This window comes from Entelurus aequoreus, linkage group LG08, assembly GCF_033978785.1.
Source record: "Entelurus aequoreus isolate RoL-2023_Sb linkage group LG08, RoL_Eaeq_v1.1, whole genome shotgun sequence".
Lineage (NCBI taxonomy): Eukaryota > Metazoa > Chordata > Actinopteri > Syngnathiformes > Syngnathidae > Entelurus > Entelurus aequoreus.
In genome coordinates, this window is record NC_084738.1 from 41,002,222 (window position 1) to 41,074,310 (window position 72,089).

Consider the following 72,089-nt stretch of genomic DNA (forward strand, 5'->3'; position numbering starts at 1 on the left):
TCGTCGGAGGCGTGGAAGCAGACGTCATCGGAGCCGGAGACGAGGAGGGCAGCTGAGTAGCAGGCCGAGGCGCTGAAGAGGTCGGCGCTGCCGGCCGAGGCGGAGAGGTCGGCGCTGCCGGCCGAGGCGGAGAGGCGGGGGTCAGCCTGGACGCTGGTGGAGACACGGAGGCTAGCTGGGTGACGGGTGCTAGCTCGGAGGCTAGCTGGGTGACGGGTGCTAGCTCGGAGGCTAGGCCGGGGACTGGTGCTAGCTCGAAGGCTAGCCAGGGGACTGGTGGCTGCGGCTGGGAAAAGCAAAAGACAGGTGGTATTTGTCTGGCAGGTGGTAGCCTGTCTGGGTGCAGCTGTGCTACCACATCAGCACAGCCACCAGTGCTAAAATGGAAGAGAGATGGTATTGGTCTGGCAGGGGGTAGCCTGGCTGGATGCAACTGTGCCACCACATCAGCACAGCCACCAGTACCATCCCCCCTCCGAACGCGGATGCCAGACGCTTCCAGCTGACTGAGGAATAGTCACTAAGGGTGGGAGGTGGGTGGCCAGGCGGAGGGTAAATTCCTCCTTCCCCGTGTTGAAGTTAAACAGTCCCTTGAAGGAGTGTTGAGGAGGGCTAGAAAAATTGTCCAGGGTGGAGGTAAAAGAAAAAGATATCCTGAGAGGGGCAAAAAGAAAAAAATAAATAATTAAAGTTTCTTTTTTTTCTTTTTTATGTCACTAGGGGGTGGGGCTAAAGTCACTGTGCCGTCAGGTCCCTAATCAATTGGCCGGAATATACTGTTATGTAATGTCAAAGGGAAGGAGGCGACACCAAGGCAGAACTGCGGTTTAGAAGGTTTATTTAAACCTTTGATGAATGTGTGGGGTGTGTATGCTACCACTAGTGAATGAATGCGGACGATGTGTGGAATTAACAATGTGATATTTACCAGTGGGTGTTGTCGGTGCGTGTTGAGTGAATCTTTCACCAAATCCAAGGGGGGGGGCCGGAATATACTGTTATGGTTGGACTAAGGGGAGGTGACGGCGACAGACACTAGTTGGCAGTGTGAACAATGATTTATTATATATATTAACTATATATATATATATATATAATAATCAAACTATACAAATAAACAATAGAGTGGAGTGTGAACTAGATCCAAAAGTGTATGTGGTGTAAGGCTATGTGTGTAGTTAGCTGAAGTGTGTGTTACCAAGTGTTGAACGAGAGATGAGGAAGTCCAGGGGAGAGAGAAGTCCGAGTCCAATGCGGTAGAAGTCAAGGATCGAGGGAGGCAGTCAGAGTCCAGAGGGAGATCCGGGGAAAAGTGAGGCGCACAGCTCACTATCGAGGTGACGGAGGGTACTGCGGAGACGACACAAGAAAAACACACTGAGAACACGAAGGGGCACAGGGAGAGCAGGATTGCGTAATGCAGCAGATGATCGCTTACTCTACAGTAGACTATATTCCGCCCTGATGGCCGGTTCAGCAGGCTTATGTAGGCAGCTCCTTCATTACAGGCAGGTGTGCCGATTGCCGGTAAATGATTGCAGCTGGCGGCAGCTGCAGGGCGGAGACGCGCGCAGCGCGTCCCTGGATGTGCGCCGCGGCCGTGGGCGTTTCCCAAGGTGCGTTCATCAGGACGGACAGATGAGGGCGCATTGGAATGCGCCCTGGCCGTGACAGAGACCTCCGAATTTCGGATGTTCTCCCGAAATGTGTTTGTCATTCTTGTTTGGTGTGGGTTCACAGTGTGGCGCATATTTGTAACAGTGTCAAAGTTGTTTATACGGCCACCCTCAGTGTGACCTGTATGGTTGTTGATCAAGTATGCCTTGCATTCACTTATGTGTGTGTAAAAACCGCATATGTTATGTGACTGGGCCGGCACGCTGTTTGTATGGAGGAAAAGCGGACGTGACGGCAGGTTGTAGAGGAGGCTAAAGGCAGTGCCTTTAAGGCACAACCCCAATATTGTTGTCCGGGTAGTAATCGGGAGAAATTCGGGAGAATGGTTGCCCCGGGAGATTGTCGGGAGGGGCACTGAAATTCGTGAGTCTCCCTGGAAAATCGGGAGGTTGAAACCGATACCAATAATTTCCAATATTACATTTTAAAGCATTTATCGGCTCTCTAATTGTGACTATTTGGGTGAAGCTGTTCACACCACATTTGAGTTGAGCAAGAGCATTTTGAATTTGCTAAGTATAATTTACTGTTTTAATTATTTATGGTAGTCTATGTTGTTTATCACTTAAAAGTGCATCTTGGAGAGCTCTCTATTTTTATTTTACAGCAATCAAAGGTTACTCATTTGCTAAAACATATTCAGTTCCTCTTTATTTCAAATTTCAGAAAAATAAAAAGTTACTCACTTACTAAAAAAAATTCTCAGTTCCATAATCTAATAACATCATCAAAGTATATGTCATACAATTCAACGTATACAAGGCGGTTCAAATCTGCAACCGTGATACTTAAATTAAGTATCACGGTGATACTTAAATTAAGTATCACAGTTGCAGATTTGAACCGCCTCGTATACGTTGAATTGTATGACATATACTTTAGTATTAAGTAACTTAATACTCAACAGATATATACATGCTTTGTTTTATTATTTATTTTATTATTGTATTGTTTGATGTTTTCTTTTTTGTTTTGTCTATTATTTTATGATTTAAGTTTTTCTTATTGCGTAGTTATAAACATATATTTGCGTTGTATATTGTATTTTTTTTGTTTCTGTTTAATAGATAACAAATACAAAAGTGGAAAAGGGTAGCTTTAAATTTGAATAAATAACGACGTGGGTGGATTAAAAAAAATAATTCTTAAGGTTTAGTTGTCAATTATTTGAGGTTGTCAGTAGATATTTCGCTAACCGTTGTTGAAAGAAATTTAAAATACTTATATTTTGGAAAAAACTGCTTTGAAGCAGGGAACGGAAGTGGCCGATCTTTGGCGCATGCGCAAACTGATCCGTTACGCAGCAAACAGGGCGATGACAGACAGGTGTCAGCACGTGGACAGTCTGATGTATCCCGGAAACAAGACGTTGCCGTCCGCCGGTAAAGCAAGAAGAAGAACCACGTCTTCCGCCATTGAAGCAACGAAGAAGAAGAAACCCTTTTAGGAAAGAGCAGAAATGGACGACTGTTGTGAGCGAGAGCCGCTGTTTACGTTCGGCGTGATAGCTGACATCCAGCACGCTGACATCGATGACGCCTTCAACTTCACGCAGACAAGAAGGCGCTTTTACCGGAACAGTCTTCGGCTGCTCAAAGAAGCCCGGGAGACTTGGTGTCAATTGCCCGCCAGGCCGAACTTCATCCTCCAGCTGGGGGACATCATCGACGGCTTTAACAAGCGTCACGGCGCCTCCAGCGTCGCTCTAGACCGGGTACTGGAGGAGTTCAGCCTGGGCTCCATGGAGGTGCACCATGTGTGGGGCAACCATGAGCTCTATAACTTTTCAAGAAGCGAGCTGTTGTGTTCTCGGCTAAACAGCTCGGTGCTTGCCGACGGTCGCTGCGATGGAAGGCGGGCCGGTGAGGACATAAATGCTTACAGCTTCACTCCCTTCCCCGGCTTCACCTTTGTTGTGTTGGACGCTTTCGATGTCAGCTTGCTGGGCGTAGAGGAGGACAGTCTGCGGTACCACCGTGCTTTGTCTTTGATAAAACAACACAACAGCAACGATGACCTCAACTGCCCCCCAGGTAAACCATATATACAGGGTTTCCCACACATTCATTTATTTGTGGCGGCCCGCCACGAAATAATTACGTCCGCCACAAATAAAAATACTTTTTTTTTTTTTTTAAACAATTTTTTTTACATTTTTTATTTATTTATTTTTTTGTCCTCTCCAGCTTCTCAGGCAAATCATATAGTTGATGTAGATGCCCATATCGGCTGTTCAGATTTACTTTACAAAAGAGAAGTGTAGAATACTTCTCTTGTTGCCTTATTTGTATTTGACTTTATTAAATGTATTTATATTAGAAACACAACATGTGTATATAACAAAGGGTGCAAAGTCTGCAGGCAGTAGGAAACACATGGTTAAGTGTAGGGAGTAAAACTGATGGCAGTCTAAAGTTCAAGATTTTTGGAGCTCTTTGTTCAGTGGATCAGATGTTTGATGAAGCTCTGTGTCTATCTACCACCACTACTGTTTTCTGTTTATTTGTTACTGACTGTGGCAGGACACCTCTGCCTCTGTTTCACTTTATGTTGCTGGTAAATAATATGGTTGTAGTAGTAGGCTAAAGTTAAATTATTTAATATGCACTAATTAAAGGGGCAGAGCTTTGAGACATTTTAAATTTTATATTTTATAAGATATATTTTTTGTAACAACCACAATTGATAAATATATTTCAGTGAATAACTTATTGTTCAAATCTGTATATAAATATGTACATAAAGTGTTGTAATTATATTGTAAAATGGATGGACGTTTAAAACAAAACTGTTATTATTAATTAGTAATTATACATTTTTTGAGCCTTTTTAGAGAAAATCAAATCATTGTAGTAAATTATGCAAATTACTCGATGATGTCATGGTGACCACGCCCATAGCCACGCCCCCACCGCCACAGGTATCTTGGCAGTTTATGGGAAACACTGTATATAATTAGGGTAGCACTTTAGTATGGGGAACACATATTCACCATTAATTAGTTGCTTATAAACATGCAAAATAGTAACATATTGAAACAGAGCTTATTTCAATCCTACCCCGTTTTATATCATAGCAATGTTAGACGTAGACAAACTCTATTGATCCACAAGGGAAATTGTTCGAAAAGATAAGTGATTAAAAAAAAAAAGCAAGAAAAGTTGAGAATGATACCAAAAATGAAGGAAATCAAAGGAGCTACTGTGATGTGCTGCCACTCTTTCAGGCACATCAAAGAAGAAAGAAAATGTCTTTCTCTGTTTACAATGATTGTTCTTCTACACTTGTAGTTTGAACAGTCTCTTAAACTTGATCATGTTAGTGCATTGTTTGATTTATTTGGTTAATCCATCCATCCATTTTCTACCGCTTGTCCCGTCCGGGGTCCCGGGGGGTGCTGGAGCCATACTTGCCAACCCTCCTGAATTTTCCGGGAGCCTCCCGAATTTCAGTGCCTCTCCCGGAAATCTCTCGGGACAACCATTCTCCCGAATTTCTCCCGATTTCCAGCCGGACCTGAGTGAGGACAGCCTGTCGTCACGTCCGCTTTTCCTCCGGCCCAGTCACGTTATAACATCTACGGCTTTTGGAGCTCAGTGCGCAACTGCACACACAACAAGAAGGAGACTATTATATATGTCTCCGTTATCCATAGGTTTATCTATAACCCATAAAGTAGGCAGGCACGGAGCTATTGCTCAGCGTGTGTTTATTCAAGCCGGCACATTAAAGGCCTGCTGAAATCAATCAATCAATGTTTATTTATATAGCCCTAAATCACAAGTGTCTCAAAGGGCTGTACAAGCCACAACGACATCCTCGGTACAGAGCCCACATACGGGCAAGGAAAACTCACCCCAGTGGGACGTCAATATGAATGACTATGAGAAACCTTGGAGAAGACCGCATATGTTGGTACCCCTCCCCCCCCTCTCTAGGGGAGACCGAAAGCAATGGATGTCGAGTGGGTCTGACATAATATTGTGAAAGTCCAACACATCAGCGAAAGTCCAGTCCATAGTGGGGCCAGCAGGAACCATCCCGAGCGGAGACCGGTCAGCAGCGTAGAGATGTCCCCATCCGATGGACAGGCTAGCGGTCCACCCCGGGTTGGGAGCAGAGTAGAAAAGAAAAGAAAAGAAACGGCAGATCAACTTGAAATTGAAATTAGATTTTCTTATTCAAACGGGGATAGCAGGTCCATTCTATGTGTCATACTTGATCATTTCGCGATATTGCCATATTTTTGCTGAAAGGATTTAGTAGAGAACATCGACGATAAAGTTCGCAACTTTTGTTCGCTGATAAAAAAGCCTTGCCTGTACCGGAAGTAGCGTGACGTCACAGGTTTTGGAGCTCCTCACATCTGCACATTGTTTACAATCATGGCCACCAGCAGCGAGAGCGATTTGGACCGAGAAAGCGACGATTTCCCCATTAATTTGAGCGAGGATGAAATATTTGTGGATGAGGAAAGTGAGAGTGAAGGATTAGAGGGCAGTGGAAGCAATTCAGATAGGGAAGATGCTGTGAGAGGCGGGTGGGACCTGATATTCAGCTGGGAATGACTAAAACAGTAAATAAACACAAGACATATGTATACTCTATTAGCCACAACACAACCAGGTTTATATTTAATATGCCACAAATTAATCCCGCATAACAAACACCTCCCCCCTCCCGTCCATATAACCCGCCAATACAAATCAAACACCCGCACAACACACTCAATCCCACAGCCCAAAGTACCGTTCACCTCCGCAAAGTTCATACAGCACATATAATTCCCCAAAGTTACGTACGTGACATGCACATAGCGGCACGCACGTACGGGCAAGCTATCAAATGTTTGGAAGCCGCAGCTGCGTACTCACGGTAGCGCGTATCCAACTCAAAGTCCTCATGGTACGAGTCTCTGTTGTCCCAGTTCTCCACAGGCCAATGTTTCAACTCAAAGTCCTCCTGGTAAGAGTCTCTGTTGTCCCAGTTCTCCACAGGCCAATGGTAAAGCTTGACTGTCATATTTCGGGAATGAAAACAATGAAACACCGGCTACGATGTAGCCGCTACGTGTTTGTGTTGCTGCAGCCGGCCGCTAATACACCGCATCCCACCTACAGCTTTCTTCTTTGCTGTCTTCATTGTTCATTAAACAAATTGCAAAAGATTCACCAACACAGATGTCCAGAATACTGTGGAATTTTGCGATGAAAACAGACGACTTAAAGGCCTACTGAAATGATTTTTTTAAATTTAAACGGGAATAGCAGATCCATTCTATGTGTCATACTTGATCATTTCGCGATATTGCCATATTTTTGCTGAAAGGATTTAGTAGAGAAAATCGACGATAAAGTTCGCAACTTTTGCTCGCTGATAAAAAAAAGCCTTGCCTGTACCGGAAGTAGCGTGACGTCACAGGAGCTAGTATTCCTCACAATTCCCCATTGTTTACAATGGAGCGAGAGAGATTCGGACCAAGAAAGTGAGGATTACCCCATTAATTTGAGCGAGGATGAAAGATTCGTAGATGAGGAACGTTACAGTGAACGACTTGAGAGGCAGTGATGGACGTATCTTTTTTCGCTCTGACCGTAACTTAGGTACAAGCTGGCTCATTGGATTCCACACTCTCCTTTTTATATTGTGGATCACGGATTTGTATTTTAAACCACCTCGGATACTATATCCTCTTGAAAATCAGAGTCGAGAACGCGAAATGGACATTCAGTGCCTTTTATCTCCACGACAATACATCGGCGAAATGCTTTAGCTACGAGCTAACGTGATAGCATCGTGCTTTAACTGCATATAGAAACAAAAAAAATAAACCCCTGACTGGAAGGATAGATAGAAAATCAACAATACTATTAAACCGTGGACATGTAAATACACGGTTAATGCTTTCCAGGCTGGCGAAGGTTAACAATGCTGTGCTAACGACGCCATTGAAGCTAACTTAGCAACTTAGCAACCAGACCTCACAGAACTATGTACTCTCTCCTTTTTCTATTGTGAATCACGGATTTGTATTTTAAACCACCTCGGATACTATATCCTCTTGAAAATGAGAGTCGAGCATGCGAAATGGACATTTAAAGTGACTTTTATCTCCAAGACAATACATCGGTGACACACTTAGCTACTGAGCTAGCGCGATAGCATCGTTCTCAATTGAAGATAGAAACAAAATAAATAAACCCCTGACTGGAAGGATAGATAGAAAATCAACAATACTATTAAACCGTGGACATGTAAATACACGGTTAATGATTTCCAGGCTGGCGAAGGTTAACAATGCTGTGCTAACGACGCCATTGAAGCTAACTTAGCAACCAGACCTCACAGAACTATGTACTCTCTCCTTTTTCTATTGTGAATCACGGATTTGTATTTTAAACCACCTCGGATACTATATCCTCTTGAAAATGAGAGTCGAGCACGCGAAATGGACATTTAAAGTGACTTATCTCCAAGACAATACTTCGATGACACACTTAGCTACTGAGCTAGCGCGTAGCATCGTTCTCAAATGAAGATAGAAACCCATCAACAGCCGTGCTCACCTGCATTCCAGCGATCAACGGCACGACGAAGGACTTCATCCGTGGGTTTGGCGGCAAGCATCATACGTCATCATACCGAGACGTTTTCAGCAGGATATTTTGCGGGAAATTTAAAATTGCACTTTACTAATCTAACCCATGCCGTATTGGCATGTGTTGCAATGTTAAGATTTTATCATTGATATATAAACTATCAGACTGCGTGGTCAGTAGTAGTGGGTTTCAGTAGGCCTTTAATACACTGACACACAACATCCGGATTCCCATCATGCATTGCTTCAAAACTACGGCAAGTAGTAATGTCCAAAAACATAACAAGAGACGAAGCAGAAGAACGAAGAAGAGACAGTCATGGCGACAATGAGTAAGAAGAAGAAGTACGCTTGCAAGTTCCAAAATGATTGAAAACAAGAATTTCAGTTTATCCAAGACAGCTCGAAGGGGAAGGGGTATGCTAGGGAGAGATGGAAGATTCCAGACTCTGGTGCATTTGATGAAGGTACTTTTGTGCGTGTCAAACAGCAATGCATCATCAGAGAGGGTGTTCAGCATGGTTAGAAAGGTAGTGACAGAGAATAGAACGAGGATGGACAATTCAACCCTAAACTCACTCCTTTCCTGCAAATTACATTTCACAGATGCTGCCCATACCTATGCTCCTTCAAAGGCTGTGCTACTGGCTGCCAAGCATTGCACTTTCAAATACAACAATGAGTAGAGGAATGTTATGTGCGTGTATATGTGTAAATAAATGAACACTGAAATTCAAGTATTTATTTTATTTACTTATATATATATATATATATATATATATATATATATATATATATATATATATATATATATATATATATATATATATATATATATATATATATATATATATATATAAGAAATACTTGAATTTCAGTGAATTCTAGCTATAAATATACTCCCCCCCCATCTCCCGAATTCGGAGGTCTCAAGGTTGGCAAGTATGGCTGGAGCCTATCTCAGCTTCTTCGGGCGGAAGACGGGGTACACCCTGGACAAGTCGCCACCTCATCATCTATTCCATAATTTAATTCCACATATGGATATGCTAAAGGTCTTAAGTGTTGTACGTGCATATAAATGTTTTCAATTAGATTTTCCTCTAAGATTATATTTCTCCTCATCTTGGGTAGCAGGTTATAGTTTGCTTTGTACATAATTTTTGCTGTTTGCAAATGCACCAAGTCGTTGAATTTCAATAATTTTGATTCAAGAAATAAAGGGTTTGAATGTTCTCTATATCCAACATTATGTATTATTGTAATTGATCTTTTTTGTAACATCGTTAGTGAATGAAGCGCACATTTGTAATTATTTCCCCATATTTCTACACAGTAACTCAGATATGGTAACACTAGCGTGCAGTAGAGAATATGGAGTGATTTGTAGTCCAGAACATATTTTGCTTTATTCATTATTGACATGTTTCTTGCTCCTTTATGTTCTATATTTTTTACATGAGGTTTCCAGTTAATTTTATCATCTAATATTAAACCCAATAGGTGGTTTTATTTTACCTTTTCAATATCTACTCTGTCTATTTGTATTTGTGTTTGACTTTCTCTTCTACTGTTACCGAATAGCATTGTTTTAATTTTGCTGAGATTCAAAGTCTGTTTTTGTCAAACCATCTTTAAAAATGTGTTAATTTCTTCTGTTATTTGTATTAGCTTCTGTGTGTTCTCTCCTGAACAAAACGCAGTTGTGTCATCTGCAAATAATGCTAACTTTAATTCATTTGTAACTTTATAAATGTTGTTTATATAAAGATTGAACAATTTTGGTCCTATTGATCTTTGCGGTATGCCACAAGGTATTTTCAGCTCTGTAGACGTTTGTTCTCCTATCTTCATGTATTGCTTCCTGCTGGTTAAATAGCTTCTTACCCAGTTCAAGACCAGCCCTCTGATGCCATATTGTTCTAACTTGTTTATCAAGATAATATGATTAATTGTGTCAAATGTTTTTGTTAAATCCTTAAACACTGCCGCTGCGCACTGTTTACCATCTGTTGCATTGGTAATCTCTTCCGTTATTTCGATTGATGCCATTGATGTTGAAATGTTGGCTATTCGTATTGGTTGTCTGTGAGTGTTTCATTTTTATTCATTAATTTGTCCGATTTGTTGTTGAACGGTTTTTAATCATTTTAGAAAATTGTGGAAGTAGAGAAACAGGTCTGCAGTTTGTAAACTGGTGTTTATAAATTGGTACAACTTTAGCTATTTTCGTGTTGTCTGGGAATGTTCCTGTTTGAAATGATTGGTTGCTGATATACCATATTTATATTTATCCTTTCATTTTTTCAAAAATCGACAGTGTGCCTAATGTACGGATTGATTCAGATTGTGCTACCTGACCTCAAATAAATGTTATATGGTACAAGGTGTAATGATAAATGTGACTGGTAGGTGGCAGTCACACATAAGGGATATGTGTGCACTGCAAGATGATGTTAGCAAGCAAGCCCAAAATGATATACCAATTAGGAGACATCGACTGAGGTTTTGTTTCACAATACAATGTAAAACCAACTTTTCTTACCTTTTAGTTCTCTTTGATGGGTATTTGGAATCTGCAGTCCTGAACATTTCTGCACATACGCCATTGTAGTCCGCGCTGACACCGTAGTCCGTAAGCTCCTTTTTCTATATCTACTTGTTGTGGGGCATTTATCCTTTGCTGTTGCCATTTTTAATGTAAAGTAGCTTACAGTTTTAACTTATATCTGTCAGTACTCTCTATGGAAACGCTAAAAACTACCAGTGAAGTAAGTTTACATAATTCACCCACGGAACTTCAGTTTTTAGTGTTCCGTTCGTACAGTTTTACACGGGACACATTTCCGGCGTTGTTGTTGCACTAGTGAGCCACGGATGAGGAAATACTGCTCCGTTATTGATTTAAGTAAAGTCTTAACTCTTGTGTGGTGTTCATATTGTTATTACTCAGCCAGTGTTTGTGGGTCTGATGGACCCGTTGCATTTTGTGGCTTTTAATGCCTCACAATCAAACACTTTTATGTTAAAATACTGACTTATCCCAAAAAACATCTGTAATGAAGTGCTTCGAGAGGCTGGTAAAGGAATACATTGTCTCCAGACTTCCCCCCACATTCGACCCATACCAGTTTGCTTATCGCCCTAACCGCTCCACAGAGGACGCCATCTCCTCTCCACTCCACCTGAGCTTAGCACTTCTGGAAGGAAAGGACACACACATGCGGATGTTGTTTCTGGACTTCAACTCTGCATTCAACACCATCATCCCGCAGCACTTGGTGAGCAAACTGGCCCCCCTTGGATTCAGTACCCCCCTATGCAACTGGCTGCTTGACTTCCTCACAGACAGACCCCAGTCTGTGAGAGTGGGCAACAACACCTCCAGTGCCATCTCCCTGAGCACTGACTCCCCCCAGGGCTGCGTCCTGAGTCCGCTGCTGTTCACGTTGATGACCCATTACTGCTGCGCCAGGTCCACTACTAACCACATTGTGAAGTATGCGGACGACACGACAGTAGTGGGCCTCATCCGTGACAACAACGACATGGACTACAGGGAAGAGGTGAAACATCTGGTTGACTGGTGCAGAACCAACAACCTGGTCCTGAACGTCGACAAGACCAAGGAGATCGTCGACTTCAGGAAGCACCAGTCCAGCCACGCTCCACTCTTCATCAACGGCACAGCGGTGGAGATGGTAAGCAGCACCAAGTTCCTGGGGGTGCAGATAACTGACAATATGACCTGGTCCCTACACAACGGAGCTCTTGTAAAAAGAGTTCAGCAGCGCATGCACTTTTTGCGTCGGATGAAAAGAGCACAGCTCCCTCCCCCCGTTCTCACCACATTCTACAGAGGCACTATAGAGAGCCTACTGACCAACAGCATCTCTGTCTGGACTGGAGCCTGCAGTGCCTCAGACTGGAAGTCTCTGCAGAGAGTGGTGAGAACAGCGGAAAAGATCATCAGGACTCCTCTTCCTCCTATCCAGGAGATCGCAAAAAGCCGCTGCCTGACCAGGGCTCAGAAAATCTGCAGAGACTCCTCCCAACCCCACCAAGGACTGTTTTCACTGCTGGACTCTAGAAATAAGTTCCGCAGCCTCCGTAGCAGAACCTCCAGGTTCTGTAACAGCTTCTTCCCTGAGGCTGTAAGACTCTTGAACGCATCAAAATAATCCCCTCAATTCCCCCCAAAAATGGATGAACTCGCTGGAATATAAAGACAATATAACATACATCCATAAACGTAGATGCATATGCAAAAGTGCAATATATTTATCTTTACAGTAATCTATTTATTTATATCTGCACCTTATTGCTTTTTTTATCCTGCACTGCCAACCAGCTAATGCAACGAAATTTCGTTCTTATCTGTACTGTAAAGTTCAAATTTGAACGACAATAAAAAGTAAGTCTAAGTCTAAGACCCACAAACGCTGGCTGAGTAACAACAATATGAACGTTGCATGGACATTTCAGTTTCTGCATCCCGCAGGGATTCTTCTTCTGTGTTTCTGCACCTGCGGTTCCCACACAAGGTTGCAACATTGTTTGTCAACACTGTCTGCTCTCATTTTGTCGCACATTTGACCCTCTGATGTTCTGTGTACCCACACTCTGTCCTCCCCGTCTAGGCCTGCTCTCTGTGTGTGTGTGTGTGTGTGTGTGTGTGTGTGTGTGTGTGTGTGTGTGTGTGTGTGTGTGTGTGTGTGTGTGTGTGTGTGTGTGTGTGTGTGTGTGTGTGTGTGTGTGTGTGTGTGTGTGTGTGTGTGTGTGTGTGTGTGTGTGTGTGTGTGGTACACAGAACATCAATTTCCACACTTCTATTAGCCCCGGGTCCAGTGGACCCCGGACATCTTATATGTAATAGAAATGTGTAGGGGGGGTGTATGGTGTGTGTTCATTAAATATGTATTCTGATATATGTTATTCACAGAAAATGAACCAAAGCCAGTGAGTCTCAGTTTGAAAAATTAATTAATTGTATAATTTTTCTTTTAATAAAAATCGAAAACGGGTCCCACAGACCCGAACACCACACAAGGGTTAATGTCATTAAAACAGTTTGCTCCATATTTTTACACTTCTTCGACTTCCGTCCTTGCACGCTACACATATATACATACATATGTATATGTGTATATATGTGTGTATATGTATTATTCTGCCATCCCTGAATGTAGGGTTTTAGGTTGGCAGCTGGATAAACAGTCATTTAAATTAGAGATGGGAAAAACAACTTTTTTTATAGTCTACACCAGGGGTGGGCAATTAATTTTTACCGGGGGCCGCATGAGCAACCCGAGCACTGCTGGAGGGCCACACCGACAATATTTCAATTAAATTTTGCTTAAATTATTTTTGATATTCCGTAAGATCCATCCATCCATCCATTTTCTTCCGCTTATCCGAGGTCGGGTCGCGGGGGGCAGCAGCTTAAGCAGGGAAGCCCAGACTTTCCTCTCCCCAGCCACTTCGTCCAGCTCCTCCCGGGGGATCCCGAGGCGTTCCGTAAGATAAAAAATAATAATATTTTCATTTAACCTAACTTATCTTTATACAAAAGCAGATGGCTTTGGATGGTTTTATTTTTAACACTTTCTTACACAACACTTCCTGATGTGTAATACAATGCAAAAATTTCAATTTCTGTCACATGGGGCGGCATGGCGCAGTGGGTTGAGCGGCCGTGCCAGAAACCTGAGGGTTGCAGGTTCGCTCCCCGCCTCTTACCATCCAAAAATCGCTGCCGTTGTGTCCTTGGGCAGGACACTTCACCCTTGCCCCCGGTGCCGCTCACACCGGAGAATGAATGATGAATGAATGAGTTGTAAAAATGAATGATGGGTTCTCACTTCTCTGTGAAGCGCTTTGAGTGTCTAGAAAAGCGCTATATAAATCTAATCCATTTTATCCTGCCGCCTCTTTGTTGTGAACGTAGCACGCCTGTAAGGTGATTGGCGAAGAAGGAGGAAGCGTTGCTGTTGCGGAAATGAGGAGTGAGGATAGATGTGCGTGTGGAAAGGACGAGATAAGTTGAGCTGTGTTAGTATAGGTTGCTTAATAAAAGTTTGAAAAGAGCGTCAGACTTGGTGTGCACTTCTTCTGGACGCTACAATTGATGTCAGAAGTGGGATGAAATGCCTCCCAGTTCGCCTTGCCATCAGACCTGGGAGTCTTCATTGAGGGCGGAATTCCCCCATGGCAAGCAGCATGAGCTGCACCTGTAGACACTCTCTCTCTCTCTCTCTCTCTCTCTCTCTCTCTCTCTCTCTCTCTCTCTCTCTCTCTCTCTCTCTCTCTCTCTCTCTCTCTCTCTCTCTCTCTGCGGCAAGCTCCTCACGTGGCACGTACCTCTCGATGATGTAGCAGGCTGAGCACACAATTAAGCAGCGTAGTATGCGCAAAGTTTTACTTCTGCCACCAATTGTAGCGTCCAGAAGAAGTGCACACCAAGTCTGACGCTCTTTTTAAACTTATATTGAGCAACCTATACTAACACAGCTCAACTTATCTCGTTCCTTTCACACTCACGTTTATCCTCACTCCTCATTTACGCAACTCAAGAAGACAACATCAACTTCAGCAGGTCATTACACTATATTTTTTAAACACAGCAACATGTGTACCACAAATTAAGCACACGGCTTTACCTTTACTTGGCAGTCCATGTCTTGTTGAAAACATGCCATTCGTCATCACCTTTTCTTTTTTTAGCGTCTCGGGGATAACCGGGCGCTGTGCGCCTTCACTAACAGGACGTGCGCCTTCACTAACAGGACATACGCCCATAAATAACACTTTTCAAAATAAAAGCAGCACAGTTGTATTGCACGCACGACATATATGTTTTTTTAAATTTATTTTGTAATTTGTGATTGCCGCTGCGCGCATGAGCATAGGTCCACACGGAAGTCATACACATAACGCTTTTCAAAACAAAAGCAGCACCGTTGTATTGCACACTCGAAATAGATACTTTTTAAAATTTATTTTGTAATTTATGATTGGCCTCACGCGGGCCGGACAGGGACGTACAAAGGGCCGGATGCGGCCCGCGGGCCGCAGAATGCCCAGGTCTGGTCTACACCAAAGATTCTCAAACTATGGTACATGTACCACTAGTGGTACGTGGTCTCCATCTAGTGGTACGCCAAATATTTGGTTCATTATTTAAGTGCAGTGTTTTATTTTCCTATATTCAAACACAGTGTTACTGTTCAAACTCAAGTGTACTGTCATAGTGTCCAAAAATATTGAATATAATTGTTAATTAGAACCTCTGCCTTACACAATACAAATTTACACAATAAAGGTTGACTCTCATGCCCCTAGTTCGGGCCGCCCGCCTTTCGGAACCGTGAACCGGCATCCGCTTCCGAGCGGGGGGTTTTGGGCACCCAACTCGCCCCCCTCCCGCGGAGGGAGGAGGGGGGTTTAATAGTTTAATGTTAGGGGACTACAGATGAAAACTAGCCTTCTGGCTAATTCTGGCTTTTTTAACCATGTGTAGTCATGTGTTTTATGAAATTCCATTGTCCCCTTTGAAATAAACTAATCTTAATCTTAATCTTTTTAATGAATATTTATGCCTACTACGCGACTGTATTTTAATGTTGATTATTGTGGTGGTACTTGGAGAGCCAAGTGTTTTCTGAGGTAGTACTCAGTGAAAAAAGTTTGAGAACCACTGCGAGTCGACACCATTAAGTTACTGTAAAAGTAAGCACACTAAGGAGAATACATTAATATACACATGGAGAGCACATACATTTAGGAATCATGTTAAATCACCAATATAGCTTGGTATAAACTTATAAAATCCATCCATCCATCTTCTTCCGCTTATCCGAGGTCGGGTCGCGGGGGCAGCAGCCTAAGCAGGGAAGCCCAGACTTCCCTCTCCCCAGCCACTTCGTCCAGCTCTTCCCGAGGGATCCCGAGGCGTTCCCAGGCCAGCCGGGAGACATAGTCTTCACAACGTGCCCTGGGTCTTCCCCGTGGCCTCTTACTGGTCGGACGTGCGCTAAACACCTCCCTAGGGAGGCGTTCGGGTGGCATCCTGACCAGATGCCCGAACCACCTCATCTGGCTCCTCTCAATGTGGAGGAGCAGCGGCTTTACTTTGAGCTCCTCCCGGATGGCAGAGCTTCTCACCCTATCTCTAAGGGAGAGCCCCGCTACCCGTGTGTGAATATTGGCCGCTAACTTTGTAGTACAGCAGTAGACCTCTGCACTGTGTGCTCACTAGCTACAGAAGTCGGATGTGTCAAACCTCAAACTAATTTCAAAACAAATAACATGTAACATAGTCAATGTTATATGGAACAGGATTGCCAGCAGAGGGCAGCACATATATGAAATGGAAGGTGATAGGGTACCTTCTTGTAAGCCAAATCTTAAAATTAAAATAAACATTTTGCAAAATTTTTCATTTTTGTTGGGTCACAACAAATATATGAATGTATGGGAACATGTGAATAATCAATTTTGAATCTATTATTAATCTGGTAAATAAATGTATCATTTAACAAACCCCAGTGTTTTCTTGTCTCAGTGCAATTGGACAACTTGAAGCAGAGGTTCACAAAGTACAATGGTGGCTTCAGTGAGACCCAGATGGACTGGCTCAATGATGTTCTGTCCTCAGCTGACAAGAAACAGGAGAAAGTCTCACTTATCAGTAAGAAACACCTCTTTTGCATGTTCTATTTTCAGCATACTTTAATGCAATAACGTCAATTTCGGACTGGAAGCCGCTACGTTTTTCCTATTAAACAGTGTGGCTAATTTATGAATATTTATTTGCTGACGGCCGAAAGCAAATTGTTAAAAAAAAAAAAGAAGAAAGAAAGAAAGTCAGTAAAAAGGTGTGTTATTGTTTTGTGCGCCATCTTTTGGACACGTTTTGTCACTCTGTTTTCAACCGGAAGTCCAAGTGCCGTTCCGTCGTTTAGCCGTCCATAGCAATCCTACTCGTATTGATTTTTCATTTATCACTCAAAGCAGCATTTGTAAGTTTTACAATATAACTAAAACAATACTCACTTACTTACTTACTAAATTGTCCCGTGTGGATAGCAAGGAAGCATATTACCCGAGGGGGTGGGGCTACAGGATAGACTAGCCAAATGGGAAACGTTTCCTGAGTTATTTGCATGCATGTTATAAATTTTGACATTACATTTTCAATGATAATGTTAGTAATTTATCTACTAAAAAAAACGTAAAAATACTTTGGTACATTACATGGAACATGTTTGTGTCAAAAAGACAGCCAAAAGAGGTTGGTAGACGAGAAGAAATCAAAAGATAAAATATAGTGTAGAAATCCACCCAGTTGCAGGAATTGTGTTGATTTTCTTTATTTTTCTTCGGGGTTTGTGTGGCATCACTCCGTGCCGATCCTTTTTTTGTTAGTTGACCTCTTTTTTTCTCAAAGGGTGCTCACATGCCTGCTAATGGAGTCCGAAGGAAAACAAACATCTACACTCAACATCAACACACCACGTTCCAAGGGATTACTGAACAAGAAGACCTGGGGCCGTACTTATCAAGCTTCTTAGAATTACTCCTAAGAAGTCTGCTAAGAGTTGACTTAAGAGTAAATAAATTATTCGCTGAAAGCTGCACTTAAAAGTTAGTTATCAAGCGTCTTACTCACACTTTCAGCGAAGTGTAGGACTGAATCTTAAGTGTCACACTCAGAGCTGAATTACGACATTACTATTTGCCGTAAACGGAATTTTTGGTGACGTCATTTCTGTGTCCATAGAAATGACCAATCACGGAATAGAATCCGTTGTCTAAGAATAAAGAAATATCTTGGAAATATTTAAGTGGACAATGGGAGTGTATATTTTCACAATAAACTACAAAATATTACAAAACAAACTAGTCCCCGCCGGCACGCTACCGCTCCCTCTCTTCTATCGCCCACACACTCACTGACGTCACTCACCTCACGGCCACACACATACGCTACTGTCATAACATTTTCTTTCCAATTCATTAATTAGGCAACTAATTTGAAACTGGTGTGGGTGGCTCTATATATACTAGCCCACTGCAGACACATGCAGAAATCAACAAGGAATCGAAAAGTATTAAATCTGTGACAAAAATAATATCCGCTCTGTCTAAACGATACCGTTTGATCAGCTGCTCGTCATCAAAAAAAACAAAAACATTGTTCCGTTCCCTGAACGTTCGCGCACGTCTCTCTCGCCTCAGTGCCATCCCCTGCTGGCAACTCCTAACCACTTAAGACACCTCTGAAGGTCTCTTAAATATCGTGGAGAGTAGGAGTGATTCTTAGACTTAAGAACGTTGATAAAAAGCTTTTATTCTTAAGTTTGAGAGTAGGACTAAATTTCGCAAATTCTCAGGACTTAAGTGTAAAATGGCACTCTAAGAAGCTTGATAAGTACGGCCCCTGGTTAGGAGGATTTAGGAGCACATTATCAATACTCATGGACACTATTGAAGCAACACAAAAGATAGCTGACAGGAAAATATGGAAATTAAAACTTTCTGCTATATAGAACATAAAATAATTAGAGAATTATATAAATCAAGATAAAAAATGTTTCCCCCACATTGGTAATAAATGTTTTTATTATACAGATGAACAATATAATAATATATATAATACATCTGACAACAACCTGTCAATTGTTCATTTTAACAGCAGAAACGTATTAACCTGACTCTCGCCCTTGTAGTTCGCTGAGCTCAACACGAGGGTCTAGGCTCGAAGGCTTTGCAAACTCCTTCCAGATAGCAAAAAATAATGAACCAATCTTACATTGATTCTGCTATTGTAACTGTTATTCAGGATAACGGACAAGTGGTTTATCCAATCACATACAATGATTTTTTTACAAGGCCCCGCCTTCTGAAATACATCACCTATTGAGAACTCCCAGATTCTAGTGTGGAGCTCAGCGAACGTCAAGGATCTGGCGAGAGTCAGGTTAGAAACTTACATGCAAACTGCAACAACATAAGTAGTTTTTGGAACAATGCAAGGAGCCCTTCAAAGTGAAGTTCGAGTTGTACGGCGGAGTCAGGGATGTTTTAATTATGCCATCATTCCGGGAACACAAAAACACAGCAATCACCAAAAATTACAATTATGTCTCACCGAGTAGTCTGTAATAGTCGTATGTGGTCCATTTTATTGTCCAGGGATCTTACATTTGCCAGCAGAATAGTTGGGACAGCCGGCTGATTTGGGTTAGCTGCTAGGCTAGCCTGGAAACCTCTGCATTCTCTTTTCTCCAAATGCGACGAGCTTCCAAGTGAACTTTCACACAAATTTTCATTAATCGAATATGTAGAAAAACCCTTTGAACATAATGCTCCTGATTGTGTGCCAGTGTACAGTATAAGGTGTTGTTTTTTCTGTACACCTCCATTTTGCGTCTGTAAACATAGAGCTAACGTGAATTGCCAAAAAAAAGCTCAAGATTTTCCACCACGATATGATCCTGTTCTGTTTGAACTTTTCAGGTCACCTCCCAGTCCACCCAAGGTCCACAGTCCCCTCCTGCTTGGCCTGGAACTTTGACGAGCTCCTGTCCATCATCCAGTGCCACAGCAGCGTGGTGTGTTTCATTGCAGGACACGATCACGATGGTGGATATTACTGGGATAAAAGCATCGGAGTGCACCACCTGACGTTGGAGGCAATTATCGAGACTCCACCTGGCAGCAATGCCTTTGGCACCATCTCGGTGTACGAAGACCGGATGGTCTTGAAAGGGAATGGGAGGATCCCAGATATAGACCTTGTATTTCCCTGATGACGCTTAGTCATTAGACTGACATTACTAAACATTTTATTTTCCTCGTAGGCCATCCATTTTAAGAAATGTACACCATATTTTGTAGGAAATGCCATTGCACTTTTTCTTTCTTTCGTATTTGCTCCAGACTCTCTTCTTTTTAATTTAGCCTAAGGATGATTTGAAATCATCCGCCTTGAATGTTACTTTGTTTTCCCCTGTACTTGATCTGAAATTATATGAAAATTCTTATCCAGAGTTTGTTTTAAGTTACAGAGGTGTACAAACTTTTCTTACAGAAAAATGATAGAGTGAGGTCAATTTTATTTATATAGTGCCAATTCCCAACAGAAGTTATGTCAAGGGACTTCACACATAAGGCAGGTCGAGAACCGCATTACTCATATTATAAAGACAACCAACTGTACACCACATGAGTAAGAACTTGGGGACAAACGCGGTAGGGGGGTGGGGGGGTCACCTAGGCTATGTGGTGTGCTGTCTGTCTCGACCAGTTGGGTTAATGTAGAACTGAAAAATGAGTGGGGGAGGTACACAACACAGTAGTCCCAGTACGACAGCAAAGATTGTAATACTCCACTTCAGAACCAGGCTCACCAGGAAGCAGCAGACAAATGTGAAGGGGCAATGATGCCTCTGCTGGTGAGCAGGCAGCACCATTAGTGAAAACACTACTACTTCAATGATGGGGATGACAGCAAACCTATCAATGGAAATAAAGATATTATTATAAGCAAATAGAAATTAAAACTCAGAGATTTGTATGTGAGAGTAATATTTTGAATCAAATTCTACATTTCTTAGGAAGCTAATACAAGAGATATGAGCTCCTGGTTCTTTCATGGCCATGGTTAGAACTTGTTGGTAGCAAATTTTAGCCTGTAGGTCACAAGGGCATGGAATAGTTTTTCAGCATCAAATGGAAAGCATTTCTAATTTTATATTTTGCCAGTAAAAAAATGTTTGATACTTTTTGGTAGAGGTATATTTAAGCCGTTTATAGCAATTATATCAATAGAGATTGTGCATCTGAGGTGCTGGGAACTAAAGGTTATAATTCATGACTGGATATATTACCTGCCACCATTTAAACACACTGGTACCAATCTAACATGGCGGTTAAGGTATTGAAACATTTTTACGTTACATCTGAATTGTAGGTGAAAATATGCAATACATAGCTGAATACATTTTAAAGAAAAGTTGCTCTCATTTCAGCCTTGTGTTGAAATCCAAACAAATGATTTTATATATATTGTGACATTACAACACAGCGTTGTTTATTAATATATATATATATAGATGTGTGTATATATGATATATAATATGATTTATTTATATTAGACATATATTTATATATATAATATACATATATAATATTTATGTATTGTATATATAATATAATATATAAATATATATTTATTGTATATTAATATAAATATATTTGGACAAGTGGTAGAAAATGGATGGATATATAATATATACATATATCATATTTACATATATATACAATATATATATGTCATATATAAATATATATATATATACATACATACACACATACTGTATATTGCCCTCAGGCTCCACTGGATTAAGTGCTGGGCATCAATTGCTTAAGGTTCAATGATGAATGTTGGGGGAGGGGAAGCTTTGTTAAAGTTTTCACATACATTGTTCTGTACTGAAATGAACTACATTTTAATTTGAGTGGACAATAAAAAAAAATTACAAGCGCATTATAGCCTACTGTATAAGGAAAACAGACACTTATGCAAGAGGTCATGTTAACATTGCACTTCATAAAATACAGCCAAGGTTTTTGAGAGTGACTTAAATTATTTGCTGTTTCATTTTTGTGACCCCCTGTACTTTGAAATGGAAAATCTACTCTTAAATAAGAAGCAGAATAATGGATACACAAAATTAAGTCATTCTCAAACATTTTGGCGACTATTAAATACAATTGAAACTAGCAGCTCAATGACAGAGATTGCAAATAGTACTGTAAACTCACTTTATTTTCTTTTGACATGCATATTGTAAACGCCAGATTTCCTCATATTTATTGTTAAATGTTTGTATGAGCTATGATGATGCCTTTTTGATGACACAATCAGCTCAATACATCGATATTGCACTAACATATCACATTGCACTTAACTGTGAAATATGACAATAAATATACTTGAATCTGCAGTTGTGTCGTTGTTTTGGTAGTTATGAACAATACTTGTGATTAAGCAAAACCTGCATTTTAGCTCCATGATCAAGATCAATACATGCGATTGTTCAGCTGTGCCCAACTTTTTAGGGAGTGACTTCCATTTTATTCTTCAATAAATTTGATGCTTAAATGTTTCATTTTTGTGATTCCACAAAAAGTCCTTGTTTTTTTTTCTGTGGCGAATATACTATAAAAGACTAAATGTAATGATGTAAAATGTTTTCTTGAAAAATACTGAAGCAGCAGTTATTGAAAAGTTTTCTCTTGAAACTTTGGTCTAAGAACTGTTGAGTGATTTTAATGTAAAGCAAGATTGGAAGATATAAAACTGAGTAAATATTCAGAGCTTTCAAGAGCAGCTCAGAATGATTGGGTGCAACCTAAATAGATATTAGATTGTTAATGTATGCTGATTGGAAATGACATTGGACTTATAGCTAACTACACAAGGGCTGAGTTGAAACACTCTACAAGAGATGAGTCTCCAAAGTATTGATGGACATTGGCAAAAAGCATCTATTATAAACAAATATTTTAGTATTTTGTTATTTAATATTTGATTCGATTTATAAGGCACTTTTCAGTGAGGACTGAGAACCCATCATTTATTCAGCCCACATTCACAAATGGATGGTGTTAAGATACATCTGTACTGTGGTAGACCCACAGAAACGTGGCCAGGCAATGGGAGACATATTGTGTCCCCGGCTGCACCCTGCGCCCCCCGCGGGTACGGGCCCATTAGTGGAGGTAGTGGCGTGGGCAGAAGACCAGGTATCGCGGAATCTTCAGGTGTAGGTTAAACGATGAGGACGGGTGGATCTTCTTGGGCAGCGGCAGACCCAGTCGTCATCCAAGGCCCCCAAAGTTCCAATCGTAAACAACCTCAGCTAGAGGTCAGTACTTTTGACAGACTTCCCTGTCATCAACTCATCTTTTCGTTTTATAAATTGAGCTTCGGAGCTGCCAACTGACACTTGCTCAAACTACCAGTGTTTGGAAAACCAAACTGTTCCACCTGTTCGCTAAGACATTCTACACATTCATCCCCATATTTCCTGCACATATCTTTAACCAATGCTGAGTTCCACCCATCTTACTCTGACACGCCGTATTATTTTGTAGATCCCATTTCCCATGGCAACCTTAACACAAAAAGGCAATTTCTCCCGAACCCCGATAACTACACCCGATGGATTCTCAGTCTGTCACAGCCAGGTGTTTTTTAAACACCTCGGAATCAGTCAACTGTATTTGCGTCACAGCCAGGTGTTTTGAACACCCTGACATCTACGAATTGCTGCCAGGTACCAGTACAAATACCTTGTAATACTATTTAATCCGAAGGGGTGAAAACCAGACTACCTCAGGGCTATTGTTACCTTAAGGACCCTGTACTTCTTTGGGCCACATTCTGAGAAGTGTAAACTCAGGCGCAATCTTTCTCTTTATCATTTTTTTTCACATAGGTTTCAACTGAACTGTATTATTTCTATATATATATATATTTATTTTTTTTCTCATTTATTTATTTATTTTATATATATATATATATATATATATATATATATATATATATATATATATATATATATATATATATATATATATATATATATATATATACACAAATTCAAAAATGATTTAATTACACCTTACTGTATTTTGCAAATATAGGAGACTCACAGGGCTTGTCACCAGACGTGGTCACATTTTCGGGTGGTCCTTCTGTCCAGAAGGAGTTAGGAACGAATATCTTTGTTTGTAGATCTGGGGGACCAGTCACCATCCGGCGCCAGGCCGTATAGGTTAACCAGGGATCCCACTTCTGACACCAAATAGTTTTGGAATTTTTTCCTATTCAATAGAGATAAATAAATTGGTGTCCCATCTCCGGAAGGGGGGGATGAGCAAAAGTGTGTTATCTTTAGTCCAAAAACAGGCCCAAGCAGTTAAGGCAAATCAACATACTCAAGCACATAAGAAGCACTTTGACTAAAATTGTTGTTCAGACAAGAGATTACTAAAATATTAATTTTGCCACAACAATATATTCATATATAGATCAACTCTTTAAGGGTTAAACTACTACTAATTTTTTTTTTTTACTGTGTACCAGTACTGTGAACCCTCAGACCTGCTCAGTGGAGATCGGTAGGTCGTGAGTTGAAACCCCGGCCGAGTCATACCAAAGACTATAAAAATGGGACCCATTACCTCTCTGCTTGGCACTCAGCATCACGGGTTGGAGTTGGAGGTTAAATCACCAAAAATGATTCCCGGGCGCGGCCACCGCTGCTGCTCACTGCTCCCCTCACCTTCCAGGGAACAAGGGGATGGGTCAAATGCAGAGGATAATTTCACCACACTAGTGTGACTATCAGTGGTACTTTAACTTTAACTCAAGCTTTTGGACGGTCGCTCGACCATCTGAGCCACACCGCCCAATATCACAATCATGAGAAGTTAATGAAACAAAAACATTTAAGTCACAAATAAGTTACTCCCAATACTTTTGGCCACAACTATATATATTTATATATAAATATATATTATATGCTGTATACACAGTGTATATGTTGTATTATTAACTACTCATTTATTATTTAGTATCAATTAAATTACACTTTTTTGTTTAATGTATGTATGTTATTATATATTATACCCTTACTGTTATTATACTGGCAGCACGGTGAAACAGGGGTTAGTGCATGTGCCTCACAATCAAAGGTCCTGAGTAGTCCTGAGTTCAATCCCGGGCTTTGGATCTTTCTGTGTGGAATTTGCATGTTCTCCCCGTGACTGCGTGGGTTCCCTCCGGGTACTCCGGCTTCCTCCCACCTCCAAAGACATGCACCTGGGGATAGGTTGATTGGCAACACTAAATTGGCCCTAGTGTGTGAATGTGAGTGTGAATGTTGTCTGTCTATCTGTGTTGGCCCTGCGATGAGGTGGCGACTTGTCCAGGGTGTACCCCGCCTTCCACCCGAATGCAGCTGAGATAGGCTCCAGTGACCCCCCCGCGACTCTAAAAAAAGGGACAAGCAGTAGAAAATGGATGGATGTTATTATACTGTACAGTGTGCCTGTGCCCTGTATTTGCTGATTTAATAAACACTATCAGAGATGAAGTACTTTTTCTAGAGATGTCCGATAATATCGGACTGCCGATATTATCGGCCGAAAAATGCTTTAAAATGTAATATCGGAAATTATCGGTATTGGTTTCAAAAAGTAAAATTTGTGACTTTTTAAAACGCCGCTGGACGTATGGAGAAGTACAGAGCGCCAATAAACCTTAAAGGCACTGCCTTTGCGTGCCGGCCCAATCACATAATATCTACGGCTTTTCACACACACAAGTGAATGCAAGGCATACTTGTTCAACAGCCATACAGGTCACACTGAGGGTGACCGTATAAACAACTTTAACACTGTTACAAATATGCGCCACTCTGTGAACCCACACCAAACAAGAATGACAAACACATTTCGGGAGAACATCCGCACCATAACACAACATAAACACAACAGAACAAATACCCAGAACCCCTTGCAGCACTAACTCTTCCGGGACGTTACAATATACACCCCCCCCCACCCCCCACCCCCCTCCCCCCACCCCCCTCAACCTCCTCATGCTCTCTCAGGGAGAGCATGTCTCGAATTCCAAGCTACTGTTTTGAGGCATGTTAAAGAAAATAATGCACTTTGTGACTTCAATAATAAATACGGCAGTGCCATGTTGGCATTTTTTTCCATAACTTGAGTTGATTTATTTTGGAAAACCTTGTTACATTGTTTAATGCAGACCTGGGCAAATTAAGGCCCGGAAGCCGCATGCGGCCCGTTGAGCTTTTCAATCTGGCCCACCGGACATTCCCAAATAACTGTTTTAGATGTTTAAGATGGAAAGTGTAGCTGCCATTACAATGTGCAGTGATGTTTTCTAATGACCGTAAGTCTTCAACTATACTAAGTCTTTCAATGCTTGGAATCTGCATGATATACTAGTTACTATGGTCATCTAATGAGTTACTATGGTCATCTAATTAGTTACTATGGTCATCTAATGAGTTACTATGGTCATCTAATTAGTTACTATGGTCATCTAATTAGTTACTTTGGTCACTATGAGATATTTCAGAACCCTTCGAGTTCATATTTCACTGTTTGTTGCATTTTGGTTGTGTTTCGGTTGATTGTAAAATATGTTGTCAATATTTAGTGTTTTATCCTTCATAGTTAATATTGTAAATCCCACATTCTTTATTTTCATGTACATTCTGGGTGTCTCATTCAGTAAAAAAAATGTGAAATTCCATTCCATTTTTTAAGGCGGTCTGTCATAACGTTTTTAGCTTTCAATCATTATTGTGAGGTGTTGTATTAGTGTTCCTAAAAATAGATATACCGGCCCCCAGACACACTTTTTTATCTAGATTTGGCCCCCCGAGTCAAATAATTGCCTAGGCCTGGTTTAATGCATCACAACAAAATTAGGCATAATAATGTGTTAATTCCACGACTGTATCGGTATCGGTTGATATCGGAATTGGTAATTAAGCGTTGGACAATATTGGAATGTCGGATATCGGCAAAAAAGCCATAATCGGATATCTCTACTATTTTCCCTTTACAATTATCTTAGCTGTTTGTTGCATCGTTTGGGTATAGTAATAGTTCAAAACTTTATGTATTCTTGTTTTTAATTTATTCATTCATGATTATGTGTGTATGTTATTTTAAAATGTTATCGTTATTATTTATGATGTATACTGATTTACATTTAATCAGTAGTTCGTTTTTATTTAGTTGTGTGCAAAATGACATTGTCCGTTAGATGCAGTTCTACGATCCATCCATTTCCTACCGCTTGTCCCTTTCGTTAGATGTCAATTGAGTGGTATCATTTGTTTTTACATGTCTTTGAAGGGATGATTAATATTGATACGTTTGCCTGGCAATATAATGCCGGTATTATTGTATATGTTTTGTATTTTTATTTTACAAAGTTTTGTTTGTTTTGGTAAAGATTGTGCATGTTTCCAAGGTGCTGAGGAGAGACGTGGGCAAGAAGTGGCGCAGAGTCCCGCCTCGTCCCGCCAGTGTCCCGTGAGAAGGCGGCGAGGGGACCCAGCTCGAGTATCTGCATTGCAGCCTGAGCGCTGCTGCCGGAAGCCAACACAACAATGGCGACTCCCAGTCCTGACAGCAACTCGTCCAGCTCCAGCAACAGCTTCAGCATCGTCGGATCCACGTCGCACCACTTCCACCCGCAGACCCACAGCAGCAGTATGCAAGGTACGCCATGACAGTCATGCATCGCCTTTTGCACACCTCAACACTCGACTTGTAGGAAAACACATAGCATTGTAGCTCCCAGAAAGTAGGAAGTCATGCAAAAACAGACACGTTACACCGGACTGCTCAGTGATAACTTTCAAAATAAAATATCAAAGTCTGGTCGTGCGGTTGTTGCCGACTTTAATTGAGTGCCGCGCGGTACGGTCATTGAATTATAAATCTGCGTTAAACGACTACCAATGATAAACCGATATTGTTTATCAAACGTTAATAAAGTATTCACACTGCAGGCTGGGGTCATCGCTCAGCATTTTATGTTGAAGTGTGCATTTCAGAGTTTCCGCTCGCACCCTCCGGCTTTGTTTAGCCAGCTTGACACAGCCACATAAGCCACTTCTGTGCTAGCATGTTAGCAATGGTTCAAGTAGCCTCGTTTTACTGCCACCAGGCCTGTTTGGCACTGCGGGTTTTTGCATTTCCCGAATTTTGAGCACTTATCTACAAATCATAAAAACCTAAACCTGTATTCAATTGTAAATATAGGACCAGCCACACTGTCGTTCTGCTGACAGCAGCAGTTAGGTAACAAGCTAGGCCTACGTTAAATACGCTTTCTTTACCTCATTTCTAGCACAAGCACTTATTGAGGAGTTTTCACATGTTCTAATAATCCTCATGAAATACTACTAAATAATACCATTTACGCCCACACTTGAATCAGGTAGTTACTATATTGTTGCTATTACACATTCAAGATGGTTAAAGTCAAGTATAATGACTTATAGTTTGAAATCGTCATGACAAATAGTCCTATACTCGCTAATGTAGAGTTGCATTCTTATTTTGTAGCACATGTGCAATGTTGATGTTTTGTTTCAACTCCACAGAAATCAACAGCTGCTGGAGGTGTCAAAACGAAACAGGTACAGTATTCCTATTTACCTTATTAGGCTGTGCTGTTGGAAGTTTTGTATTAGGTCGTTCTTTGGTTCTTATAATTGCAAATGTAATCTTCATAAATCTCCCCCAAACACTCTTCTTTATTCGGAAGTTTGCACACACTCCTCATTGACATGAATGTCTTATTTATCTCGGTCCTTGATTATTTATTTGAACTAGAGATGTCCGACAATGGCTTTATTGCCGATATCCGATATTCCGATATTGTCCAACTCTTAATTACCGATTCCGATATCAACTGATACTGATGTATACAGTCGTGGAATTAACACATTATTATGCCTAATTTTGTTGTGATGCCCCGCTGGATGCATTAAACAATGTAACAAGGTTTTCCAAAATAAATCAACTCAAGTTATGGAAAAAAATGCCAACATGGCACTGCCATATTTATTATTGAAGTCACAAAGTGCATTATTTTCTTTAACATGCCTCAAAACAGCAGCTTAGAATTTGGGACATGCTCTCCCTGAGAGAGCATGAGGAGGTTGAGGTGGGCGCGGTTGATGTGGGAGGGGTAGGAGGTAGCGGGGGGTGTATATTGTAGCGTCCCAGAAGAGTTAGTGCTGCAAAGGGTTCTGGGTATTTGTTCTGTTGTGTTTATGTTGTGTTATGGTGCGGATGTTCTCCCGAAATGTGTTTGTCATTCTAGTTTCGTGTGGGTTCACAGTGTGGCGTATATTTGTAACAGTGTTAAAGTTGTTTATACGGCTACCCTCAGTGTGATCTATATGGCTGTTGACCAAGTATGCCTTGCATTCACTTGTGTGTGTGAAAAGCCGTAGATATTACGAGATTGGGCCGGCACGCAAAGGCAGTGCCTTTAAGGTTTATTGGCGCTCTGTACTTCTCCCTACGTCCGTGTACCACTCCGTACAGCGGCGTTTTAAAAAGTGATACATTTTACTTTTTGAAACCGATACCGATAATTTCCGATATTACATTTTAAAGCATTTATCGGCCGATGATATCGGCAGCCCGATATTATCGGACATCTCTAATTTGAACCATTCTTTTTTACTGGGTGGAAAGTATTGTGCAATGTACCTCTTAATTGTTACTTAAACACTAGAAATGTCTGTACAATTTAATACAGTTTTGATTGCCTCATACATTGAAACGACCAGCTACAGTACATTCATAGACAGTGCCATTATAATATGTCAATGAGCAACAGCAAACCGTTAGCACCAAGTCTATTTGTGGCGGTCCTAATACATTTCTGTCGGCCCACAACATGTTTATAATATAAAACGAAAAAGCACAAACCAAGTATGAAATCAAAGGAATTGTCCGGGACCTCCAGCACAGTGGCTGCCATCATTGGTAAATGTAAGAACTACCTGGGGCCTCATGTGTTAAGAGTTGTGTGGACTTCTTGCTAAAAATAGACATATGTTCAAATACAGAAAACATTGTACGCAAGAAAAAACTTTGATGTATGAAAGAGGAACTGCACTTTTTTTTTTTTTATTGCTTATTGTTCACTATCATTATGAGAGACAAGAACACGTCTTTTTTTTTAAGGATTTTAAAGATGATAAAAAAACGCTTGGAAGGTTTTTACGGCTAATACCGAAGCATGCCGATGTGTTACTACGCTAGAAAGAGTTCTTTTGTGTTCGCTCTTACAATAACAATGTCGCTACAACTTGGTTATTATACAGGTTACGGAACGTAAATGAAGTATTGTTGCTGATTTTTTAATGCATTTTTAAAGTGATTTAGAGGTAGAATTGATTATTCCCATTAGCTGCATTGCTAGCTACTTGGAATGAGTCGATTTTTATATGTTAGAATGCAAAAAAAAAAAAGGCTTTTGTCTTTGTCTCCCACAATTATTGTGAACGACAGGCAAAAAAAAAAAAAAAAGTGCAGTTCCCCTTTGAAGCAAATTTTTTTTGTTACATCACAATGAACCTGGAAATGACCGCAGATGTCTGTGGGCAGGGCACGTCCGGACACGCCCCCTTATAAATACAAATTATATTGAAAATAGCTATGTGCCAGAGATCTGCACGCTCTGTCCAATCAGGACTCAGTAGGATGTGCTTGCTTCTCGTGTTTCCAGCAATCAATAGAGGCTTGATATTGTGAGAATGCTGTGTGCTTCAGAAACCGCAGACAAGCCGAAATAACAAAAAAATGCTCAGGAAGAAGGTGAAGAAGATAGAAGTCGATCGCTAAAACAGACGAGTGTTTGAAAAGATAGTCGCTGAAATGATACGTAAAACTTTAGAAGAGGTGAGTGCTTTGATTACCCCAAATATAAATATAATTTGTGTTATTTACAATACAAATGTGTACATAGTGTAGCCTGCTCACAGCCAGATTAGAGTTTCATGTACAACTGATGTAATATTTGCTTTGCAGTCCTTTAAATAATAATAAAAAAAGACTCTTGTTTCATTACTCAATGTATTATTATAACACATAGAGCTTCTTGCGGTAGCAGCTGTATGTGACACAAAGGTGGGGCCTTCCTCCGGTGCGGCCACTGTCGACTCCAGGAACACATCGTGACAGCAATAGATGGCAAAATGATTGCTTAAATAAATTAATAGACGTCCTCACAAATACTAAAATGAATACTGAGCATCAAATGCATTGGCCAAAATGTGAATTTTGTGTTCTCGCCTCGATCTTTTTTACATTGTTGAAATCAAGGCCACCTCTGTGTGTCCAGAGGTGTTTCCACTACGCAAATAGTTTAAAACTTATTGTAGTTTCTAACCACCCTTGAAAATCCTGTTGCCAGAAACAGCTTCTGGGTTTTAAAAGAAAAAACTGGAAAAGGTGGGTGGGCCAAATAATAAAGCTTAACGGGTGTGTATGGCCTGCATGCTTTAGTTTGTCCAAGTTGGGTCTAGACCAGACCTGGGCATTCTGCGGCCCGCGGGCCACATCCGGCCCTTTGTGCGTCCCTGTCCGGCCCGCGTGAGGCCAATCATAAATTACAAAATAAGTTTAAAAAAGTATCTATGTCGAGTGTGTATCACAACGGTGCTGCTTTTGTTTTGAAAAGCGTTATTTGTATTACTTCCGTGTAGACGTATGCACATGCGTGATTGTGAGTGAATGTGAACAGCTGCAATCACAAATTACAAAATAAAGTTAAAAAAACATCTATGTCGTGCGTGCAATACAACTGTGCTGCTTTTATTTTGAAAAGTGTTATTTATGGGCGTATGTCCGTGTGTAACCTGTGAGTGAAGGTGCACAGCGACAAGTGATGCACGGTTTACACCCGAGACGCTTAAAAGAGAAAAGTTGATGACGAATGGCGTGTTTTCAACAAGACATGGACTGCCAAGCAACGTTCCCTCTAAGGTGCGCGCCTGCGCAATTGCGCACTGCTCAAGCGTCCTCTGCGCACAGCAAATATATGCCGCGCACCAAATCAAATCCCATCTGAATTCTAAACAAAATAAACACATTTATTCTGTGTAATTTTGCGATGCAACATTGAGTGACAGTGACAACAAGCGGCCCTAACGGTGTTCGTCAACACCGTTCAATTGAACACCGTTTAATTATTGTAACGTCTATCGAGATGCTTCGAGGCCAGGAATTATATCGATCACTTTATTGAGCAAAACTGTTTATTTTCAGCCATAACCACACCAAAAACATGAGTAAAACACTTCTATCTCGAAAAACTAGTCATTTTCTGCCGTACAATCCAGGCCAAACCAACTTGTCATCTGTCACCAACACGCATACCACTAAACCACTGGTGCGTTTATGGCCACACAAAAAGTCGGACATCTCAAACACCACACAAAGTTACACTATGACTCCTCAGTCATACGTGTGCTTATTTTACTGTCATTTATTATAAATGTTAATTTATTTATATTAATCATGGAATGCTGTTACTAGAGAAAGTTACAGGAATGCACACTTCATCCTATGCTTACATTTCATTGTGCAACATGAGGATGTTTAAGGGGAACTAAATGTGATCTCTGAAAGGGGTACAAATGATTTCCAAAGCAGTGCTTTTGGTATAAAGTTAAGTTTGGTTAAATGAAAGTATTATTATTAATTACTATTATTATTATTATTATTATTATTTATCTTACGGTATGTATCAAAAATAATATTGAGCAAAATTTAATTGAAATATTGTCGATGTGGCCCTCCAGCAGTGCTCGGGTTGCTCATGCGGCCCCCGGTAAAAATTAATTGCCCACCACTGGTCGAGACTGAAGTTGTCGAGGTAAACTTTATATTATGTTGAATTTCCTAATGCTTGTTGCCATGTTTTGTAGTGCATCATGTTGCATCAAATATGGAACCTCTCTGTCTTTGTTCTACCAGGTAAACGTAAAGCGTTGAAATTGAATTTTGCCAACCCTCCGGTGAAGCCGGCGTCTCGGCTACCACTCAATCCAACGCCGCCTCCCTCCTTCCAGAACCCTCACATGTGAGTAGCAACAGCCATGTTGACTATTAGGGTCTTTCTTTGCAAAATGATGGGACGTTTTGGGAAATTCCTGCTAATCCTGTAGTTTATTTTTTTGTGTAGTAACAAGCTTCCTTTAATAAACTGAAAATAAGCATGAACTCTGAACGCAGGATTATATTACTGATTACTGTTTCTGGATAGGAAAAATTGTCATGACATGTTCAGAAAATTATTGACATGTTTAGTTATTTGAGAATTTTTCAAGGGTTGCAGGAATTGAAGGCTTGTTGACAAGATTCTTTTTGAAAAAGTCCATCAAGGAAATTTGTTAAAGACATCAAAGAGGATAGAAGTTATAACAATAATATTGACCAGAGAAGCCCGATCTATCATGTCTGTAAATAAGTATCTCGCCGGGATTATACATTGGGGGAAAACAAGTATTTGATCCTCTGCTGATTTTTTAGGTTGAGCCTCTTACAAAGATATGAACAGTTCACAATTTATTTTGTAACAGGGACAGACTGAAACAAATCCAGAAAAAAATAACCATTCTGACACTCACAGCCGTTTATATGTCCGTGAATCACAAATTAGTCCTGTACCTTTCGGAAGGTACTCCTAATCTCAACTCATTATGTGGGTAAAAAAAAAACTGTTATAGGAACAGTCTTTTCCTTTAAAATCTCCCCACCACCACGAGCAAGATCAAAGAGCTGTTAAAGGACCTCAGTGGCAGGATTGTAGACCTGCGCAAGACTCGAATAGAATACAAGACCATCAGCAAGATGCTTGGTGAGAACGAGACCACTCCTAGTGTAATAATTCATAAAAGGGTGGAATACAAAATAACAAATAATCAAACTCACTTTGGAGTAGGGCTGGACGATTATAGCAAAAATAATAGTCACGATTATTTTGATTGATATTTGAATCACGATTAATAACACGATTATTCATTAATTTGAAAACATGAGTATTCACCAAAACTCCATTTTAAATATATTTTAAAATAACAACATATATAAATTAGTAACAAGTAAAATAAAAATAATACAAACAGCAATAAATTAAAATAACAATAGCAATATAATCAAACAACAACATTCAGTTTTTCCGTTTTTATTTTTCTTAATTCCGTTTTTTACCTTTTACTCTTATTTTACCACCTTAGAGTGTTTTTTTTTTAATCTTTTTTTTTACATTTTACATTTTATTTAATCAAATGCAAAAATCTTCCCATTTATTGGTGCAATACATCTCTGGAAAATGTTGACTAATACTTTAAGTCAAAGCATGTTATTTTTTGCAAATGTATCAATAACTGGTTTAAGTACTTTCCGCTCGTGTAATGTACTTCTTTGAAACGTACCTTTATTTTGTTAGCGCAGTTGGACGGGATGTTGCACACACCACGGTTGTTGGGAAGGGAGGGTAAATGTGCTGCTGTTCTGAATTTAATGAGTAAAGAGACGAGACGACTTCAGGCTGATATAAAAAAAAAAGAGCGCCTCTCAAGTTGTGACTGCTGTCCTGTTTGTACATGATGTTGTTCACAACAACACAAGCAGATGAGATGTGTTGTTGTTTCATGGATTGTTCTTACTAGCTTTAGTTTTGTAGTTAAGTCGTTGTTTCAAGTGGCCGTCTCGACATTGTTTAGTTCAAGACGTGTTTCAGGGATGAATGAGCGGTACCGGACACATTATTTTCCCAAACAAATGTTTCTTCTAACAATTTCAGTCACATGTATGTCAATTTCCCTGATGTTCTGCGTTTAACAGCAGATTCTGTTTTATTGGCCATACTGTGACTCCGGCCGCGGTTACGTCAACGCAGAAATACCTTACTTTTTTGTTGAGTTTAGTGATTATTGATCTCTGATTGAGCATCCTAGAATGGTGTCAAATAAAAACTACTAATAGTGACATCCCAAACTTCTGGTAGACGTAGTCTTGTTTTCACTCAAACACTCACTCATCCATTTCACTAATTCAATTTCAGGAATTTGCATACACGTTGCACGGCCCTATTAATCTTTTTTTTTCAATTCCAATATTTTTATGATCGTGAGAAGCCACAATTGTTTGAATAATTCGATTAATAGCCCATCCCTACATAGAAGTGCCATGTAAGAACCCACCTGGTGGGTTAAAGATGATTGTGAGGAAGGTGAGGAAGCAGCCAATAAAATTACAAGGGAGGAGCTGGTTAATGTTGTCAATAGAATTTTGGGACCATAGTCACCTAGATTAACTATCGACTTGGGCAAGGAAAACATTCAAAACTAGAGATGTCCGATAATGGCTTTTTTGCCCATATGCGATATTCCGATATTGTCCAACTCTTAATTACCGATTCCGATATCAACCGATACCGATATATACAGTCGTGGAATTAACACATTATTATGCCTAATTTTGTTGTGATGCCCCGCTGGATGCATTAAACAATGTAACAAGGTTTTCCAAAATAAATCAACTCAAGTTATGGAAAAAAATGCCAACATGGCACTGCCATATTTATTATTGAAGTCACAAAGTGCATTATTTTTTTTAACATGCCTCAAAACAGCAGCTTGGAATTTGGGACATGCTCTCCCTGAGAGAGCATGAAGAGGTTGGGGGGGTGAGGTGGGGGGTAGAGGGTAGCGGGGGGTGTAGATCGTAGCGTCCCGAAAGAGTTAGTGCTGCAAGGGGTTCTGGGTATTTGTTCTGTTGTGTTTATGTTGTGTTACGGTGCGGATGTTCTCCCGAAATGTGTTTTGTCATTCTTGTTTGGTGTGGGTTCACAGTGTGGACAGTGTGGGGCATATTTGTAACAGTGTTAAAGTTGTTTATGTGGACCCCCTCAGTGTGACCTGTATGGCTGTTGACCAAGTATGCTTTGCATTCACTTGTGTGTGTGTGTGAAAAACCGTAGATATTATGTGATTGGGACGGCACGCAAAGGCAGTGCCTTTTAAGGTTTATTGGCACTCTGTACTTCTCCATACGTCCGTGTACCACTCCGTACAGCAGCGTTTTAAAAAGTCATGCATTTTACTTTTTGAAACCGATACCGATAATTTCCAATATCACATTTTAAAGCATTTATCGGCTGATAATATCGGCAGTCTGATATTATCGGACACCTCTATTCAAAAACCCACCTGGCGGTTCATTTTACAGTGAAAATCTGAGACCGGCCCCCATTATCGCCGATTCTTTTTAACTTTGCAGCGCATAATGCAAAGAAAAACGGCATTTAGTGTGAGTTCATATAGGAATTTAAGCCTAAGATAGCGAGGAATGTTAGTCACAATTTAATTTGTAGAGTCAACTAGCATTGACAATCTGCTTGTATTTGATGTTGGTGTTTTTAGCATTCGAGTTAGCTTATGGTTTTTTTAGGGTGAAATGGGAGTGGAATAGGTTTGGTACAATAGGCAAGTATTGTACTTTAAAAAAAATGTGATGTACAAGTGTGATAAAAGTGTTTCATTGATTGTTTTGGAGCACAAGTAGTTTTGTTAGGTTTTGTAGAATGCCAACTTTGTGTGTCATGTGACTTTATTTATCATGCCCTCAGTCTAAGTCTGAAGTACTCCCTGCTTCTCAAATGTGCGGACAACAGTCCAAGAGTTTGCGTGTATGTTAGCATATTCCCCTGTAAAATAGTTTTTATAAATCTCAACATTGGCGTTAAACATAATGTTCGCTATTCTCAGATCTTGCATACACAAAAATAAATAATGATAATAAATTAAACCCATGATTTTTGACTGGTTGGGCAAGTCAGTAGTTGCAAAATTGGACCTGTACAAGACTTTAGTAGATTGTGTTAACACTGATAAAGACAAACATACTGAGATTACAATAATATTAGGGTTAAAGACATAACAAGAGTGGGGCAGCAGCGGCGAGTGTACTGGCGCAACCTTCCAGAGAGAGAGGAGGGGGGTTCAACAGCGAGGTTGATAGTCGAATCAGACTCCTTCAAATTGGATTGTTGACTATTTTAAGACACCACTACTTAATATACAGTGCATCCGGAAATTATTCACAGCGCTTCGCTTTTTCCACATTTTGTTACGTTACAGCCTTGTTCCTAAATGGAATAATACTATTTATTCTACACGCAATACTCTACAAATAATATTCCATAAATAGAAATATTTTTTTGTGTGTGCAAATTTATAAAAACTGGCAAATATGGAATATAACTTACGTACAATATTCGCTATATTTATGATAACATCTGTCCCTTTTATAATATTTTCTAAGAAGTATTCTGGCCCTCGGACGAATACAGTTGATGAAACCTGCTTTAATAGATTGAGATTCTGCAGTGCGCGAAAAGTCCCCGTGCATGTAAGAGGCTGGCCTAAAGTTTAGTAACTAACACCTAAATGACTGGGACAAGGCTTGGCAGCATTTGATGTAGTCACATTAGACATGAATTCAGCTCTTTGGCATCATGTGGACTTGACACATATTGGGGCAGACAAACGACCGGAAGCCAACATCACCATCCTTTTGTCAACCTGGAGGTGCCACCATTTAGCTCTGAAGCTGTTTCTCTGACCAAAGTCCTTCCTGAGATGTGCAACGCTGGTAACAAACTTCTAGAAATATCTCTACCAAGTTTTAATCCATTAATTATTTCAGTGAATCAAATATGTTATTTTTTCAGATTTTTTTCTGTCTTTTAATGTTAAAACAAACCTACCACACAATTTATGGACTGTTCATATCTTTGTTGAATTCACATTGCCAAAATCCATAGACATTTTACTCTCTGACCATGAACATTATTAAATGCACACATCTTGGATACAGCTCTTAAATCAGGTCTCATTAGATTGTGTAAGTACGCCCTATTATTCTAGTTCTACCTGACCCAGAAGACCAAGTGATAGAGAGCACTGGGAAGCAGCAAAATAAATACAATGCCAACAAGAAATAATGAGCACTTAAAAAATGGTCTGATCAAACACCCCATGAGACAAACAGTGTTAATATTGATGTGTGTACAGTATAATAGTAATGTATTATACTATAATATTGTTCGATATTGACTTATTTACATGACAGTATGTCATAAATGGTCAAATTTACAGTTGATCATCTGTTTTCTGGTTGGGCCGATGGCATTAATGACACACCTTTACTTTGAATTTGTGGACTAATTTCTAATGTCTTTCTAATGCTTTCTTTTATGAACGTTCGTTAAATGTTACTGTGGAGCAGCGACTGCAATATTGTTGCATTGGTGCATGTGTTTTTAGCCATTATCATCTCAATCTCCAACACAAAGGTGTGCTCTCTCAAATGCAACTATAAATGAACAATCACATTACCGTCGGTTAAACGCAAACGCATTGACTCTCTGCCTGGCCCCCCAATCATAGCTGTAAACCCTGGAGAAAAACTACAGTAGTAGTTTGTGACTAGGGCTTCAACGATTAATCAATTTATTTGATTAGAAAAAAAAGCATTGATTTATACTCTGATGCTTCGATTATTTGTGTGAAACTAATAAAACATTATAAAATCCGGACTGCATGGTGTGCTCGGAACTTTAAAAACACGGACATAGTTTCCACACGACCGCTGAAATAGAGCACACATGAGAGCATTGGTGTGTGGATGCTGGGATCAGAGGAGATTTTGATTTTTAATTTCATTAATAGACACACGCTAAAAGTGAAATTTCAATGGTGATGATTTGCATTTATTAGAAAAAAATAATGATGTATATGGCAAGCAAAAATATAGTTTATTTCAAATATTTTCCCTAAATTACTAAACGAGGGTATTAAGTTTACTCGATTAATGGAAGAAACTAATTGAGAAAGTAAATGAATCGCTGCAGCCCTATTTGTGACGAAATACTACAACATTGTCTTTCCATCCCAGTGCTTGTCTGACATCTTTACTGACAGAATACCTAAATGCCACTTACTTTTTAAATATTTATTGCATGAATCAATAATGCACATTATCTCGTGGCTCATACTTTCTTTCCGAGGTGGTTCCATTACAACTTTTACTTCCTCCACTCCTAACTAGCAACTATTTGTATCTCTATCCTGTTTTTTATTCTGTCTTGTCTTGTCTTATCCCTTATGTCCCACTGTCATGATCCTTAAGAGAGCGGCTGAGAACGCACAGCATTGAGTCGTCAGGAAAACTTAAGATTTCTCCTGAGCAGCACTGCGACTTCACTGCGGAGGATTTGAGGGACCTCGGGGAGATTGGCCGTGGGGCGTACGGCTCCGTCAACAAGATGGTCCACAAACCCACAGGCCAGATCATGGCAGTCAAGGTGATTTCTTAAGATGTAGTTGGAAACCTGTTGGCCCGGTTTTGCATTCAGGGCATAAAGAACACCAGGACTAAGCTAATATGGTTTAATTTAATACGCACTGATTTGGTTGCTTTCTGAGATGTCCCATAACTTCAGATTAACTAGTTCCAGGCTACAGAGTTTCAGACTAAGGTAAGCAACAACATGATCATGTTTTAGAAGCCAAATTAAATCAAGGATTTACACATGGTGCAAAGATAAGGGTACGCCTAAAACCTGGTATGGAGTTTCTTAATATACATTTCAGCAGTGTGTGGAACTGGAGTTTTGTTTGACTTCTAAACAAGAATAGAGAAAGAAAAAATTAATTGTTAGAAAAACTTCAGTGAAAGCAAGAATAATCGATTAAATCAAATTATTTTAAAGTATCTCATAATTGAAAACAAACATCATGATTCATCTAGAGCAGGGGTCGGCAACCCGCGGCTCCAGAGCCGCATGCGGCTCTTTGACCACTCTGATGCGGCTCAGCTGCATACTTGCCGACACTCCCAATTTTCCCGGGAGTCTTCCGGATTTCATTGCCTCTCCCGGAAATCTCCCGGGGCAAATATTCTCCGATTTTCACCCGGTGAAAGTGCCGTGATGGCACTGCCTTTATTAGCGTCCTCTACAACCTGTCGTCGCGTCCGCTTTTTCACCATACTATCTGCGTGCTGGCCCAGTCACATGTTGTATGCAGCCTCTGCTTACACACGTAAGTGACTGCAAGGCATACTTGGTCAACAGCCATACAGGTCACACTGAGAGTGGCCGTATAAACAACTTTAACACTCTTACTAATATGCACCACACTGTGAACCCACACCAAACAAGAATGACAAACACATTTCGGGAGAACATCCGCACCGTAACACAACATAAACACAACAGAACAAATACCCAGAATCCCATGCATCCCTAACTCTTCCAGGCTACATTATACACCCCCGCTACCACCAAACCCCGCCCCCCCAACCCCGCCCACCTCAACCGACGCACGGTTGATGTGTGGGGGGGGGCAGGGTTAGAGGGGGCGGGGTTTGGTGGTAGCGGGGGTGTATAATGTAGCCTGGAAGAGTTAGGGATGCATGGGATTCTGGGTATTTGATGACAGCGCCGTTTTGTCCTACTAATTTTGGCGGTCCTTGAACTCACTGTAGTTTTACATGTACAACTTTCTCCGTTGCTGCCACAAAAATATGTCTTTTATGCCACTCCTTTGTCTCATTTTGTCCACCAAACGTTTTATGCTCTGCGTGAATGCACAAAGGTGAGCTTTGTTGATGTCATTGACTTGCGTGGAGTGCTAATAATCCATGCTAACATGCTATTTAAGCTAGCTGTGTGTACATATTGCATTATTATGCCTCCTTTGTAGGTATATTTGAGTTCATTTAGTTTCCTTTACCTATGTCCTCGGTGTATTTAATTTATATTTGCATGTCTCATGACACATTATCTGTATGTAATATTGGCTACATTTCTGATTGTGTGCCATGTTGTTCCAGACCACAGCAAATGTTACCCAGTTTGCAAAGATTGTAATAAATCCATTAGAAGAAGACAGGCTGTCCTCTCTTTTTAACTTGGACACACACGTCTATACCTTTGGCAGTTTTAAGACTTCCAGGAGTTATCTAACCCTCTGAGAGACTTACATCATGTGTTGCCTTCATAATAACACTTACATAAGGCTTTTAACTTTTTGCAGCTCCAGACAGATTTGTTTTTTGTATTTTTGGTCCAATATGGCTTTTACAACATGTTGGGTTGCCGACCCCTGCCTTAGAGAGATGTAATGGATATATATGCATATACTGAATCATGTTTAGCATGAAATATTGTCAGTTATTATCTAGATATGTACATTAAGGGTACAAGTTTGTTTTTTTCCACCCTTTTTCCCCGTCAGTGGTATGCCCGAGGGAGGGGTTTGGACTATTTAAGGGAGGCTGTTCATTCAATCGGGGTGGGAGTAGGTAAGCAGGTTGGTTGTGGACAGTTGGAGTATAGTGCAAACAGTAATTGGGGCAGATTATTTTTTTAATTTCTGCATTTTGTAAATACTTAATTGTTTTGTATTCACTTTTCATTTTCACCAATTTTTGCACTGTAAACATTTTTGCACCCTGGACACTGCTGACCCTGAGTTGGTGCAATAAACATCCCCAACTCAAAATCTGCAACTGAGCCATCATTGCATAGTTGTACATTTTTTTTGAGCGAACTCGCAACAAATTGCAGCAACAATGGTTAATTTATGCCCTTAGAGGATCCGCTCCACTGTGGATGAAAAGGAGCAAAAGCAGCTGCTGATGGATCTCGACGTGGTGATGAGGAGTAGTGATTGTCCGTACATTGTTCAGTTCTATGGAGCTCTCTTCAGAGAGGTATGTCACACCTGCAATGACCTTGAACGCATCACCACATCCCATAGTGCTTTTATAATGTTGTACCATAAGGAAACTATGCTGCCAATTGTTATTATTTGTATTATTTGTGTTGGATCAAACTACATCATAACCTTTTGTATCTGTGTTTCAGGGGGACTGTTGGATTTGTATGGAGCTTATGTCTACCTCACTAGACAAATTTTATAAATATGTATATTGTGCATTAGATGATGTCATTCCAGAGGAAATATTAGGCAAAATAACTTTAGCAGTGAGTCGCCCTTTATTTCCTTCATTTTCATGTCATTCAAATGATCAAAACCAAATACTTACGTTGTTGTTGTTGTTATTTTTTAAACAGACCGTGAAAGCACTGAACCACTTAAAAGAAAACTTGAAAATAATTCACAGAGGTGAGTTTGGTCATCATTGTGTGTGTGGCTTTTGGTTGTGGAAGGATGGGCACCTTAATAATAGAAAGCAATAGAAGAACTCTAAAGTGAAAATAAAGATTTGGCATTTATTTAGTTAACGTGATTACTCTTCTGTACAGCACACAAATGACAAATTGTATACACTACCATGTAGCGACAGAAATGACATCATCATCATGTAAATAAGATAACTAAGACTTCAGTTGTCACTCCCCACATCGGGATTTAAGTATTGCGGCTTCACCATCGCAGATTTAAAAAAAAACCAACATATTCCTCAACATTTTGGGCCACTAAAGGAGCCCAAACCAATCAGAGCGTGCTGTTCGGTATTGCGGCCACTGATTGGCTCAGACTCAGGCAGCAGTACTATTTTGGATGAAAACAGTGTGAAGGTGACTAAAGGGTTGGCTTCCCAAATGTAATACAAATTCATACTGACCTCTTTCACGATAACGTTGTTGGCAGGTCTGCAAGATTAACTAGTTGCCATCTTTTGAACATGACGATCTCCATATGCCGAGTATGTGACGGTTTGTTTGGGCATCCCTGGCATCCCTCTCATGCTGTTGAAAAACGTATCGAGAAAGTTGTAAACAGGTTTTGTATGCTTAAAATATTTGATTTATTGATTGAATGATATGGAATGATTCCTACTTCTTACTACAAAAACGTGTTTATTGTGCTTATCAAATCAAATAATGTACCGTTTTTTCCTGACTATAGAGTGCACCAGTATGTAGGCCGCACCCACTAAATTCTAGAAGAAAAAAACATTATTCCATATATTATAGAGATACATAGAGAAAGATTTTGTAAATGTTTATTTACATACCTTAATTGTTTCCAAACGGTCCCTTTAACAGGGCAGTAAAATGGTTGATCAAACAAAACAGAAGTCATGGTCATGGACCCACTAGCTGCGGAAGCTAGCTCTCCGCTCAGCTAAACTGACTCAAAAACTTGACGGTGACGTTTGGGTGAATTTACTGAGAAATTTGTGAAACTGAAACAATACAAAAAGAATGTCATTGTAAGTTAATAATACTAACACAGACACTAAAAAACGTGTTAGCATATTAGCTAATGCAGCAACCCTAGCTGATAGCATGTACAAACAAATGCATGAAAACACTCCTACAGACATCACACATGGGACAGTTTAGTAAGTATGAATAGTTTTAGCTATATTGTAAAACTTACAAACGTTGCTTGGAATGATGACTGAAGAATCCATACAAGTAGAAACGCAGTGGATGACCAGAAGACGGAACAGCACTTGTACCTCTGGTTTAGAGCACTAAACAGAAGGAAATACTGTTAGCACAAACAAGAACACACCTTTTCAATGTCTCTGCTTGTTTATTAAAAACTATTGCATTATGGCCGTTAGTAAAGAAAAATCCATAAATTAGCCACATCGTATTATATAACCCGCACGGATCAAAGCGTGAGAAAAAAGTAGCGGCGTACAGTCTGAAATTTATGGTATATACCTGTTCTATATGAAAGCTAATATTACTATGTAGAAATTAAAATAAAATAACTTGACCTGCTGAGGGGTCTGGTGAGAAGGGCTGTTGGTGTGAATGCTGTGACATCATGTTATCATGAATTACTTATCAACTACATTTAGAAACAAATCTGAATTGTTACTGTTTTTGCTCTTTACCATCCTAGACATCAAACCTTCCAACATTCTTATGGACCGAAAGGGTAACATCAAGTTGTGTGATTTTGGGATCAGCGGCCAGCTGGTGGACTCGATAGCAAAAACCAGAGATGCTGGCTGTAGGCCCTACATGGCAGTAAGTTCAGTTTTTCCCCTACATTTAACACCCCCAGCTTTTCGCCCGACGTCTGCTGGGATAGGCTCCAGCCGTGACCCTAATGCTGTATAGAAAATAAATAAAATTTGAATTTTTTCACAGCTGGATCAACTGCAGTTCACCAAATTCAATCTCAAGCTTACTTGTCTTTTGCGAAAAGAGATGGGTCCATTAGACAACGGAGCCCCATCATTTACTCAGTGGAATGTCCCATAACAGTTAGCACGTCATTGGGCTTGATTCTCTTTCCTTTACGTATTGTTTATTGTTTACTTGTCGTTTTTGGGTCTCTCGTTGCCTTGTATGGCGCCACTTGTCTAGTCCCCCGCTCTGGCCGCAATTCCCTTCCATCGGCACGTGTCGTCAGTCTACTGCTTCTTACCCTTCTCTCAAGAAGTCCCATTCGTACGTTTTGACTCTGGTTCCTGCGCACTTTTCGTCTCCAACGTTCCTTGGCGTTCCCTGTCCTCTCCATGTTTGCGTTTTTTTATTTTATTTTTTATGTCCTGTCCAGCTACTCAGGCAAATCATATTGTTGATATGGATGGCCATATCGGCTGTACAAATTTACTTTACAAAAGAGAAGTGTGGGATACTTCTCTTGTTACCTTATTTGTATTTGACTTAATTAAATGGATTTATTTTAATGTTTGGCGCAGCCGGACTGGAGCAGGAGGGGATAGAAAGAGAAAAAAAGGAAGACAGAGGGGGATAAGACAGAGAGACAACAACAACAAACACAACAAGAACAACATCAGCAAATATGTACAAATATGATAGTAAAAGTGATAGCAAAGAAGCAGTTAGTCAAGTAAATATTATTAACACAAAAATGACAATGAACATTATTAGACTACAAATGGAGCAATACAAATACCAATAGAAATAACACTATTGATAATAATAATAATAATAATAATAATAATTACCTCTATATCAACAATACAATTGTTTCAAATGCAACAATGCGTATATGTAATGATAACTTAAATTACAAAAGAAAGCAGATAAATGGAGGGGAAGAAAGAGAAGCAAACTGTATTAACCTTGTAGATTGTTATATTAACAATAGGTTAAGCTTTGTCAGTGTGCCATGTTTTACCCAGTTTCCCCACATTAGCAACTTGTGTGACGCTGGCACATCACGTGACCTACGGTGGCCTAGGATGGACAAAGAAGGCAATTCTCACAACAGACCACAACTCTTATTCACTGACATTAAATTAATAATAGTTCCTTCAGCTGCCTGACACTTAATACATAACCTGCTGTCTACTGTACCCATTTTAAACAACTGAGAGGTTGTAAAGTTCTATCTATTCAAGATATTAAATTGACTCAGCCTCTTTTTAATGCATCTAAAGAGCTTATTGGCATTTTTCTATATCTTTTCTTTTTCTTTTTCCTAAAATGTTTAAATCCATCATCCATCTGCAAAAACATGCATTATTTTGTAAAACCTTTAACAACTTTTTTTTCCTTGTATCCTCAACTTTGTGGCTATTATGAGGCATATTTTCAGAGAATATGCATTTTTACAGCATGTTTTTGAGAAGATAACATTTAAAAATGAATCCTGGGTATATTATATTGATCAACTAATTCAGAATTGGAAGCAGGACTTAAGTGCAGTTCTCCTTAAATAATTTTGATCTAAGGCACAGTGTGATGATTGACAGGCGGAACCTTTTAATTGGCTATTGTCTACAGCCAGTGCACAAAGTCAGAACACCGGATGCTTGGATTGCTATATCTTGTGAACGTGTTCACGCTGTGGCGAAAGCGATAAAAATGAATACATAGGAAACTGCAAATATCAGCAAAGCTGGCTGGCTAACTTTAAAAGCCAGTCACTTGTAAACCCAGAGAGGCGTTCTAGAGCGTGTTCAAAGAAACCTCCAGACTTTGCTCAATGGCCATCAATGGGATGAAATCACACATGCTATTAGCTAAGTGGGCCATTAAAGGCAGGCAGCAGTTTATGGTACCACAACTGTCAGCTGCTGCCACCGCTACAGAAGAATACATAAATAAAAATACATTCTCAGATCAAACAGCTTTGTGAGCCATTTCTAATTCACTAGATAATAACACTTAAATTTTCAACTATTCAAGATTATAATTTTTAAAAACTTATAATTGTATGTATACAGACAATTGTAAGCAATTGTGAATGTATGATAACCTATGCGGTACGACATGGGCATGACATTTTTTTTCAAGTGGCATTAACAATGGCATTAAATTAGATTTGCTAAAGCCTGAGGGCGGTAACAGCTTGTCTGTGCTTGACTTTTTCAGCCTGAAAGAATAGACCCAAGTGCCTCAAGACAAGGTTATGATGTCCGCTCTGACGTGTGGAGCTTGGGAATCACCGTGGTAAGAATTTTGTCACCCATGTCTTAATATTTTACTTTTTATTGTTCCAATTGGGTCTGTTATAAATTGTAGCTGCCAGGAAATGTCATATTTAAAGTTTGTGCTGTGCTTCCAGTATGAGCTGGCCACTGGAAGGTTCCCGTACCCCAAATGGAACAGCGTTTTTGATCAGCTGACACAGGTGGTGAAAGGGGAACCTCCTCAACTCTGCAACTCTGAGGAGAGGCAGTTCTCCCCCAAGTTCATCAATTTTGTTAATTTATGGTAAGTAAGCACCACAGATCGAGGGTTGTTTCATTGTCACTCCTAAGATGTGCATCCACCCAGCAGAACAGTTGATATCCCCATTGGAAAATGCATCTTTTTTTGTTTAACCCTTCAGTCTAGTTATTTGAAAACCATGTTAAGCCTCCTAAGACGCGTTGAAAATTAGTAAGTCATATATTAATATTTTTAAATTTCAACGCTTTAAATTCTTCATCAGCTTCAGAACTATCCATAGTTATAAAGTTTTTGTAATGTCTTTTTAAAGTTTTTTTTTCTTTTTGTAAAATAAAAACCCCAACATAGTTTATATGGGGGAAAATGCATAAATACAATATGCCATCCATCCATCCATTTTCTACCATTTGTCCCTTTCGGGGTCGCAGGAGGTGCTGGAGCCTATCTCAGCTGCATTCGGGCAGAAGGCGGGCTACACGCTGGTCAAGTCGCCTCCTCATCACAGGGCCAACACAGATAGACAGACAACATTCACACTCACATTCACACACTAGGGACCATTTAGTGTTGCCAATCAACCTATCCCCAGGTACGTGTCTTTGGTGGTGGAAGGAAGCCGGAGTACCCGAAGGGAACCCACCCAGTCACGGGGAGAACATGCAAACTCCACACAGAAAGACCCCGAGCCCGGGGATCGAACCCAGGATCCTCATATTGTGAGGCACATGTACTAACCCCTGCGCCATGCATCATTTTCAAAAACGAGTTGCAAAGTGGAATACTTAAGATGAGGTAATTACAGCCTTTATTAAGTCAATAATTCATAACAACACGTATTTTATACATTATTATTTTGGCTACAATGAGTTTTTTTTCCAAAAACTTCTTGCCAAAAAATGGACACAATCATAAAAGTGTTTGAAGTAAGTCATATATGATTTCTTTAAACTTGAAACACTTCAAATCTTTCAGCAGCTTCAGACCTATACATAGATTTAATTTTTTTGTATTATTTTTTTCATGTCTTTGTTTTGTCTTTTTTTGAAAAAAATAAATAAATAAAACATTAAAACAAAGCTTTTATTATGGGAAAAACACAAAATATGCAATATTTTCCAAAAATGTGTTTCAAAGTAGAATATTTGAGATTAGGTTTCGGCACGGCAGAGCAGTGGTTAGCGCTCGCGCCTCCCTGCGACAAAGTCCCCTTGCTCAGTGTCCTTGTGTGGAGTTTGCATGTTCTCCCTGGTACTGCTGGGGTTCTCTCCTTGTACTCCGGCTTCATCCCACCTCCATAGACCTGCACCTGGGGATAGGTTGATTGGCAACACTAAATGGTCCCTAGTGTGTGAATGTGAGTGTGAATGTTGTCTGTCTGCATTGAGATGGCGACCTGTCCAGGGTGTACACCGCCTTCTGCTCGAGTGCAGCTGGGATAGGCTCCAGCACCCCCTGTGACCCCAAAATAGACAAGCGGTTGGATGGCACCTATTTTTCTGAAACCCAACGCTTAACGTAAATAACGTTGAAGACTCCATGCATTTGAATTTACATAACCACATAATCTGTCGTCATCCAGTGGTTTAGTGGTGCCATTGTGCATATACACACTGACAATGGACACATGTCTTCAGAACACATTTACACACCTCTAGCAATAACCACAATCATTGTTTACTGCATTTAAGTCATCTGTTGGCAGACTTTTCAATGTGAATGAACAACTATGCAAAAACATTGTAGGTATCTCACATTAACTAGTGGTTGAGAAGTGTAATTACCCCCTAAAAAATATTTTCTTGTTTTTGGGAGGGAGATGCTTAGATCCATTCAGTATTTGTGGTGAAAGCGTTCAAATATGTCAGGTTTTCAGTGTATTGAAAAACATTTTTTAAAATGGTGACCAAAGTGGGAAAAAGGGCAAAATGTAGCAAATGATTATCTCCTATTTAGAATAACTTTGCAAAGAGGGCTGTTTTTTGGTCAAGGGTGATTCAAGGGTTAATTATCATTTAAGGATCATCACAGAGTACAACACAATTCAACAGTTTCCTTTTCAAAGCTCCAGTTAAGTGGAGAGGGCCTTTGTTGATTCTAATCTTGCACTATTCTCTCCCAGCCTTACAAAGGACGAATCAAAACGGCCAAAGTACAAGGAGCTGCTGGTAAGTTCTTGATGTCAATAACTGAAGAACTCTTTTACTTCTTTGATTTTGTTGCAGTAGAATGAGGGCCACATTCTGAAAAATCAAAGGATGTGGGGGCCATTTTGATGTATTTCATTTTAAAAGCCAATACAATTTGTACATTTGAAAAAAGAACAGCCTGCATGTCAGCTTTGTGTGATTTAGGGGTGCATGATAAATACCAGACAGAGAATTATTGTACGGACATGAGGAATCACATCACACTGATAACTCTCATAGCGCTAAAGCTCTGATAACAGGAAAACAAAACAAAAAAACACTCCAGTGAGGCGAGATCACGTGTACTGTGCTGTAGGCGGGTTAGCAAATCAGGTGCTCCTTTTCCCTTACTCGTGTGGTAAACTTCCCCTGAGCTCATTGTAGACACATCACACTTCAACCAATCACAGCTCATAAGCCACCTGAAACGCCAACATGTTTAAAAACCTGTTGAAGACACCTGCTGCCAAACATGTGCTAAAGCCATTTGGTAATCTGTATCGTTCTTGAAAAGCAGGAAGTTATCTGATAGAAAAAAACTTGCCTTCCCAATTTTTAGCGTCAACATTTTGACTTTTTCCTATTACTTTACACCTATTTGCTGTTTTATTCAACATTATTTTTAATAGAAAATAAATAGAAAAATACAATTCACAATAGTATTTTTAGAGTGTGCGGCGGGCCGTTAAATATGTGACCCCCGGTACTAAGAGGGTTGGGGTACACTATAATCAGGGTACATACATTACATTTTTAAGGTCACAGTTTGGTTCATTTTGGGTACAGTAAGGGAACAAAATGCTAAATTATTAAATTGCTTGGCTTGAATGATTTTTTTCTATGACATAAAATGCTAAATGCTGGCACATAATTCTTCAATACATGCAATTCTCAAATTTTTTTTTATATAAAAGAATATATATGTATGTAGATATATATGCATATATATATATATATATATATATATATATATATATATATATATATATATATATATATATATATATATATATATACATGTATATACGTATATATATATATATATATATATATACACATGTATATACGTATATATATATGTATATGTATGTATATATATATATATATATATATATATATATATGTGTATATCTGTATGTATGTATGTATATATATATATGTATATATATATATATATATGTCCAATATTATTTTAAAAGGTAATGAGCAGGATATGGCCTACCATTAATTTCAATTTATTTGGGCTATCCCCTTAAGATGCAGCATCTTGTTTTCAAGGGGGTCCTGTTACATGTGTTTCCTAAACAAACTACACAAATGGAAACCTTAAAGGGGAACTGCACTTTTAAAAAAATGTTGCCTATCATTCACGATCATTATGTGAGACAAGAACATGTTTTCCTTTTTTTTATGCATTATAAATTTTCTTATGGAGCCTAAGGGAGTCGCTCTATTCTGCCTATAAAGCCCCTAAAAACATCCAAACACCTCTTTTAGTGTTTTACATACATGATGTAAGTATATATGTAAAGTAGTAAAATGTATAATAACATTTAATATTTACATATTTTGATCATCTTAAGCATACACAATGCATTAATTTAAAAAAACGCATCACGTTTGCTTTTTTTTTTTTCAACATCATTACTGATTATTAATCACTGCAGACTTTATGAGAGCCAACAAACATAATAAAACATCACTTACTGTACAATGTCCGCTGTCATTAAGATGCTGACTGCTAGGATGTTTATATATTCCCGTTTAGATGAAAAAAGACTCATAATCCTTGCGAAGAAAAGGGGGTGGGGTGCAAGTGTCTTTTTATGTCGTTCTCACCATTGCTAGGTCTAAATTGGCTGTCAAAGTTGACCAACTTGTCAGTTTATGTCCACCTCCTTCTAATATACAGGTGAGAGGCATTATTTATGATTGTAGAATAAACTTTCACGAGCTCTGAGGCGAGAAAGCAGCTCACCAGTCGATGATGCCGATATAGCAGCTAATAACCTCTTGGTGATCAAATTGCCGCTATAAATAGTCTGTCTGTGTTAGCACGTATAATAACAATATCACTAATACTAGGTTAATATTCAAATCACGAAATGTAAATGGAGTATTGTTGGCGCTCTTTAGATGTTTATTTAGAGGGATTTATGTGCAAAATAGAGGACCTCCCATTGACTCCGTTGTAAGCAGACTTTTATTTACATTGATTTACGAGTTGGGATGCATTAAAATAAATACATCTGTTTTCTCATATTGATTGAGAATGATTAAAAAAAAAAGTGCATTTCCCATTTCAGTGCCTCCACTCCACAAACAAATCCCACAATCCTTTGCGACCTGGACAGTGGGCATGCACAATTACTAATTCATATTCTGCTGGGCTGCATTTGGACGTCTTCATATGTTCATATGTTGGGGGTCCCAATCAGCTTTTTAATAACTGCAAATGACCATGATTCAGAATTGGAAATCTCAAAAAGGTGTTCAAGTCTCAAAAGGTTTCTCAATATGTATGAAATATTTATTATATTAATTTTCTTGTCTTGACATTAAATGTCCCGCAGAAACATCCGTTCATCCTCATGTATGAAGAGCGTTGTGTGGACGTCGCCACTTACGTCTGCCGCATCCTGGATCAGTTCCCTACCTCTCCCATCTCTCCCATGTATGTGGACTGAGTGAGTCCGGAGAAGGTGGGTTCCACTCTCCGACAGTGCAGCGGGCGCGACGCTGACTCACCATCTGGTCTCCTTAGCAGCTTAGACACATGGTCAAGAAGAGAGGTGCAATGAAATACATATTGGTTAGCCAACCCTTCACCTTATTTAACCTCACTTACTGGACACAAAAAGTCAATCTACCAAATGAGCGATGGTGCTCATGAAAACACACACACAGTAATTTATATACAAATGTGCTTGTCAGGGGAAATAATGTTTGTCTTGTTTCCTCTCATTTGTCTTCAATATGCAATCTATGAGTCTTAGCACACTATTAGAACAATGTTAAATATGCTCACCAAACGTTTGCCCCACTTTGCGCCTTTACTGTAATGTCGGTGTTTTTAATTCACAAGTAAATGTTGTAAGAATTGCATATTACTGAGTCACTTCAATTCTGTGCATAATATTATTCAGTGTTTACACGTGCGACTTAGCCAATTTACTGTATTGCAATCGCTCCTCATCAGTTCACTCCATCCATTCGTCGTCTTCTGCTTATCCAAAGTCGGGTCGCGGGGGCAGCAGCCTAAAAAGAGGGGCCCTGACTCTAACGTTCCTCGTCCACAAATCTTTCATCCTGGCTCAAACTAATGGGGTAATCGTCGCTTTCTCGGTCCGAATCGCTCTAGCTGCGTTGAAAACAATAGGAAAATGTGAGGAGCCTTTCAATTAACTACGTCAACCTACTTCCGGTAGGGGCAAGGCTTTTTTTTTTATCAGAGACCAAAAGTTGCGATCTTTATCGTCGTTGTTCTCTACTAAATCCTTTCAGCATAAATATGGCAATATCGCGAAATGATCAAGTATGACACATAGAATGGATCTGCTATCCCTGTTTAAATAAAAACATTTCATTTCAGTAGGCCTTTAATGGTGAATATGTTCCCCATACTAAAGTGTTACCAAAAAAATACATTAATCTTCTTGTCTTTCATAATGATCGTGAACTTTAGGCAACATTTTAAACAAAAAAGGGCAGTTCCTCTTTAATTAGTATTTGCAACAAGTCTGACTGTAGGATACACATCAACTTATACTTTAAGAGAATGTTGGAATATACTGTATAGTAAAATTATTGAAACACTACGCAGAGATATTTGTACAAATGGACTCATGTTAAAAAGGGGCGAGGAATCACTTGATCATAGCGAAGTCTTATCAGGATTTCAATTTCAGAGAAATGCAAAGATGTGACTTAAAAATATCGACGTTACACGAGAAGCGCAAAAGTGGCTCATCCGACGCTTGCCTGATGTAAAGTTACGTGACGTCCACCACTGATAATGCACAGGTGTTTGTATATAAGCGCATCAGAGCTGCTGTTCATGGCAAATAGTGGAGAAACGTGGGAGAATTGAGTGTCATGAGCGGCCTGTCCTAGCACTGTGTAGTAGTACGTCTCTTCCACACTGGTCACACCCTGGTGCATCAGCAGAGACAAGTCGGTGTAACTATGTGTATATTTATAAAAGATATCTCGCCAAGGGGTTTCCTCTTGATAGAAAATGGTATTAAGTTCCATCATATGCCACTGAACAGATCACTTCTCACTTAAGATAGCAACTCCAAGCATGTTGTTCCATCCAACTACTGACTGATGATAAAACCCACTTCAGATGATATTACCAGTACTTAGGTCTGGATCAGTCTACATCCAAGATGCCAGAACTCCCTGAATGTGGTCTGCAGTGGAGGAGCCTTGTAGTAAAGTCAGTGTTCTCTGTTAACCCATAAGAACCATCCCTGCTTACCACAGACCAAACACAAAGAAGGTATTTGTGACATACTGACATACCACTAATTCATGTGTGACGTTACATGGTAAACATGAACTCCACTTTTATGTACCACAAATATACTTGGATTTGAAGCAAACAACATACTGTATATTAATTCAAAAAAACATTGAGTCTGTGACTTTTAGTGTCTTAAAACAGTTGAACTGTAATGTTTGACACCCTAGTATAGCTTAAGGACTGTTAAATGTACTTAAAATGAGCTTTAATGGCAAATAAACAGTAGTTTTGTAACTAGCGCCCATATTTTAGGAAAAGCGACATCTTGGGATAGTCACATGACATCTACTCATGTGTTTACTTCACCATGTACAAAGCTTTAAATTGCTGACATGCAGTAGTTGGGTTCTTCTGGGTCAACTGGAGAACTGGGTCACCACTGAGGTGCCGGTCTTCACCTGCAATGGGAAATGGTGCAAATGTAAGGGAAAGATGGGCAGGGATGTGTTCTTCACCCATGGAATATATTTTCTACCCGCATCAGTGGGGGTACAACATGTTGTATACATTACAGTTGTTCATATTAGAGTATGAAATAATGTGAGGGGCAATTATTATATTGTATGTCTATCAAGAATGACAAATAAAGTCTTTTGAAAAAAGAAAAACTTTGTATTGCATTATTTGCATAGGAAAATGGACATAGGAGCTTCTCTAACTATATACTCATTTTACATTTTTCTCTTCAGGGCAGTATAGCTCGGTTGGTAGAGTTACTGTGCCAGCAACTTCAGGGTTCCAGGTTTGATCCCCGCTGCCGCCATCCTAGTCACTGCCGTTGTGTCCTCGGGCAAGACACTTTACCCACCTGCTCCCAGTGCCACCCATATTGGTTTAAATGTAACTTAGATATTGGGGTTCACTATGAAAAAGCGCTTTGAGTCACTAGAGAAAAGCGCTATATAAATATAATTCACTTCACTTCACTCTTGATTGGGGGAAATGATCGCAAACCGGCGCAAATTAAAAACCCTAAGTGCTAAATAGAGACATACATGATGAATACAGATCAGCCTTGTCAGTGCAAACATAAAACACTTTGCAAGTGCCACATTTAATACAGAAGGATCAAAGTTAGTCTGTTCAGTTACTGGAAAAGCATAAACTAGCAATTGGTTAATTTGTAGTTCTAGTGGTGTATCATACCAACAACTATTAGGAATGGGTATCGTTCACATTTGAATCAATACGGTACAAATTACCGAGACCTGGCGAATCGATACGCACAAATGCAAATATTTTAAATAATCGCCTCCAACAAAATACCAGTGGAAAGCCTTTATTGTATTCCGGCCACATCCCAGGCCATTGTGCTGCCCGTCAGGGACAACGGCAGGCCATAGACAGGTGGCTGCAGGATTAGGTCTCTGGTTTTTGCAGATGATGTGGTCCTACTGGCTTCATCTGGCCTGGATCTTAAGCTCTCACTGGATCGGTTAACAGTGTGAAGCGACTGGAATGAGAATCAGCACCTCAAAGTCTGAGTCCATGGTTCTCACCTGCAAAAGGGTGGAGTGCCATCTCCGGGTTGGAGATGCCCCAAGTTGGAATTCAAGTACCTGGGAGTCTTGTTTTCGAGTGAGGGAAGAGTGGATCGTGAGATCAACAAGCGGATCGATGCAGCGTCTGCAGTGATGCCGAGCCTGTATTGATCCTTCGTAGTGAAGAAGCTGAGCCGGAAGGTAAAGCTCTCGATTTACCAGTCGATCTACGTTCCTATCTTCACCTAAGGTCATGAGCTTTGGGTTATGACCGAAAGGACAAGATCACGGGTACAAGCGGCCGAAATGCGTTTCCTCCATCAGGTGGCGGGGCTCTCCCTTAGAGATAGGGTGAGAAGCTCTGTCATCCGAGAGCTCAGAGTAAAGCCGCTGCTCCTCCACATCGAGACGAAGCAGATGAGGTGGTTTGGGCATCTGGTTTAGAACACCCAGACACCTCCCTGTAGGAGTCCACGGGGAAGACTCAGGACACGTTGGGGGGTCTATGTCTCCGAGCTGGCCCGGGAACGCCTCAGGATCCCCTGGGAAGAGCTGGATGGATGTAGCTAGGGAGAGGAAAGTCTGGGCTTCTCTGCTTAGGCTGCTGCCCCCGCTGCCTGACCTTGGATAAGCGGAAGAAGATTTATGGATGGAGTTCCAGTCAACGGAAGGCTCTTGGCCAGCAATTCTGAACGGAGGCAATTTCCTGTGGGAACAGTTTTACACAGTTGTACAGCAACTGTATCCTTCCCTTCATATACTTTAAAGTCCAGCATCAGACGATCTAGAGAAGCAATGACTCATTTCTCTACGCCTGAACTGACCTGATGATGCCATGAAAGGTTTCATTTGCATATAAATGCAAACCTTTTCTGGTTTCGGGTACTTAACAAAGCGTTGCTTTACACTGTCCAGGAGAGGCCTAACTCTGTAAAAATGCTCCAGGTAATTGAATATCTTCAGAAAGTTCCTCAACACGGAGAACATGTTCCAGTTTTCTGGCCTGATAGTGGCACTTTGGTTTTGCTGGTCCAAAACAGACCATGTGGATTGACTTGGGGGAAAAAAAGCAACATTTCTTCAGCGGTGGTGTTCATGTATACATCCTTCATCTGTTGTGCTCTGATTTGTGAATGCCATTGGGTCTTTAAAGACTTTGCCATCAATGTACGCCATAGGACTCTAGTTTCTGGTGGGGACAGTCAGGCCAGAGTAACACAGGTTGGAATCTATGATGGGGGAAACCCCAAAAATCAATCAATGGAAGTGATGATCAGAATATCTTATTTTTTTTACCGATCACATGAGCTGCTTTTACAGTGTTCTCTTCATCAGTCAGTCAGTTCATCTGATGAGCCTTTAGATACCCCCCCCCCCCCGCCCCCCAAGCGTTCCAACTCTCCTTCAGCAGGAACAATTGACAAATATTTATTTATTAAAATAATTACTTAACATAGAAAATACATTCAACATGTTAATTACCCCACAAAGAAATGTGTTTTGGGGGAAGAAAAGTGAATGTAAACCTAGTTTTCTGTTAACTAACCTCAGGCGTCATTCTCATTATACTTGGCAGATATTACATGTATTCCCCTAACTTTAAAGTGACAAATATATACACCAAAATAATTGTCAACAGAGGACACAAATAAATAGGCTCTGTGTATACACACACACACACACACACACACACACACACCTATATGTATGTATATACACATTTCTACACATCTATGTATATACATAGATGTATATATACACATCTATATGTATATGTACACACTTATATATATATATATATTGATATCTATATATATACTGTACGTCTTTATGTATATAAACACATCTATATGTATATATACATATATGTATATACACATATATAAGTTTATATATATATACACATGTGTATATATACAGTACACACACGTTTAAATACAAATACACGCATTTATATATACACAATACGCACAAATATATATAAATATATATATATATATATATATATATATATATATATATATATATATATATATATATATATATATATATATATATACACTACCGTTCAAAAGTTTGGGGTTACATTGAAATGTCCTTATTTTTGAAGGAAAAGCACTGTACTTTTCAATGAAGATAACTTTAAACTAGTCTTAACTCTAAAGAAATACACTCTATACATTGCTAATGTGGTAAATGACTATTCTAGCTGCAAATGTCTGGTTTTTGGTGCAATATCTACATAGGTGTATAGAGGCCCATTTCCAGAAACTATCACTCCAGTGTTCTAATGGTACAATGTGTTTGCTCATTGGCTCAGAAGGCTAATTGATGATTAGAAAACCCTTGTGCAATCATGTTCACACATCTGAAAACAGTTTAGCTCATTACAGAAGCTACAAAACTGAGCTTTCTTGAGCAGATTGAGTTTCTGGAGCATCACATTTGTGGGGTCAATTAAATGCTCAAAATGGCCAGAAAAAGAGAACTTTCATCTGAAACTCGACAGTCTATTCTTGTTCTTAGAAATGAAGGCTATTCCACAAAATTGTTTGGGTGACCCCAAACTTTTGAACGGTAGTGTATATACAAAAATATATATATATATATATACACACAAACACATGTAGATGTATATATGTTTATATATAAAAATATATGTATGTACACATATACACACGTATATGTACATGCTTGTATGTATATATATATATATGTATATGGAGATTATATATGTTTATATGTATATATACATGTATACACTCATGTGTATATACACATACATAAATATGCATATACATACATTTGTACATACACATATGTATATATAAATATATACATATATGTATATACATTGATGTATGCATACATATCTATATGTATAAATACACATCTATATCTATATAAACACATCTATATGTATATATCTATACATAGTTGATATATTATTTATGTATATTTATATACATATACACATTCTGTATGTACAAATACACATACAGTATATGCACACACATATACACCCACGCATTGTATATATATGTTTATACATAAATATATGTATGTATGTACACATATGTACACACATGTATATGTAGATCTAGTTATATATGTTTATATGTATATGTGAATATACATGGATACACTCTTGTGTATATATACATGTGTGTGTATATATCTATATACACACACGTATATACATATACATAAATATGCATATACATATACGCACAAAAATATATACACACATATGTATACATATATGTTTATACATATATATTTGTATGTTCACATATACACACACGCAAATTATGTAGATCTTATTTGTTAATATGTATATATACAATGTATACACTCGTGTACATAAACGTGTGTATTTATACATACACACGTATATACACACACATAAATACTGTATGTATATACATAAATATGCATATACATATGCATACTATATGTATATACATAAATACATATATATACACATCTATATGTATATTTACATATATGTATATACACAAATAGGTGTGTATATATGTACACGTTTATATACAAATGTATATATACACACACGTTTATATACGGTACATATATATGTGTATAAATACACATCTACACACATTTTTATACATATAAACATATATATATACATGTGTATATATATAATAATAATATATAATGTACATATATATACATGTATGTATAATATATATACATGTATATATATTATACACACATCCATATATACACATTATATACATATACACACATTATATCTATATATACATACATTAATATATATACACATATATAATATATATAAAATGTATATATACACACATTATATATATACATATATATAATGTGTGTATATATATGTATATATAAAAATGTGTATATATATAAATAATGCGTATATATATCTATATAATGTGTATGTATATATATATATGTATGTCTATATATACATATATGTGTATATATATAAACACATTATATACATATATACACACATTATATACATATATACACACATTATATACATATGTACCGGTATGTATGTACACTACCGTTCAAAAGTTTGGGGTCACCCGAACAATTTTGTGGAATAGCCTTCATTTCTAAGAACAAGAATAGACTGTCGAGTTTCAGATGAAAGTTCTCTTTTTCTGGCCATTTTGAGCGTTTAATTGACCCCACAAATGTGATGCTCCAGAAACTCAATCTGCTCAAAGGAAGGTCAGTTTTGTAGCTTCTGTAACGAGCTAAACTGTTTTCAGATGTGTGAACATGATTGCACAAGGGTTTTCTAATCATCAATTAGCCTTCTGAGCCAATGAGCAAACACATTGTACAATTAGAACACTGGAGTGATAGTTGCTGGAAATGGGCCTCTATACACCTATGTAGATATTGCACCAAAAACCAGACATTTGCAGCTAGAATAGTCATTTACCACATTAGCAATGTATAGAGTGTATTTCTTTAAAGTTAAGACTAGTTTAAAGTTATCTTCATTGAAAAGTACAGTGCTTTTCCTTCAATGTCACCCCAAACTTTTTGACGGTAGTGTATGTATATATATATATATATATATATATATATATATATATATATATATATATATATATATATATATTATATATATTATATATATATATATATATATATATATATATATATATACATATATACGCACACAAATATATGCACACACACACATATTAAGATTAACGATACCAATGATTGTCACACACACACTAGATGTGGTGAAATTTGTCCTCTGCATTTGACCCATCTCCTTGGGGAGCAGTGGGCAGCAGCGGCACCGCGCCCGGGAATCATTTTGGTGACTTAACCCCCAACTCCAACTCGTGTTGCTGAGTGCCAAGCAGGGAGGTTATGGGTCCCATTTTTATAGTCTTTGGTATGACTCGGCTGGGATTTGAACTCCAACCTACCGATCTCAGGGCGGACACTAAACCGGTATATATATATATATAAATATGCACACATATGTATATATACTCATACACTGTGGGTATGGAAAGTATTCAAACCCCTTTAAATTTTTCACTCCTTGTTTCGTTGCAGCCATTTGCTAAAATCAAAACAGGTCATTTTATTTCTCATTAACGTACACTCAGCACCCCGTCTTGACAGAAGAAAACAGAACTTTATTAAAAAAGAAAAACTGAAATATCACATGGCCATAAGTATTTAGACCCTTTTCTGTGACACTCATATTTAACTCACATGGTGTCCATTTCTTCTGAACCTCTTTGAGATGGTTCTGCTCCTTCATTGGAATCCAGCTGTGTTGAATTAAACTGATCGGACTTGATGAGGAAAGGCACATACCTGACTATATAAGACCTTACAGCTCACAGTGCATGTCAGAGCAAATGAGAAGCATGAGGTCGAATTACCTGCCCAAGGAGCTGAGAGACAGAACTGTGGCAAAGCACAGATCTTACAAAAAACAGGTTACAAAATAATATCTCTACAGCACTCAAGGTTCCTAAGAAGCACGGTGGCCTCCATAATCCTTAAATAGAAGAAGTTTGGGACGCCCACAACTCCTCCTGGACCTGGCTGTCCTGCCAAACTGAGCAATCGTGGGACAAGAGCCTTGGTGAGAGAGGTAAAGAAGAACCAAAAGATCACTGTGGCTGAGCTCCAGAGATGCAGTGGGGAGATGGCAGATAGTTCTACAAAGTCAACTATCACTGCAACCCTCCACCCATCTGGGTTAGTGGCAGAGTGGCCCGACAAGTCTCTTTGTAGTGCAAGACATATAAAAGCCTGCATAGAGTTTGCCCCCCCCCCCAAAAAACACACATGTAGGACTCCCTGACTATGAGAAATACGATTATCTGGTCTGATGAGACCAAGATTGAACTTGTTGGCATTCATTCTAAGCAGTATGTGTGGAGGAAACCAGGCACTGCTCATCACCTGCCCAATACAATCCCAACAGTGAAACATAGTGGTGATAGCATCATGCTATTGGGGGGCGGGGGGGGGGGGTTCAGCTGCAGGCACAGGACGACCGGTTGCAATTGAAGGAAAGATGAATGCGGCCAATTACAGCGATATCCTGGAAAAAAACTTCTTCCAGAGTGCTCAGGACCTCAGACTGGGCCGAAGGTTCACCTTCCAACAAGACAGGGACCCTACTGTTCTTGACTGGCCCAGACAGGGCCCTGACCGAAACTCAATTGAGCAAAAAATGGCTGTCCACCAACATTCACCATATAACCTGACAAAACTGGAGAAGATATGCAAGGAAGAATGGCAGAGGATCCCCAAATCCAGGTGTGAAAAACTTGTTGCATCATTCCCAAGAACACACATGGCCATATTAGCTCAGAGGATGCCGCTACTTAAAATTGCACTTTTTTAAATATATTTTTGTTTTTTATTCTGTCAAGATGGGATGATGTGTGTAACTTTTTTGCTTTTAGCAAATGGCTGCAATGAAACAAAGAAGAAGAAAAATCTAAGGGGTCTGAATACTTTCCGTATCCACTGTATATACCCACCCAAGATATATTTCTTTGTGGACACAATATGATACAACTGTTTTATAACATAATATTATTGCATTTAGCAAAGAGACTGCCACAATAGTTCAAATGATAAACAACTAAAATAGGGTTAAGTGCAGCACTGGTCAGAATCAAGAAGCACATAGAGTCAGAACTTCTTCAGTTCAGATAATCAGCTCAGGTAGATGATATCTCTAGATCTGTTTAACATGCAATCTCAATGAAGCATACGGTCACATACACAGGAATATATACTCTGGTTTTATCTTCTCATTGTAAAATAAGACTAGTCTTTACATGTACAGTGGTGGAAAAACAAATGTCGTTTGCATGAATGAGTAGCACAGCATCCACTCAATTAGTGTTCTCTTAAAAAACAAACAGAAAAGGAGACTACATTCATTTCACCAAACAAAGTCCACATACACAAAAATGAGTGATTTTTTTTTAGTGTTCAACATGAATCCACTAATGAATCTCTGTTCTTGGAGAAATTGAGCAAAACTGGAAAGACACACACACTATATATATACACATATACTGTACATGTATATACTGTGTATATATATATATATATATATTATATATATATATATATATATTTACATGTACATGTATATATATATATATACACACAAATACATACACACATTTTATATATATATATATATATATATACACAAATACATACACACATTATATATATATATATATACACACACATACATAAATATGTATATATACATACATATACACATATGTATACATATATATGTATATATACATACATATACACACGTATGAATATATATACATAAATATGTATGTATATATATACGTATATATATATATACACATACATATATACACACATATATATGTATATACATATATGTATATATATATACACACACACATACATATATATATACAGACATATATATATATACATACATATATATACATATATATATACATATATATACATACATATTTATATATATATATATATATATACATACATATATATATACATACATGCATATATACATACATATATATACATATATACATACATATATATACATACACATATATATACATACATATACATATATATACATATATATATATATATATATATATACATATATATATATATATATACATACATATATACATATATATATATATACATACATATATATTTATATATACACACACATATATATATATATATATATATATATATATATATATATATATATATATATATATATATATATATATATATATATATATATATATATATATATATATATATATATATATATATATACATATTGTATATGCATATACATATATCCTCACAAGTAGGTCAAGGTAGGCTAGCTGCCAAAGATGGGAATGTTCACGCACTTCTCTCCAGGTGTGACTTTCTCTCAGTGGCGTGTTTCATTCCGACACAAATTTATAAGTGCTGAGATGCTACCAGGGCTGGGGTTGTCGTCAACTTTCAGTCAAAACAATTCATCTGGATTTTTTTTATTTCAATAGTTCTTCTTTTTCTGTGCTTCAAGGGGAATTGTTGGGTTTTTTAGTTCCACATAAAAGAAAAAAGGCAATTCTCCAGTAATCTGTTGTCTTTTTTGGCACCTTGGAGTAGATGAAAATCAGTGAAGGTGAAAATGTCAAGAGTGTGAAGGCCGAGGGGGTCAATGTGTAGAGGGAGGCAGGGCTCAGGATGCAGTTGGAGAGAAAAGGCGGGTTACTTGTTCCCTACAGCTTCACTGACTGCCTCTTCTCCAGCGCCGTCTGCAGCACAGCCTCTGTTACCATTGGCAGTTGAAGACTCCTCCTTGTTGCCCTCCTGCGTCTTCGCCCTCTTTGGAGCCGGTGGCTCCTGCAGCTCACCGTTTTGCCTCTTGGTAGGGAGGGATGCCGAGGCGGAAGCGTGTGTGGCCAGAAGGTGGAGAGGGTTTGCAACAGCTGCATGGGAGTATAAAAAATGTGAGACGTTTTGCCTTCTTTGGCTCCTGATGTCCTCCATAGTTTAGTAGAATTGACTTGTTTGGTGGAAACTTTGAAGTCAAATACCCCTGCAGCCCTATGATAGTAGTGCCATTATGATTACTTGACATAATCAACAATGTCAACAGAAACAATTTGTTGACAGACAGAGATTGGTTATGGTTGACGTGTCACAACATTGACATTTTAATTGATACGCTGTTACGGAGTTATCCATTTGACCGTGCCGTTTACTTTCTCACATCTTCAGGGCTAGTGAGGAGGCAGAAGCATAATTACTAGTAAAATGATAAGATATCAACCCAAACACTTTAAAGTGTGGTAACAGTTTAAAAAAAAAGCTAGCATATTCAGCAATAGAGATGTAACCATATGAACATTTCCTATCACGGTTATTGTGACGGTGTGTTGTGTGTAAGTTACTAACACATTTCATTGATGAAATCTATTTTTCCAAGAAAGAAGGTTCCACTTTGCACTTTTTTTTTATAAATATAAGCAGCTAAATGGTTAAGCAGGCTGCTAAATTTTAAATAATAGGCCCAGGTAGATCGATCCAAACATCAATAGTATACAAAAACAAACCAAGCAGTATCAGTAAATGATCAATGCTTATGTGATCATTATTTTTCTTATAGTTACAACAAAACCATTTTTTGTGGATTTTGTTAGTTTACAAACTAGTCTCTGGATATAGGAGGACTTTTTTTTTTTTTCAAACCTATTGTGTATTATTGACTTTTTTTTTTACTTAAATAATTGTGTATTATTAAAAGAGAATATAGAAATAATGTAAATATTCAATTGGTTTTTTTAGACTGCTGTCCTGTTTTACCCCTCATTATTGTGAACACAAATTGAAAGACAAAATCATAAAATAATCTAATGGTCTTTAATATTTTAAAGCAAAAAGTGTCAGGTCAGCAGTAGTATCACCAATACTTACCCTATAACTACTTGGTATTGTATTGATACCCACATTTGTAGTATTGCCCAATACTTTTCAGGGTTTCCCTCTAATGTATTTGATTGTGGCAGTGCGCCACGGCAACATATTAGCCGCCACACCTTAAAAATGAGGGATTTTACATGAAATCTAAATAAAGTAATACAATGTACAATAATACTCCGCCAAAATGGTGTGTTCACAGACCATGGGAAAATAAACATCATAACACACTAGCATACACATTACCACCAGTAGGTAGTTATAGTATGAATGGATATATATATAGTTTATTATTTGCCCACTATTGACTAAAATTTGGAAGAAAAAAGACATACTTTTATCACAGAAACAGCGCTGCTGAAACCGGACGTTGTGATGCTGTGAGGCATGCCTATTCAACTGGCGGCCCGCAGGCCACATCCGGCCCACCAAAGCTTTTCACTTGGCCGGCCGAACATCGCCCAAATAGGCTTGATGAAAGCATTAAAACTAGGGTTGATCATGTATGCAGTACTCTCGCCACCCCGCAAGGGTCAACAGCGAGGCATATGTGTCACAATAAAGCAGCAATGGGGTGAGTAGAAGAAGACTACTCATTCAACCCTGAAAAAAAAATAAAAATCTAAATAAATCGCAAAAATCTGATTTTTAACGACTGGACAACAAAGTATGAATGGTCTGCCCCGAGAAAGTGCTCGAGTCATTGTTTTCTGCCGGACCTTTTAAGCGACGGACACATTGGTCCAGACAAGCAGCAACAATGGTAGAAATCCACAAAACTTGGTCAAACGTGTAAGTAGATATAGTTTGTGCATGAAGATATTTAGTTTGTTTTGTATTGAAATTGAGAATTTCATGATGTCTTTTGTATTTGTGGTCGTGTTGTTTTTGGTCTGAGAGTAACGAGCAAACCTCGTTTAATACATGTAGTGCTAATTTGACCAGTAGAGGGCGACAACGCTAAAAGTGATAAGTCACATGCATTCACTACGTTTCCATGCACTAAATTAGCCTGATATCTCAAATAGTTTGTTTTTTTTGTATTTTCACACCTACTTGTGAAGTCCAAGTGTCCATGCTCTCCCTCTAATGCGACTATTGGTCATACGCCATGTGCCTCCCGTACACTGGGGGGCGCTTATTTCATTTTAGCGCGGATAGCTGAATTACTTTTCCGATTGACTAATGACGTCACACTAGGCATTGCGGATCCTTACAACTTATTTTAACAGATGCCCGCTGTAATATTGGCACAGATTAAAAATATTACGTCTCTAAGTGAAATGCTGATGTAAAAACAGCATCAAGAAATTATCTTAGAATACACTATGATCATGACTACCAAGAATGTATCGAGGCGGATGCAGGTCCGATGCAAATAAAGACCGGCGGAAGAGTTTTTTCGAAGGAATTTTTAGTGTGAAGAGGTTTGTGTACGCCTTATTAATATACCTGATTCATAATCTTTTATCTCATTCGTATTTTGTTTTGGAGTCCAAATTAAAACAACATTTTACATTTCCTTAGCTACCTTCATAAATAAATCTCTGTTTCTTCTTTTCTACCATTGAATCACTTCCAAATGTTCTGTATGTTTTAATTTGTGAAGCAAATAAACAATCTTCTCTTAATTACAATTGTTGCTATGTTTTTATTAAATGGTATCTGCTTCCAGGTTGTATCCCACGCGTTGAGATTGGCACAGGTGCGATACAAAGGGTCCTCTCCGGCCGCACGAGAGATCTGGTTTCGCATAATCCAGGTGTGTTAGTCCGATTTTTCAAAGACCGGACAAGGTCGTATTAAGGTGTATTCATGAGTTGTAGGAGCCTTATTTAGAGCCGAACTATTTGAGAAATCGGACTAAGTTAGTGCATGGACATTTACTGAATGTTTGGTGTGTGAACATTATGTAATCTCTACATGTGTAAACATTTGTAGTTTATTGTGTGAAAATATTAAGCCTAAACCTTCTATTTTATTTACCGTCTTTTTTGGAGTATAAGGCGCACCGGCCGAAAATGAATAATAAAGAAGGAAAAAAACATATACAAACCCTGTTTCCATATGAGTTGGGAAATTGTGTTAGATGTAAATATAAACGGAATACAATGATTTGCAAATCATTTTCAACCCATATTCAGTTGAATATGCTACAAAGACAACATATTTGATGTTCAAACTGATAAACTTTTTTTTTTGTGCAAATAATCATAAACTTAGAATTTGATGCCAGCAACACGTGACAAAGAAGTTGGGAAAGGTGGCAATAAATACTGATAAAGTTGAGGAATGCTCATCAAACACTTATTAGGAACATCCCACAGGTGAACAGGCAAATTGGGAACAGGTGGGTGCCATGATTGGGTATAAAAGTAGATTCCATAAAATGCTCAGTCATTCACAAACAAGGATGGGGCGAGGGTCACCACTTTGTCAACAAATGCGTGAGCAAATTGTTGAACAGTTTAAGAAAAACCTTTCTCAACCAGCTATTGCAAGGAATTTAGGGATTTCACCATCTACGCTCCATAATATCATCAAAGGGTTCAGAGAATCTGGAGAAATCACTGCACGTAAGCAGCTAAGCCCGTGACCTTCGATCCCTCAGGCTGTACTGCATCAACAAGCGACATCAGTGTGTAAAGGATATCACCACATGGGCTCAGGAACACTTCAGAAACCCACTGTCAGTAACTACAGTTGGTCGCTACATTTGTAAGTGCAAGTTAAAACTCACCTATGCGAGGCGAAAACCGTTTATCAACAACACCCAGAAACGCCGTCGGCTTCGCTGGGCCTGAGCTCATCTAAGATGGACTGATACAAAGTGGAAAAGTGTTCTGTGGTCTGACGAGTCCACATTTCAAATTGTTTTTGGAAACTGTGGACGTCGTGTCCTTCGGACCAAAGAGGAAAAGAACCATCCGGATTGTTATAGGCGCAAAGTGTAAAAGCCAGCATGTGTGATGGAATGGGGGTGTATTAGTGCCCAAGACATGGGTAACTTACACATCTGTGAAGGCACCATTAATGCTGAACCGTACATAAAGCTTTTGGAGCAACATATGTTGCCATCCAAGCAACGTTACCATGGACGCCCCTGCTTATTTCAGCAAGACAATGCCAAGCCACGTGTTACATCAACGTGGCTTCATAGTAAAAGAGTGCGGGTACTAGACTGGCCTGCCTGTAGTCCAGACCTGTCTCCCATTGAAAATGTGTAGTGCATTATGAAGCCTAAAATACCACAACGGAGACCCCCGAACTGTTGAACAACTTAAGCTGTACATCAAGCAAGAATGGGAAAGAATTCCACCTGAGAAGCTTCAAAAATGTGTCTCCTCAGTTCCCAAACATTTACTGAGTGTTGTTAAAAGGAAAGGCCATGTAACACAGTGGTGAACATGCCCTTTCCCAACTACTTTGGCATGTGTTGCAGCCATGACATTCTAAGTTAATTATTATTTGCAAAAAAAAAATAGAGTTTATGAGTTTGAACATCAAATGTGTTGTCTTTGTAGTGCATTCAATTGAATATGGGTTGAAAAGGATGTGCAAATCATTGTATTCTGTTTATATTTACATCTAACACAATTTCCCAACTCATATGGAAACGGGGTTTGTATAAGTCACACAGGAGTATAAGTCGCATTTTTTGTGGAAATGTATTTGATAAAACCCAACACCAAGAATAGACATTTGAAAGGCAATTTAAAATAAATAAAGAATAGTGAACAACAGACTGAATAAGTGTACGTTATATGACGCATAAATAACCAACTGAGAACGTGCCTGGTATGTTAACGTAACGTATTATGGTAAGAGTCATTCAAATAACTAACATATAGAACATGCTATACGTTTACCAAACAATCTGTCACTCCTAATCGGTAAATCCCATTAAATCTTATACGTGTAGTCTCTTACGTGAATGAGCTAAATAATATTATTTGATATTTTACGGTAATGTGTTAATAATTTCACACACAATTAGCTCCTGAGTATAAGTCGCACCCCCGGCCAAACTATGAAAAAAACTGCGACTTATAGTCCGAAAAATACGGTATGTAAAATACACAATGGATGTTATAATTTTGTTATGTTTATATTTTCAGTCTTACAAAAAATAAATGAAGGAAGAAGTGTACAGGAATAATACTAAGGAAGGAAAATAATTCAAAAGAAGGAACATCAATAAGTTAAAAAAAAAACTGAGCTTTTTTTTCTTCATGCTTTGAACTATCCGCACACGCTGGAAACGGTTGACAGTGCAGTATGTAAGCCCATTAGTTTACTTAGCAATTAAGTAAACGCAGTCTCAAAGAAATATAACCTGCGGAGGCACTTTCTGACGTAACTTCCACATTTCGATGACCGGCTATTGGGCTCCTGAAACTGCAGCCCTCTTCATTATGTAGTTGAATTGCCTTGCCGTAAGCTAAACGCACGGGGTTGTCTGGATTGGAGGCAGCATGTCCGTGCTGAGAACATACTTGAAGTATTCGAGATATACCCGCGGACGCTATGTACAAAATGTACAATCATCAAAATTAAGAAATTACAGACTGAATTTATAAGTGACTCTTTATAATAACAAAATAACTTTTTGAAACTTTTGAAACCTACTGAAATAAATCAGAGAGTCAGGGAGTCACCTGTGCCAGCCGTGGAATTGATAGAAACCAGGTGAGTCCCATTCTGTGTGATGGCCTTTATAGGAAGCTGGTGCTGGCCAAGCGGAGTCTGTTGCATGATGGTTACTGTGGCCATGGGAGTGGCCTGAGAGCTTTGGATGATGCGACTGACTCCGCCTTTCGACGAGGTAGTAATAGATGTCACCGACTCCATTTTCACTGTTAACAAGGGGGACAGTAGTCAGCTCACAAACAACAGAACGAATGATAATCTTTATTAAAAGTGTGTTCAAACCTTTAATCTCTTGATGGTCTCCTCTTCCATTCTCCTGAGGGTCTGTCTTTAGTGTACCAGCTGTCATGGTGACGGCTGGGATCTGGTGGACAACGTGCACAGTCTGCATGCTGGGCGTGGGGCTAACTGTTGTTACAATGGCCGGTGTTGCCATGGCGTAGGTCACTGGCTTCATGGTCGTCTGAGGTATCTGGCGTTGTACGGCGATCAATACCGGCTGGTTACTCAGAGGAGAACCTGTTGATATGCACATTTGGAAAGAGATGTGTCATTAAAACAAACTTTGGATGCAACACTGTCCACAAGGATGGGCATTGTAATTGATTAAAAAATGTTTCAATGGGTGGAATTGATTGCCACTCAGTGGCCTAGTGGTTAGAGTGTCCGCCCTGAGATCAGTAGGTTGTGAGTTCAAACCCCGGCCGAGTCATACCAAAGACTATAAAAATGGGACCCATTACCTGCCTGCTTGGCACTCAGCATCAAGGGTTGGAATTGGGGGTTAAATCACCAAAAATTATTCCCGGGCGCGGCACCGCTGCTGCCCACTGCTTCCTTCACCTCCCAGGGGGTGAACAAGGGGATGGGTCAAATGCAGAGGACAAATTTCACCACACCTTGTGTGTGTGTGACAATCATTGGTACTTTAACTTTAATAAACAGGTCTTTAAGAAATTGAGGCAAAATGGAGTACAGTCGACCCTCGCCACATCATGCTTCACTATGTGGCCCATTTTTTAAGCGTATTTACATATTTCTGGCCTAAAATATGTCTTATGTGTCTAATATATTACAGTAGATTAGTTATCCAATTTTTATCACGTTGAGGCGATCAATATTTACCCAGCGGACATCTGTTTCCAGTTTAACAGAAACTTCCAGTGTCATGGCAAAACATCCTGCGTTCACTTTCACATTAAGCGGAAATAAAAACGGTTTATGCACGAATAACACAGCTCCACATCGGTGAGCCTTTTACATTAGCAATGTGGAATGACAATAATGGGAAAAACGCAATGCAAAATGGCAAATGTCCATGACTATCTTCACTGCGACTATCAAGTTGACCAACTTTTGGCAGAACAACCTTCGCCTGGGCTTTCGGCAGATAAAAGCCCAGTTCCAACTGAGAGGAATTACCCAGCATGTCATGGTAGTGTCAATGCATGCAATGTTGGAGGTTCCTCCCTGTACCGGCAAGTAGAACGCACCAAAGGAAAATGTGTTAATGTTTTTTGTAATTTTGTAAGGCCTGGGACCAATTAGACACTTGGCTGCCACCAGCAAAGATGCTCAGTCTTTAAGAGTTCCTATTATTCAAAATAACCTTTTCTTACCCGTTGGTACATGTTTTTATGTATTTGGGATCACCATAAGTAATGTTCTCTCTAAGTTTTCAAGTGTGTGAGCAAACACAAAAACACCCTGAGCATTCAGTGAAATACAGACGTGCACACTGTGGCCATACCAGCAGGACATCTTTCTCAAACCTGAGATAACAATTTAAATGTCTTATTATTATAATCAAGTGACGGTAGTCGTTTTCATGAGATTAATTTCTAATATAAGTGATTTGGCCCACTTAAACATTGTTTTATCAGCTATGTACTATAGTATTATATACTTGTGTGGGGGTCCTGCTTTGGAAAGATTGTGTAGCCCTTTCAGAGATGATGTTTAGTTCCCCTTAAAACATTCACATGTTGCATGAGATGAAGTGTACATTCCTGTAACTTTCTGTCTGTAAAATAAATATTTCTATTAGCAATTCTGTAATCTAGTAACATCATTTCATGATTAATATCCAAAAAATAACATTCTTAATAAATGACAGTAGAATAAGCACACATCTGATTGAGAAGTCATAGTGTAACGACCTGGAATTTACACTTAATGTGTAGTGTTGGAGTTGCCTAACTTTGTGTGTGGCCTTAAACGCATCAGTGGCTAATTGCCATGAGTGTATGTGTTGGTGCAGGTGAGAGAGAGAGCAAGCGGCTGCTGTTGATATAACAGATGACAAAGAGTTGCTTTTGGCTTGGTTTGTACGGTAGACAATGACCAGTTTTGCTAGATAGAAGTATTTAACAATTTGTTTTGGTGTGGCTATGGCCGACAATAAATTTCGCTAAATATAAAGGGATTGATGGAATTCCTGTCCTCCTTAAAATGTCTCGACAGACCATACAATAATTTAACAGTGTTGACAAACATTAATGTATCTGTTGTGGCCGCCTTTCGTCACCTGTTACTCACCGTTGCATTGTAAAATCCTACAAATGAACTTGTGTTTATTTTGTTTAGAATGGGATTTGATTCTGTGCGCGGCATAGATCTGCTGTGCGCAGAGGACGCATGAGCAGTGCGCAATTGCGCACCTTAGAGGGAATGTTGCCCATAAGTCCCGAAAATTTGAAACCACACCATAGAGGGATGGCGGAGATACTTATAAAACAATCTTGCTTTCTTCCAAACTTACTCCAAACGAGACATTTGGAATTTAAGATTTTAGTGACGTATTTTGCCTTAGATAAGCCAGCGGATATCACCATATACGGTAGAGGTTTACTTGAAGAGCTTTGCACACGTCCATAATTTTTATTCAGTTTTAGTCAATAAGTTACTAATTTTTCTCTATCCTCTTTCCGTAGGGCAGGCAGGCTCCAACATGCATGCTAAAATCCTCCACTGTTGTCATTTCTAATACTATATAGTGTGTAGTTCTAACTTACATTACTTGTTAGTAGACTCCATATAGAAGCGCTAAACACTACAACATGGCTGATGGGGAAGAGACGCAGTCGAAGGGGGCTTGGCACATTCCGAGAAGACATTCAGAAATTGGCTT

The 72,089-nt window shown here is 39.1% G+C and overlaps 3 protein-coding genes across 4 annotated transcripts in view; 2 read left to right on the forward strand and 1 right to left on the reverse strand.

The window, feature by feature from the left end:
• Positions 1-2,931: 2,931 nt before the first annotated feature.
• On the forward strand, positions 2,932-20,328 carry adprm (ADP-ribose/CDP-alcohol diphosphatase, manganese-dependent). 2 transcript variants are annotated; one of them, XM_062056486.1, is made up of 3 exons: positions 2,935-3,710; positions 16,839-16,964; positions 19,796-20,328. In XM_062056486.1, the coding sequence occupies exons 1-3, from the start codon at positions 3,137-3,139 to the stop codon at positions 20,086-20,088; spliced, it is 993 nt and encodes a 330-aa protein (XP_061912470.1). In that variant the 5' UTR covers positions 2,935-3,136; the 3' UTR covers positions 20,089-20,328. The 2 variants fall into 2 exon arrangements, with proteins under 2 accessions (XP_061912471.1, XP_061912470.1); XM_062056487.1 differs by lacking the exon at positions 16,839-16,964 and having other exon boundaries at positions 2,932-3,710.
• A 7,081-nt stretch (positions 20,329-27,409) lies between these two features.
• On the forward strand, positions 27,410-53,873 carry map2k4b (mitogen-activated protein kinase kinase 4b). Its single transcript, XM_062056488.1, has 12 exons — positions 27,410-27,619; positions 28,510-28,545; positions 32,906-33,011; positions 39,128-39,302; positions 41,597-41,716; positions 41,871-41,990; positions 42,081-42,132; positions 43,834-43,961; positions 46,284-46,361; positions 46,477-46,625; positions 48,703-48,748; positions 51,343-53,873. Exons 1-12 carry the CDS (start codon positions 27,508-27,510, stop codon positions 51,454-51,456), a joined length of 1,236 nt encoding a protein of 411 aa, XP_061912472.1. The 5' UTR covers positions 27,410-27,507; the 3' UTR covers positions 51,457-53,873.
• An 8,985-nt stretch (positions 53,874-62,858) lies between these two features.
• LOC133655888 (forkhead box protein K2-like) overlaps positions 62,859-72,089 on the reverse strand; it is a 24,999-nt gene continuing 15,768 nt past the window's right edge. Inside the window, exons 7-9 of the mRNA XM_062056490.1 lie at positions 69,242-69,478; positions 68,968-69,165; positions 62,859-63,318 (exon numbers count right to left, since the gene is read on the reverse strand). Coding sequence (XP_061912474.1) covers positions 63,098-63,318; positions 68,968-69,165; positions 69,242-69,478 — 656 coding nt within the window. The 3' untranslated portion in view covers positions 62,859-63,097. The remainder of the gene's footprint in view (positions 63,319-68,967; positions 69,166-69,241; positions 69,479-72,089) is intronic.

Coding starts and splice junctions, on each gene's coding strand:
- adprm (XM_062056486.1), top strand. CDS start 3,137: ATGGACGACTGTTGTGAGCGAGAGCCGCTGTTTACGTTCGGCGTGATA. Junction 3,711..16,838: donor TGACCTCAACTGCCCCCCAG/GTAAACCATATA, acceptor TTCTTGTCTCAG/TGCAATTGGACAACTTGAAG. Junction 16,965..19,795: donor GGAGAAAGTCTCACTTATCA/GTAAGAAACACC, acceptor TGAACTTTTCAG/GTCACCTCCCAGTCCACCCA.
- map2k4b (XM_062056488.1), top strand. CDS start 27,508: ATGGCGACTCCCAGTCCTGACAGCAACTCGTCCAGCTCCAGCAACAGC. Junction 42,133..43,833: donor CTTGAAAATAATTCACAGAG/GTGAGTTTGGTC, acceptor TTACCATCCTAG/ACATCAAACCTTCCAACATT. Junction 48,749..51,342: donor CAAAGTACAAGGAGCTGCTG/GTAAGTTCTTGA, acceptor AATGTCCCGCAG/AAACATCCGTTCATCCTCAT.